The following is a 72089-nucleotide window of genomic DNA, read 5'->3' as shown; positions in this document are numbered from 1 at the left end:
GCTTGGCAGTACATTAACCCAACCTCCCCACTTAGACTGTATCTGTAATTTATGTACATATCTGTAATTCACTTATATTAATGTCAATCTACCTCTCTAGACTGTAAACTCTGTGGGCAGGGAATGTGTCCGTTATATTGTACTCTCCCAAGCATTTAGTACAGTTCTCTGCACACAGTAAGCGCTCAGCTCTGGAATGCTCTATACAGCCGTTAGATTTGGATCAGCTGTCATTAGCTGCTATTTAAGGGAAGTGACACAGAAAGAGGGACACAGATTTACAGCAGGTTTGAAGACTAATCAAAAACATGTGTAAGAAACAGCAAGGCATAGTAGATGGATCATAGGCCTGGGAGTTACAAGGTCATGGGTTCTAATCCCTGCTCTGGCACTTGTCTGCTGTGTGACCTTGGGTAAGTCACTTAACTTCTCTGTGCCTCAGTTACCTCATTTGTAAACTGGGGTTTGAGTCTGCGAGCCCCACGTGGGACAAGGGACTGTTTCTAACCTGATTTGCTTGCATCCACCCCAATGCTTAGTACAGTGCCTGGCACATATTAAGCGCTTAACAAATGCCATTATTATTACATGCGGCAATCAGAAATGAGTTCCCTCTTCCCTCTCAGGAGAGGACTTGGAGAGTTTCCAGTTCTCTTCCAGTCTCGGCTATGGGAGGGAGAGTCAAGTAGAGGCATACCTATTCCATTCCTAGTTTGGGCACTGGCTAGCAAGTGGAAGACAATCTGCTACAAGTCAAAACTCACCTATGCTGGGCAGCAGTGGCACAGGAGAGAGTCAAGGGCAGAGACTCAAGTTTACTGCATGGAAGGAGGCAATGCTAAACCACTTCCTTATTTTTACCAAGAAAGCCCTATGGATACACTACCAGAATGATTTTAGATGGAGAGCTGGGTGTTCTGGAAGATATGTGTCCATGGAGTCACTATGGGCTGGAAATGACTTGACAGCATAATACAAGACAAGGGTACTCTCTCAGACCTTACTGGGGGAACTTCATATCTGGTCATTGCATGACAGAAGAAACTAAATTATAGGTTTAGGACAAATGTCACTTCTGTCAGTGTGTGTTTGCAATATGTGCAAACCAGATCTCCCTCTACAGTGTGAACATGAAAGCCATATTTAGTGTGACAAGAAGTTTTGGAGCAAAGCCAGGATCATCAAATGAACCATCTTGAAGACTTATCCCCGGGGAAAGGAGGTGAAACTGATCAGTCTGTCAGACCAGGTTGCCAGGCAGTGAAAGGTACTGATATTTGACATTTTTTCTTTCCTTAAAGAACACCATAAAATGAGGTGTGCAGAGTTACAGATGCTGTTGTATGAGCCATCTTCTGTCCAGACTGTGAGACTATGTCCAGCCCAATTCGCTGTGTCCACCCCAACACTTACTACAGCATCTGACATAGTAAAAACTTAAATACCACAATAATAATTATTATTCTCTGTGACTCTCCTTGCCCCTTAGACTGTGATCCCCATGTGGGCCAGGGACTTGGTCTGATCTTCTTATAGTGTATTTACCCCAGTCCTTATCACAGTGTTTGACACATTCTAAGAGGCCGTTTTCACAATTATTAATATGAGTGGGGAAGGAAGGAGTTCTTGAATTCTTTCAAATGTTTCTGGTGCCCAAGAAATGAGCTTCTGCAGGTCAGGTGTCCTTCATCAAGACATTTCCTCTTCACAGTAAACTCTGACTCTGCAAGAGACTTGCATGTCAATATCACCCTCCTACATCTCTATGGAGAGCAGCAAGAAAGGTCAGCCGCCTGGCTTAGTAGAGAGAGCACAGGCCTGGGAGTCAGAAGGACCTGGGTTCTAATGAAATCCCTGCCTCCTGTCTGCTGTGTGACCTTGGGCAAGTCACTTCACTTCTCTGTGCCACAGTAACCTCAGCTGGAAAATGGGGATTAAGTGTCTTAGTCCCATATGGGACATGGACTGTCCAACCTGACTTGTATCTACCCAGTGCTTAGTACAGTGCCTGGTACATAGTAAGCCCTAACATACCATTTTTAAAAAAACAAGTGGTGGTGGTGGGGGGGAAATCCCTGCTCACAGAATACCTAACAGCCATGGCCAGTGCTTAAGCAGATTGGATTTTTGATTTTTCTCCTATTGATCTCAATCAGCCAGAGCTGCCCCTATAACAAGCACCTTAAATTATTGTAATAATAATAAGTCTGCTGTGGTAAATAATGCATGAGACATAAGTCCATATTCATGAGGAAGATGGTGCACAATTGCATGGTAATCAGTTAGGCACAAAGATCCTGAATTACAATTATGGGTACCTACTTACTGGCTATTAATCAGGGTTTGCCCTTCTTCAGGCTTGCCAAGCTGAGATGATACACAAACCCAAGATGGACTCCTTTCATGAATTTTGTACAGGTTGTCTAAAAACCAGCCTCCGGGCTACCATAGCGAGAAAACATAATTCATCTCAGAAAGATGTAAATTTATGGACGGCCTACAAACAGCGGAACATGAAAGCATCACAACCGATGTTAAATATATATAAGTAATAGGGAAACAATTTGTTTCCACCTCAGAATGCATTATAGTGAGTTAATGTATTAAAAGTTAGATGCCCTTGCTTTCAAAATGCTAATCAAATAAAATGAAGTTAGTCCAGATTGCAACCTGTCTCCTGCAAAACCAAGAAAATTTAAAGAACCCAGGGCCTTCTTAATGAAATTCTTCCTTAAGGAGTTAATGCACAGAACAGCCATGTGGAAGATGATATGGCCAAGCCTGGTTAAGACTGGCACTTTGCATTGCAACATGGGACTAGTTCATCAACCCTTGGGGTCTGAGGCCAACGTTAAAGGGGTGGCAGGGCAACCCAGAAACTGCCAAATCTGGCTCGTTCTCCTGATACCAACGGACTCCTACAAACACAAAGTTAATTACCCTAGTTAGCAAAGTCTGAATCGTGTTACATTCCTAACAGTTACTCTGAGAAAAATCTCCTTGAGAGAGAATCAAACTTAGGGCTCCACTGAGAGCCCTGCTAGACAAGGAGACAAATGTGACATTGCATACATTCTCACAGACAGGCAGTGTAGTATGATGACATCACACGGGTCATTTTGCAGAAGTGTGCAGTTGCATATGATTTTAGAGCATTTTTCTAGGGGAAACCTCACCAGCCCCCACCTCACCTGATCTAGAAATTTTTTTATTATTATTGTTATAGTATTTGTTAAGCGCTTACGGCTCCCCTCCCCAGTTCTATGTGAATGCTAGTGCTACATCCAAGCTAAGCTGTATCTCCTTCTATAACCCAGCCCGCATACTTTGCTCCTTCGCGCTTTGATCTCACCTCTCTAGCCTCTGATCCCTGGCCCACCTCCTACCTCTGGCCTGGAATCTGCTAGAAAATTACTCTCCCCACCTTCAAAGCCTTACTGAAGGAACATCTTCTCTAAGAGGCCTTCCCAGACTAAACCCCACTTTTCCTCACTCCCTTTGCTCTTCACCTCCTTTCCCAGCCCCACAGCACTTATATCTTTAATTTTATTTAATTGTATTGATTTGTTTATTTGTATTGATGTCTGTCTCTCCCCCTTTAGACTACGATCTCATTGTGGCAGGAATTGTCACTCTTTATTGTATTATACTTTCCCAAGTGCTTAGTACAATGCTGTGAACACAGTAAGTGCTAAGTGCTTAATAAATACGATTGAATGAATGAAGGAAGGAAGGAACTTCGCGACAGAAGCCAAGGTGAAGGGAGGCTCAGCAGTGAACACAAACCCAAAAAAGACATAAAAATTCTAATCATTAATGTTGATTGAGCACTCATTCAATGCTGAGTGATAGGGGATGGGTGAGTTGAAAACCAAACTGCCCACTATAAAACTGGACAGATAGTTCATTCATTCATTCAATAGTATTTATTGAGCACTCACTATGTGCAGAGCACTATACTAAGCGCTTGGAATGTACAATTTGGCAACAGATAGAGACAATCCCTGCCCATTGATGGGTTTACAGTATAATTGGACTGTTGCCCTAGTTGCTGTTCCCCTGAGAAGCAGAGTGATCCAGTGGGAAGAGCACGGGTCTGAGAATTAGGAGACTTGGGTTCTAATTCTGTCTCTACCACCTGCCTGCTGTGTTACCTAAGGCAAGTCACTTTACTTCTTGGTACCTCAGTTTCTTTGTTTGTAAAATGGGGATTCAAGACCTGCCCTTCCCACTACTTAGGTTATGAGTCCCTTGTGGGACAGGGAAAGTGTCCAACCTAATTAACTCATCGAACCCAGAACTTAGAACAATGTATGATGGATAGTAAGCTCTTAATACTATTATTACTATTTTCCTACCAGCCCACCGTGACCATTCCGAAATGACCCAACTCTAATTCCAAAATGGTTTCCCTATTGAATATACCCAAGGGGATTTGCTTCTCCTTGAGAGGATAAACCTATTAAGATGGAGTCCTTCATTCATTGCTTCTTGGCTGCCATGACAGAAATTCACCCACGGATAAAGAGTGGAAGCCTCTGAGGTCCAGACCAGATGCTCTCACCTGACATTTTGATTCCATTTGCCCCCTGGCCCAGTTTCATTCCTCAGTCTCAGGGGAATGTGGTCTATCTCTGCCTTTGGCTCCAATTTCATGAGTAACTGGCCTGAGGGCTTTCAGTCTCATCCAGTGGCTGCTGTGAAGTTTGGACATAGCCGGCATCCCTCAGCTAAGCAGCTTCACCGGACCTGCCCTTCTCCAGCTGTATCCGCTGTGCTTCTTGGGGCTCTGCCAGGCCCACGCCAGAGGATCTGACATGATGGAAAAGGAAATTCTACACATTCCCTACACAGAGCATGTTTGCCAAATGAAATGAGAGGCAGAGTTGAGTTTTCTTAGGTTTCAAAGTAATAATGAAGGTTCAGTTCTGTGCACGTCTCCTCATGCCTCAAAAACCTCACGTGGCTGCCCATCCATCTCCACATCAAGCAGGAACTCCTCACCACCAACTTTAAGGCTGTCAATAGCCTCTCTCCTCCTACCTATCCTCAATACTCTTCCATTACAACCCAGCCAGCACACTTCACTCCTTTTATATAAGCTTACTTGTTCCCTCTTTTTTCTGGAGAGAGAAATCAGAAGATAAGAGAGAAAGAGAAAAGAAAAAGGAGAGCAAGAAAGAGAAAGGAGAGAGTGAGAGAGAAAGAGAAAGGAGAGAGGGAAAGAGAAAGGGGAGAGAGAAAGAGAGAGAGAAAGAGAAAGGAGAGAGAGAAAGAGAAAGGAGAGAAAGAGAAAAGAGAGAGAAAAAGAAAGGAGAGAGAGAAAGAGAAAGGAGAGAAAGAGAAAAGAGAGAGAAAAAGAAAGGAGAGAGAGAAAGAGAAAGGAGAGAAAGAGAAATGACAGAGAAAAAGAAAGGAAAGAGAGAAAGAGAAAGGAGAGAAAGAGAAAGGAGAGAGAGGGAGAGAGAAAGGAGAGAGAGAGAGGAGAAAGGAGAGAGAGAGGAGAAAGGAGAGAGCGAGGAGAGAGAAAGGGGAGAGAGAAAGGAAAGAGGGAGGAATGAAAGAGAAAGAGTGACAGGGAAAAGGAAATAGGAGAAAGGAGAAAGGCTAAAGAGAGAGACAGAGAGAAGAGAGAGAAAGGAGAGAGAGAAAAAGAAGAGAGGAGAGTTTAGTACCTCTGTGATTGGGTCCAACTGAGTTCAGATATTGGCATTCAACAAGCACTAAACAAACATTATTATTGTTGCTGTTAACAAATGCCAATATAAATGCCAATGTAATGCCAATTGGGACAGGACCTGCATTAGGCAGTTCTTGGATTTAGGTCAGTGCACACAGGTCTGAAAATAATGGACTTCTTCCTGCTTGTACATTCTACAATATAGCCCTGACTGGGCAGGGAGACTTTTTTTTAAATGTTGTCAAAGGAATAAACTTGGGATAAACCGAGACTATATAGGACAAGTAGCTGCAGAGTGTACACATTTCAACCTGATACATTTTGCAGTGAACTCTGCAGATATCATCAGAATGACTCCAGCATTCAAATTAAGTTCTGGAAAGACCATTCTGCCCTAATTGGGTCTCTACCATTTTTCATCTTAAGGGGCAATTGTAACTCTTTACCTCAGTGAAGCACTGAACATGAGGAAATGGAAATGACCCAAATGGATGGTCAGTCCCCCGGTGGGAGCTACAGAGTAAAACTTGCACGACTGTTGGGGTGGATCTGATTTCCCTTGTAAGACAGAATGAATGGAGTCTGACTGGGTGGTCTTCGAGCATCAGGGAGATTGGGTTTAGATCTTGTTTTTTGGGCCAAAAATGTCTGGGAAGAGTGTGCAGATAATGCACTTAACCCACTGGAGTCAGGGGAGATTGAGGGGAAAGGTAATTCTCAGAACTAATTCTCAGGATAGAAATGGTGGGAAATGAAAGGCCACTCAGGCGGAACTGCTCCTCCTTCCTATCCCCCCTCCCCTGTCAGAATGGGGAAGTGAAGGTGAGGGTATTCAATACACTGCTAAATCCTATCGGTTCGACATATTCAATGCATCACTAAATCTTGTCGGTTTGATCTTCACAACATTGCTAAAATCCACCCTTTCCTCTTCATTCAAACTGCCACCATGTTATCCTGCCTTGATTACTGTATCAGCCTCCTTGCTGACCTCCCAGCCTCCTGTCTCTCCCCAGTCCAGTCCATATTTCACTTTGCTACCCAGATCACTTTTCTACAAAAATATTCAGGCCCTGTTTCCCCATTCCTCAAGAACTTCCAGTGGTTGCCCATCCACTTCCCCAGCAAACAGATACTCCTCACCACTGACTTTAAAGCACTCACTTTAAAGTACTCACCTTGTCCCCTCCTACCTCATCTCACTACTCTCCTACTACAACCCTGCCCGCATGCTTAGTTCCTCTAATGCCTACCAACTCACTGTATCTCGATCTTATTTATTTTGCTGCCCACCTCTCACCCACACCCTGCCTCTGGCCTGAAACGCCCTCCCTCCTCATAACCTTCAGACAATTACTCTCCCCTCCTTCAAAACCTTATTTAGGGTACATCTCCTCCAAGAAGTCTTCCCTGACTAAGCCCTCTTTTCTACTTCATCTCCCTTCTTCATCGTCCTGACTTGCTCCCTTTATACAACCCCCCTCCCCCCCACAGCACTTATGCACATATCTATAATTTATTGATAATGGTGTCTGTCTCCCCCTCTATAATGTAAGCTCACTATTGGCAGGGAATGTATCTGTTATTTGGTTATATCATACTCTCCCCAGTGCTTAGTACAGTAAGTGTTCAATAAATATGAATGACTGATGGAGGAAAAAGTGAGAAAAAAATCTTCAGAATCACTACTCTCCCACCCCAAGCCTCAACCTCTCTCCTTTCTCTCCAAGAACAACAGGCTTATATACATTCTGCCCTTGGTCAGGTTTCTTAGGCCAAAGGACAGCTCTATTTCTGAGAACATAAAACGTGGTGGAACATAAAGGTGTCCTAGGGAAAGTGATTACTTTAAACTCCATCATAAAGTGAACCAATCCTGGTAACTAGACTTTCAGCCCGTTGTGGAGGGGAATTGTTTCTTTATTGCTGTATTGTAGCTTTCAAGAGCTTAATAGAGTGCTCTACTCACAGTAAGTGCTCAATAAATACGATTGAATGAATGAACAGAATTTACTTAGAGGTGATCATCAAAATCAAATACGATTATACCCCTGCACATTAATATGGTAGGTCAGACTTTGCCCTATGGTGAAACCTAGGTTGGATGGAAAGTTTATTATGAAATGAAATTGTATTAGAAGATAGACTCCTGATACATACTTTTTAGAAATAGTAAAAACAACAATACTAGCAGTAGTAGTACCACTATTACTACTATTAGTAATTATGGCATATGTTACTGTGTGCCGAGCACTATTCTTAATTCTGGGCTAGATAGAAGATAGTCCTATCAGACACAGTCCCTATCACAGTAAAGAAAGGAGGGAGAACAGGTATTTAATCCCCATTTAAATTGATGATGATAATAATAATTATTAAACATTTACTCTTACCAAGTACTGTACTAAGCACTAAGGTAGAGTCAAGATAGGTTGGTTGCAGTCCCTATCCCACATGGGGCTCACAGTTTAAGAACAAAGGAATAGGATTTATTCCCTATTTTACATATGAGGAAATTGAGGCCTTGCTTGCTTGTTTTATGCTATCCAGTCATCTCCGACCCATAGCGATTCCATGGACATATCTCTCCCAGAGCGCCCTACCTCCATCTGCAATCGTTCTGGTAGTGCATCCATAGAGCTCTCTAGGTAAAAATAAGGAAGTGGCTTACCGTTGTCTCCTTCTGTGCAGTCAACTTGAGTCTCCAACCTCGACTTCCTCCCATGCCACTGCTGCCCAGCATAGGTGAGTTTTGACTTGTAGCAGACTGCCTTCCACTCTCTAGCCACTGCTCAAGCTAGGAATGGAATGGACATGCCTCTGCTTGACTTTCCCTCCCTTAGTCTGGTAGTTGAGAGGACTGGAAACTCTCCAGGTGTGACCCTGAGAGGGGAAATTGAGGCCTGGAGCAGTTAAATGACTTGCTCAAGATCACAGAGAGGACAAATAGTCTAGGAATAGAACCCAGATCCTCTGACTCCCAGGCCTGAGTCATACAGCTTCTATACATCACTGTGTAATATATTTATGGATATACATGCCAGTTATTGGATGAATACCCAGTGCTTTAAAGATACATTTCGGTGTAAATGTTTATCAATTATTATCCTAATTCTCTTCATTATTATGGGATTTTGAATTCACTATCAGTTTGAAAGGTATTAGTAAGAGATAAGGTTAGCACCTCATGTTGCTAGACAGACAACCCCTATAGATTTGCAGTAAAGTCCTGGATTTGACCAACGACTTTGGTGTCACAATGGATTGACCTTGCAGTACAAGCAACTAAAAAGACCTTAGCACTTCTGATAGATTTGGCAAAATGCACCAGGATAATCACAGGTATAATTCACACACTGAAGAATCAATTTAAATATCCCAATTGATTATGTCTGGGCTAATATTCTCAGACTAACCATAGCTCATTCTCAAAGTATACTGTGTTTCGTCAGATTCCCGACAGGCACTACATATTGACATGTTCTGTGTGTGCAACACACCTCTTTAATGTCAATATGGAAACCTTACCCCTAACATCTCCGAACATACTACTGCCTTTCATTTATAGGTTTGAGTTTCAAACTTCAGTACATGTACAGGGAGGGGCATGTTGAAAAGGGAGAAAAAAAAATCTCCTAAAAGATTGCATACACAACTGCACAGCTGTGCTGGAAATGCTAGGGAAAGCGGAATCTTCCAGCTTCTCCACAGCTGGGACTATTTAGAAGGGGGAGGGGGTGGTGGGATACAGCAATTAACTCCCTGTGGGGAAGGTGGGGGGCAGTATGTGCAGAGGCACAATGAACAGGGGCCAGAGCCCTTCAGCTCTACTCTGGAGCTGACTGAAATTCTTTTTTGGGGGGCGGGGGAAGGAGAGCACAGAGTTCAAAGGAGTGGTCTCAGCCACCTGTGATTAAGGAGAAATGGGCTGCACAGGCTGGGAGGGGGAAGGGTGGTCTCAGAAAACGGGCAATGAATGGAGCAGAAATGGCCAATTGGAGCCTTTGGGAAGAAATGTTTTGGTGAAAGTTCATTCATTTGTTCATTCCATCATATTTAATGAGCACTTACTATGTGCAGAGCACTGTACTAAGCACTTAGAAAGTACAATTCAGCAATAAAGAGAGACAATCCCTGCCCACTCCAGCCTGAGGTTGTGGGTGCCTAGCACCCAGAAGGATTTCTTATTTGTCTGAATCCCTAACTCTCTAGTAGGCAGATGCCAGATAAATTGCCAGCATTGATAGAGCTCCAACCCATTTGGTTTTACAACTTCTGCATCTGGTTTGGCAGATGAGCATTTATTGTAGCAAGCAGTCCTCTCTTTTAAAACAAGAGGGTATGAGGGCATAATGCAGATTAACTCTTCAATCAGAATCAGGTGTTCATTGTAAAAAGAACTATACTAAGTGCCTGAGATAGTACATCATGACAGAGTTCCCTGCCCACAAAGAGTTTGCAATCTAGAGCGGAGACAGATATTGAAATAAATTATATATACATATGTAAGTGCTGTGGAGTTGAGGGCAGTTGAATATCAAATGCTTAAAGGGTACCCTTCCGAGTGCTCAGGCAGTGCAGAAGGGAGTGGGAGTAGAGTAAAGAGGACTTAGTTGGGCTTACTTAGCTACTCAAGTAAACTCCTCACATATTACATTTCTTTTTCCACCACTGTGGAGGTTCATTTTGGGGAAGAGAACTGACTGAATAATGTTCAACTGACCTGGATGGCCCCATCGTCCCTTACTTAAAAAACTCATTTCTCCAACTGTGTATATCCATCAATCAGTGGTATTTATCAAGTGCTTACTGTGTGCAGAGCAGTGTACTAAGCACTTGGGAGAGTACAGTATAACAGAGTTTCTAGATATGTTCCCTGCCCCCAAGGAGCATACAGTCTGTCTTCCCTTAAAAGGGGAAGCCAATTACTTGTGCAGAAGTCTAGATGGCTCTAAGCATAGGCATTCCAGCTCAAACCCACCCTTTTCCTCCCTCTTTCTGGATATTTCCTCTAGGTAGTAGATTAGGAGGGTCACCCCGCCAGACTGTAAACTCGTTGTGGGAAGGGAATATGTCTATTTATTGTTGTATTCTCCCAAGCTCTTAGTGCACTGCTCTGCACATAGTAAGTGCTCAGTAAATACAACTGAATGAATACCGCTGTAAATCAGAGACAAAGACATGGTTGGAAATTTAAGTTAAATGGGAGTGTAACAGGAAATGCCCAAAGAAACGTTTTTCTTGCTGAAGTTACAGACAGAAGCTTCCTTGGCTTTCACCTTTCCCCACCTAGCTCTGCCCAGCCCCTGTTTGCTCTTCTATGTCACCTTGGTTGGCAACAACAGAGGAACTTCGGCAGGATAATAGCAAGACCGCAGGCTGGATTTCTGTTTTGACATTTCCCCCATCGATAAACATTTGCCCAAACCTTCTCCAAGCCTGAGGATCTCAGACTTGGCTTCCCCCTCATGAAAAACCCAGAAAAACAAGCCTGATCATGATCTCATTTTCACCTCTATGGTGGGTGAGTGTAAAAGGGAGATGGGCTGCCCTGTGCCTGGTAAACAAGGCATGGCCATTCACCCCCCCGGGAAGTTTAAAGGTGAAGAAAGAGAAGAATTCCAAACCCAGCCTGGCTTCGTGCTGGGTTTAGCTATCTGCTGGGGTTCTCCCCAGATCGAAAATTTCCTGCGGGTTTCTCACTTCCCCCTGCTTTAAATGCTGCTCTTTAATCCAGATTGTGGTTAATTGCTCTAAATAATTGATTGGGCTGTTTTGTTGGTGTGCTTTTTTTCCCCTTTTGCTTTTCCAGTTGTTTGATGCCTGCTTTTTTTATCATTTAATGATGGCATTAATAATGAATGTTATTGTACAACCTCCCCTTCTTCTGTTACCAATCAAACCAAAATCAATAGCAGAAAGTACACACCTCCCATATTACACTCTAGCCTCTCCATGAAGCAAATCATGGAGCATCATCAGGAGGCTTTGGAATTTTGCTCTGGGACCAAGCACAAGAGCTTTATTTTGTTTAACATCTTTGATCCAAACTTTATCCAAACAGATTTTCAGCAGTTCAATCATAAATCCTGTGTGTGTGTTGGGGTGGGCGGAGGAGTGAGGGAGAGGAGCTGGAGAAGAGAGTATTTAGGAGAGCTTAGCTCTTCAGAAAACAGTGGAAAGGGAGAGATCATGGCCTGAAATTGACAAAGGAATAGGCGTGATTACGGGGGACAAATCAGAATCTAGGTTGGAGAAAGTTCAACAATAGTTATTCTGGTTCCAATCCATCAGTCAATGGTATTTATTGAACACTTAGGGCTGTACTGTTCCTTTCCAGTATGTCCTACTTTAGCTGGCATTGGATGTGGGAGAGGAAAAAAATATCAGGGTGCGAAGGAGAGTCATTATACTTACTTGGAAATCTCAAAGTCATTCTGGTTCAGCCTTGAGGTAAAGGTCGACGTCTGTGCTTCTTTATCAGAATTGGTTGGGCAGGGCCTGGGCTTATTTTGCACTTTAATAGAATTGCTTGGTGAAGTGCTTTGGAATATACTGTTGAAAGAAAACTGGCTCTATGGGAATATGAGTGGTTTTGCCATAGTAATAATAACAATTATTTTTATTATGATAGGTTTCACTGTTAGTCTTCTGGAGGGGAGTGTTAACAAATTGAACGGATTTTAAAATATTTGGCTGCTTGACTCAATCATTGTTGATTTGCATAATCCCCTTGCATTGACACAGTGAGCTCTTCCCTGATTAATTATTTAGTCCCCATCTGTAGTAAGGTGAAGCGTGAGCCGTATAATGAAATTCCAAGTCCCCTTTCCTGAAGGCCTACAAATTCCATTCCCAGGAGGCTATGGCCTTCTAAGGCCCCAGCTCGGTATTCTGGGTTCATGTTTGGAACGTCTACCTTTCCTCTCTGAGCTCTTTCTCATTTGCTTTCTAAAAATGACTAACCTTAGATCCTAGCTGCTGATTGAAGTGATCCTGACCTTCTCTTAACCCAAAATTCCATTATTCCCCTCACAGCCACCCCCCTTCCCGCCCACAGATCAGTCATAGAGGAATCATTAGCATGTCCTGCTTGGCTTTATAAGGACATCTGCAAGATCCTTTTAGATTTTGGTTCATAGGAATCTCAGAAAGTTGACGACACATTTACTCCTGCCAGTTCATTGTGTTTTTCCATGTGGCACTGATCTATTAGTTTTTTCAACACAATCTATGGGGTTTTTCCTCTTCAGTTTATTTTCAGAATCTCTCCTGACATTGTTTCTGTAGCTCTGAGATTTCTGACTCCAGTGAGGGTTCAGAGTTTAAGTCCTCTTTGAAGGCAATTTATAAAAAATATAGTATTTATTACATGCTTACTATGCACCAGGCACTGTTCTAAGCACTGGAGTAGATACAAGCTAATCAGGTAAGACACAGCCCCTGTTCCACATGGGGCTCACAGTCTTGCTCTCCATTTTAAAAATGGGGAGTCGAGGCACAGGGAAGTTAAGTGATTTGCCCAAGGTAACGGAGCACACCGGTCCTTATGACTCTCAAGCCTGTGCTCCACCTAATTGGTCATGCTGCTTCTCAATTCTTCTCAAGGATGCAGAAATTGACATCCTTAGGTAAAAGGGAAGTACTAAGCCTGATTCTGGGCTCTGAGCTGACAGGGAGAGCCAATAAACCTAGTTTTATTTTGATCTTCAAAGGATGACTGATGAAAAAGAATAAATTGATGAATGAACTCAGCCTGGGATATGTTCTGTTGTGGATTATGGCAAATTTCAGGTTCCAGCTGGAGGGTAGGGTGACTGACATGTAATACATGGGAAGCAGCATGGCCTGGTGGACAGACCACAGGCCTGAGCATCAGAGGACCTGGGTTCTAATCCTGATTAGGCTAATTGCTTGCTGTGTGACCTTGGACAAGTCACTTAACTTTTCTCTGCCTCACTTTCCTCACCTGTATGATGGGGATTAAATTCCTGTTCTCCCTCCTACTTAGTTCCCCTTCCATGTGTGTCTCAATGTCCAGTATCCCAGTGGCTACTCTTCCCACTGGAGCAAGGATACCTAAAACTGGAAAAGGGACAAAGCTCTTCCAACCTTCTGAGAAGCATTGTGGCCTACTGGAAAGACCTGGAGTCAAAGGACCTGGGTTCTAATTCTGGCTCTGCCATTTGTCTGCTTTCTGACCTCAGGCAAGGCACTTAACTTCTCTGGGCCTCAAATTACCTCACCTGTAAAACGGGAAGTAAGACTGTGAACCCTAAGTGGGACAAGGGACTATGTCCAATAATAATAATAATAATAATAATAATAATAATGAGGATGATGACATTTGTTAAGCACTTACGCAAAGCACTGTTCTAAGCACTGGGGAGGATACAAGGTGATGAGGTTGTCCCACGTGGGGCTCACGGGCTTAATCCCCATTTTACAGATGAGGTAACTGAGGCACAGAGAAGTTAAGTGACTTGCCCAAAGGCACCCAGCTGACAAGCGGTGGAGCTGGGATTTGAACCCATGACCTCTGACTCCCCAGCCTGTGCTCTTTCCACTGACCCATGCTCCAATCTGGTTACTTTGTGTCTACCCTGGTGCTTAGTACAGTGCCTGGCACATAGTAAGCATTTAACAAATACCATAAAAATATACCATTAAAAAACCCCAAAAAACCCTTCCTCCAGCACAGTCTAGGGGCCAGACACCTATCCACACAGAGTGCTCCATGTCTCTCCACACAGAGTGCTCCATGTCTCTAGTACCTAAACCTGAGCTCTCTCCATCATTGGATCACATAGCCTCAGTCAGTCAATCAATTGGATTTTTTATGGTACTTGAAAGTGCTTACTATGACCCAAGCACTATACTTAGCCCTGAATGCTTACTATGTGTCACTAAGCCCTGGGGTAGTTAGAAGATGATCAAGTTCAACACATTGGGCAGGGGTTGTTTCTACCAACTTTGTTGTATTACATTCTCTCAAGTGCTTAGTACAGTGACCTGCACACAGCAAGTGCTCAATAATTACCAATGGTTGACTGATTCTCAACACATTTATTGACCACTTACTGCGTGCCGAGCACTGTAGGAAGTATACAGTATAAGAGTTGGTAGACATCCTCCCTGCCCACAAAGATCTTACTAGGTTTCTGGAAAGAGGAAGCTGCAGGAGATAGATCTAAGAGCAAAGTCTGTTACACTGGCTAGGGCTACAATTGCCATTATCTTAGAAGGTGCAAAATTTCTAATTGTCTTAGACTTTTCAATAGAATTTTGAGGTGCAAGAAAGTGTGTCAAGTGATTTACTCTCACTGTTATAACAAATCCTGTCCACTGCTCTGTCAGGAAAACACTGTTATTATCATTACTGTTATTACTGTATTTGTTAAGCAGTTATTATGTGGCAAGGACTGTTCTAAGCCCTGGAGTAGGTGGAAGTTAATCAAGTCAGACACAGTCCCTGTCCTACATGGAGCTCACAGTTGAAGTAGGAAGAATATGTAATGAACAGCTATTTTACAGGTGAGGAAACTGAGGCACAGAGAAGTGAAATGACTTGCCCAAGGTCACACAGCAAGCAACTAGAGGAGTCTGGATTAGAACCCAGGTCCTATGATTACCAGGCCTGTGCTCTTTTCAGTAGTCCATGCTGCTCCTTACTGATGATTTCGTACTTCCCACCTATTCCCTGCATCTAGTAACTCATTCAGATCTGAGAAATCTGTGACTGGGGTGGGATGGGGGAGGCGGGAAGACAGAACCAGCTTTCCATGGAGTTTCTCCACTTGGAAGGATGGAGATTAGCTCTTGTTATGAGCTCAGATATCCACAAGTAGAGTCTACAATTCCTACCCCCCCAGTTGCCCTCCTACTCCTTAAATTCCTGATAAATATCCATCTAAATTGAAGTTAGGTGTGCTCCAAACTGCCCTGAAGAATGGAGAATTTAGCTCATTCAGTCCAATAAAGATGCTTAATGCCAGAGCTCTGTGCAAGGTGATGGGAGGGGAGAGTTCCTTTTGTCATTCAGAAGCAATGTGTAAGAGATTGGGAGCCTTTGAAAGGGGAAATCTGTCCCGAGCTGGGTTTGTATAATTCCCAGGTCCCCTACATCACCCCCACCAGGTCTGGTTGAGTGCAATTCATATTCTAATGGCAAGGAAACCTTAAACTAAAGTAATGGTAGTTGGAGTTGGCAAGTGGGAAACAGGGAGGAGCTGAGTTTGTACTCCAGACTCACCAGTTCTTAGCTTACCCACCAGATCTGCCGCTCGTTCACTGGAAAGCTCACTTCATATCTCTGAGCCTCAGTTTCTTCATCTGGAATACCTGTTCTTCCCAACTTCGGACTGTGAGTCCCATGTGGGACAGACACTGAGACCTACCTGATTATCTCATATCTACCCCAGTACTTGATATAATGTTTGGAACATAAACATTTAGCAAATATTATTAATATTACTATTGTTGTTGTTGTTACTTGACTTCTAGATCTGGTTCTACCAGGACTTCTACCATGCTGAGAAGCAGCATGGCACAGTGGATAGAGCATGGGCCTGGTAGTCAGAAGATCATGGTTTTTAATCCTTCCTCCACCACTTACCTGCTGTGTGACCTTGGGCAAGTCACTTCAATTCTCTGGGCCTCAGTTCCATCATTTGTAAAATGGGGTTTGAGACTGTGAGTCCCACCTGGGAAAGGGACTGTGTCCAACATGATTTGCTTGTATCCACCCCAGTGCTTAGTACAGACACTGTACTGTACTGTACAGTGCCTGACACATAGTAAGTGTTTAACAAATACCATAATTATTATTATTACCTGCAGCTGGCAAATGTGGGTGAAGACTGAACATATAATGCAGTGGGGCTGCACCTCTGCCTGCCATCTTGCTTCTTGTTCTCTGTACCCTGTGATTGATTGATTAACTGATTGATTATGGTATTTGTTAAGCACTAACTTTTTCCAAACACCCTTCTAAGCACTGGTGAAGGTACACGTTAATTAGGTTGGACACAGTCCCTGTCCCACATGGGACTCACAATCTAAGTAAAAGGGAGAACAGATATCCCCATTTTACAGTTGAGGAAACTGAGGCAGAGAGAAGTGAAGTGACTTGCTTGTGGCCACAAAGCAAGCAATTGACCCAGCTGAGATTAGAACCCAGGTCCTTCTGACTCCCAGGCCCGTGCTGTCTCCATGCTGCTTGTGGATGTTACGTTAGACCAGCAGGGGTGAGAGATGGTCAATAGCAGAGCATGAGCCACTGCTGCAAGAATCAATTCTTCTATGCAGTTTCTTGGTCCTGAATGCTCAGGACTGAGACTCATCCTTTGCTCCTCAGAGGCACTCCATCAACCGTTTTCCTGCCCAAATTCCACCCGGGAGGCATTGTGGCCTAATGGAAAGCACAGGAGCGAGAATACCTGGGCTCTGGTGCCAGTTCTGCTGTAGTATACAACCTTGGGCAATTCATTTGACCCCTCTGTGCCTCAATTTCATTATCTGTAAAACCGGGATAGTTAAACCTGCCTCTCCCTACCTCCTAGGAATAGGTAATGTAGAATTGCTTGGGAAAATGTGTTGTACAAGTTCAATTTATCATCATTATTATGAAGTATTAGTATAATACGCTATGGAGGCCCATTGAGCCAATGCTTTCCTTGCTGAGGGGCAAGTGGTTTATAATAGTTTGTGTAGTTTATAATTTATAATATTTTTTGAAAGCTCCATGAACCAATCTTATTGCTCTACAGTGCTGCATGTTGTAGATGGGTCTGATGTCCAGGTATTGTGAAATCTGTTCCAGCTGTCCTTTCTAGTCATTTCACTCTCTGGGCCTCAGTTTCTCTGTCTGTGCAGTGGGATGATATCCCTTAACTTTCTGGGGAGAATGTCAGAGGATCTGTCTAGTTCAATGGCTAGGTAATCTGAAAGCTGTTCCAGCTATCCTTTCTAGTCATTTCACTCTTTGGGCCTCAGTTTCTCTGTCTGTGAAGTGGGATGATATCCCTTAACTCTCTGGGGAGAATGTCAGAGGATCTGTCTATTTAGAGAAAAAGCATGGGATAGTAGATAGAGCAAGGACTTGGGAGTCAGGAGGTCATGGGTTCTAATCCCAGCTATGCCACTTGCCTGCAGGCTCTTGTTATATCCCGGCTAGACTACTGTGTCAGCCTTCTCTCTGATCTCCCTTCCTCCTCTCTCGCCCCGCTCCAGTCTATTCTTCACTCCGCTGCCTGGCTCATCTTCCTGCAGAAACGCTCTGGGCATGTCACTCCCCTTCTTAAACCCCTCCAGTGGTTGCCTATCAACCTCTGCTCCAAACAAAAACTCCTCACTCTAGGCTTCAAGGCTCTACATCACCTTGCCCCTTCCTACCTCTCCTCCCTTCTCTCTTTCTACTGCCCACCCCGCACGCTCCGCTCCTCTGCCGCCCACCTCCTCACCGTCTCTCGGTCTGACCTATCCCGCCGTCGACCCCTGGGCCACGTCCTCCAGCGGTCCTGGAATGCCTTCCCTCCTCACCTCCGCCAAACTAATTCTCTTCCCCTCTTCCAAACCCTACCTAAAACTCACCTCCTCCAAGAGGCCTTCCCAGACTGAGCTCCCCTTCTCCCTCTACTCCCTCTACCACCCCCCTTCACCTCTCCGCAGCTTAACCCTCTTTTCCCCCCATCTCCCTCTGCTCCTCCCCCTCTCCCTTCCCATCCCCTCAGCACTGTACTCGTCTTCTCAACTGTATATATTTCCATTACCCTATTTATTTTGTTAATGAAATGTACATCGCCTTGATTCTATTTAGTTGCCATTGTTTTTACGAGATGTTGTTCCCCTTGACTCTATTTATTGCCATTGTTCTTGTCTGTCCGTCTTTGTTCTTGTCTGTCCGTCTCCCCCGATTAGACTGTAAGCCCGTCAAACGGCAGGGACTGTCTCTATCTGTTGCCGACTTGTTCATTCCAAGTGCTTAGTACAGTGCTCTGCACATAGTAAGCGCTCAATAAATACTAATGAATGAATGAATGAATGAATGAATGAATGCTGTTTGACTTTGAGCAAGTCACTTCACTTCTCTGGGCCTCAGTTCCCTCATCTTTGGAATGGGGTTTGAGACTGTGTGTCCTATGTGGGACAGAGACTGGGTCCAACTTAATCTCCTGATATCTACCCCAGGGCTTTGAACAGTGATTGACACATAGTAAGCACTTAACAAATACCACTATTCAAGGCTTAGAACAGTAGTTGGCACATGTTAAGCACTTATCAAATACCATAATTATTAGTATTATTCACTCTTTCACAGCTCCTCAAGGGGCAGGGCTCTAAACCCCAAGGTATTATCTGAGCTCTTAGAACCAAGGAGCTTGGAACTGGGGATCTGCTGTGTAAAGCTACCTGGAAAAATACTCAGGGGGCACAAAGGTGTCAGCTTCAGGGTGTGGATTCTGGGTCCCTTTCAGTTTCTTTTCCTATCCCTGACTCACGATGCTAGGAGGCCCTTGGAAGCCTCCGTGGGTTCAATGGTATAGTCATTAGAGGGTAGGTCTGGCATCTTTGGCTCAAACTCCAGCTTGTGGACTCTGAGCTGTGTTAGAGGAAAGCCGCTCCTCGTGGTCCAGGCTGCCTTTGGTCACAGCCGGACAGACAGGGAGAACCCAGCAAAGTCCATTTCCTCTCCAACATTACCACTAGACTTGAGCAAGGGCCAGCTACCCCCAGAGAACTCTAAATTGTAGAGGAGAAGGTTTCTGTGGGTGACACTGTGAGGCCTGGTGAACTCCAGATTGACCACATCCCATCTGGTACCCTAGACGTTTGGTTACTCGACTCATGGAAGAATTCTCCATGAAACCCGGCAATAGTAATCACGAGACCTCCACCCTAGAGAAGGCTCATCTCTCACTTTCTCTCCGCAAACCCTGTGGTCTCTAGCATCCCTTCACTAGAGTGCTTGGCTCTGCATCAGGGAGAAACAATGCTGCCCCTTGCCATTTTTTTCCTTGAATCCATCAATCAGCCAGTCATATTTATTGAGCACTTTCTGTGTGCAGAGCACTGTACTAAAAACTTGGGAGAGTATAATGGAAGGAATAGATATGATCCCTGCCCTCAAAGGGTTTACTGTTTAGCCTGGGAGACAAATGCTAAAACAAACTACAGAGGATGTACAAAGACATGTGCATAAATAAAACAAGAAGGTATTGGGAGAGTTAGAACATGCTAATATCCACCACTTGTCTGCTGTGTGATCTTAGGGAAGTCACTTAACTTCTCTGCGCCTCAGTTACCTGACCACATTGTGCTTTCTGAAGGGTGAAGCAGCATGGCTTGGTGGCAAGAGCCCGGACTTGGGAGTCAGAGGTCGTGGGTTCTAATCCTGACTCCACCACTTGTCTGCTGTGTGACCTTGGGCAAGTCAGTTAACTTCTCTGGGCCTTAGTTACCTCGTGTAAAAATGGGGATGAAGACTGTGAGCTCCACGTGGGACAATCTGATTACCCTGTATCTACACCAGCACTTAGAACAGTGCTCTGCACATAGTAAGTGCTTAACAGATACCATAATTATTGTTATTATTCTACACACAGAGCATATGATGGATTGATAAATATTGCTAAATAAATAATGATGGATTGATTAATTGGAGGAGTGGCAAGTGACAGCAACATTTCCTTCTTAAGCTGCATGGCCTAGTGGAGCTGTGTGACCTTGGGCAAGCCATTTCACTTCTCTTTGCCTCAGTTACCTCATCTGTAAAATGGGGATTAAAAGTGTGAGCCCCACATGGGACAACATGATTACCCTGTATTTACCCCAGCACTTAGAACAGCGCTTAGCACATAGTAAGCACTTACAAACACCACAATTATTATTATAGAGCACAGGCCTGGGAGTCAGAAGGACTTGGGTTCTAATCCTAGCTCTGCTGCTTATCTGCTGTGTGACCCTGGGCAAGTCACTTAACTTCTCTGTGCTTGTTACCTCATCTGTAAAATGGGGATTAGACTGTGAGCCCCATGTGGGTCTCTGTCTAACCCAATTTGTTTGTATAATAATTATAATGGTATTTGTTAAGAGCTTACTATGTGCCAAGCACTGTTCTAAGCAATGGGGTATATAAAGCTAACCAGGGTGTCTCACGTGGGGCTCACAGTCTTCATCCCCATTTTACAAATGAGGTAACTGCGGCATAGAGAAGTTAAGTAACTTGCCCAGGGTCACACATCAGACAAGTAGTGGAGTCGGGATTGGAACCCACATCCTCTGACTCCCCAGCCCATGCTCTTGCCACTAAGCCACTCTGCTTCTCTGTGCTACCCTAGCACTTAGTATAGTGCCTGGCACATGGTAAGCACTTAATAAATACTACAATTATTCTTATTACCTCATCTGTAAAATGAGGATGGGGACTGTGAGCTTGTATCTACACCAACTCTTAGTATAGTGCCTGGCACACAGTAAGCACTTAAATACCATAAAAAAGTGTTTAAGTGGTGTGGAAGTGCCAAGGGGCCTGGGGGTGAGGGGTGTTCATGTAAATAGGGATTAGTCAGTGATGGCCTCCTGGAGGAGATGCAGTTTCAAGAGGGCTTTGAAGATTGGGAGAGCAATAATCTGCAGGATATGGATGGGGAAGGAGTTCCAGACAGATGGAAAGAGGGGTATGAGTAAGAGAAGGGACAAGAATGAGCACATTGAGAAGGCTGACGAGTAGAACGCAATGGGTGATGCCTAGTGGATAGAGCACAGACCTGGGAGTCAGAAGAAACTGGGTTCTAACCCGGGCTCTGCCACTTGTCTGTTGTGTTTCTTGAGGCAAGTCACTTCACTTCTCTGTGCCTCAGGTCCCTCATCTGTAAAATGAGGTTTAAGATGGTGAGCCTCATGTGGGACAGGGACTGTCTCCAGTCTGATTAGCTTGTATCCACTCCAGTGCTTAGTACAGTGCTTAGCACAAATGTTTTTTAAGAAAGAGTTGGGGCATAGTGGGAGTGAAGATGTCAGGGGCAAGAGTTAAGTGCCTTAAAGCCAGTGGTCAGGAGTTTCTAATTTATTGAAGCCATTTAATATAGCTAAATAAATAGAGCTTTTGGTGTAGTACACTCATTCATTCATTCAATCATATTTATTAAGCGATTACTGTGGGTAGAGCACTGTACTAAGCGCTTGGGAAAGTACAAGAGGTTGGGTAGAGATCAATAAATAAGTGTGCCCCAGTGGTCGTGCTCAGTATCACGGCCTGAAAAGTATACACTTTGATGTTCCCTGAGCCAGAGAACAATTCACAACTCCACACTGGTCTAGGCAGAATTTCCCATGAAAAAGATAGAATGCAGCAGGTAATCAGTCAGTCCAGCCAGTGGCATTTCAACCTGTTTCCTCTCTCCCAGGAATGCTGGGCACTTTGCTGGCATTCGTTGGTTTGTGATTTCCCATAGACTGGGACATAAGAGGCAGGAAAACTTTGGCGTGAAAAATGAGAGGGCAAACAAAACTAAAGTCAGATACCAAAAATGGCCCCTGTCGGGGGTAGGGAGAAGTGAACAGTGGATCCACTTCATTTTCACAGGCAAATTCTCTGATTCCACTGAATTCACTTTGGCCTCAAATATCCAGATATTTTTAAAATGTTAGGACAGGAAGAAGGCAAAGTTGGCCTAAAATACCTGAGACCTGAAATATTCACATCATTTGCTAATGCCGACAATCAGACAGGATGTCTTCCACAGCCTTAAAAGTTGGATAGGGCTACCTGTCTCAGTCGTAATTTACTGTAGGAATAGTACATTCTGGTCATATTCTGCTTCGCATTCCAACCCATGCCTTCTCCACAACTGAAGATATGGCATCAATCTCCCTTAGTAATATTTTGCACATCAGATTTAAAAAGGAGCAAATGTGCCTTTTTTTTTGTCTTTTCAACTGTCTGCCCTTTAACACTTGAGCCAAGGTTAGGCTTCCGGTTCGGATTCTTGGGGAATTTATGCCTCTGGGGCAAACAGACATTCATTCACTGGTGCTTGCAAGAGATGGTTCTATCTGCTGTTTGCAAAAGCACATCAATTTTCTAATTTGCACTTAAAACACACTCCTTTATATCAGTAATCTCTAGCAATACAAGAAGTGTGTGCATATAATAATACATATAACTATATAGTGTAAATGTAATCAAGCAGTTGATGGGTGGCATAAGTATTTGTTGTCTCCTGCACTAAAAAGCACTTTAAAAAGATTACACACAAACACTTGTCATGGTAAATGCCTGCTGAGTGCTTTCACAGCACAGTGATTGTGTTAATTATTGTCTTTCCGCCTCTTAGGATCAGTACTCTTCGCACCATCACCTTGAAAAATAAAACAATGTGAGGAAAAGACCTGCAGCGATGGAGAGTCGGATTGGCAGGCGCGCGCGAGGGGGAGGGGTGTGTGTGTATGTGTATGTACACAAAGGGGGTGTCAGAAATTTTGTTTTAAGTTTCTATGTACATATCCTTTGCTAACACTGAACGGTTTAACTACATTTTTTTAAAGGTCACGTTTTCTGCAGCCACTATATTTCACCTGGAACCAGTTTATTTCCGAGGAAAGCTCCAGAGGCTATCCTAAACGGATCCGTCTGAGTCTGTGTGGTGGCTCACCAATGCTAATGCTAATTGTGGAATTTGTTAAGCGCTTACTATAAGCCAAACACCGTACTGGCCGCTGAAATGAATCCGTCGATTATTTATTTATTGTAATGTCTGTCTCCCCTCTAGACTGTAAACTCTTCGTGGGCAGGGAAAATGTTTACCGACTCTGTTGTACTGTATTCTCCCAAGTGCTTAGCACAGTGCTCTGCACACAAAGGGCTTATTCATTCAATAGTATTTATTGAGCGCTTACTATGTGCAGAGCACTGTACTCAATATTCATTCAATCGAATTTATTTAGCGCTTACTGTGTGCAGAGCACTGTACTAAGCATTGAAAGTACATCATTGCAATAGAGACAATCCCTGCCCACAATGAATACCTTTGATTTATTTGAGTAGTTACTAGATAAATCAGGTCGGACACAATCTCCTTCCCACATGAGGGTCACGACCCTCAGTGGAATAGGGGTAGGGTCCCGATTTGGGAATTTGCCTTTTTAAATCATCAAAAGCAGGTTAGATGCTTCTTATTAGTTCCCCATTTCAATAAATACATTTTTAAAAAACTGCGAAATGAAACAAGCAATGCCCTAAACCACAAGCACAGGTCTTCCCAAGGTCCTTCATTTGTAGGTTTAGAATATTTGCTCATTGGAGTCATGGTACTCTTTTGTCTCCTGCCACTGATGGGTATAGTGTTCTCTATCCCCTCCATACTTAAAAAAAAAAATGAAAATGACATGGACCTTCTCTCCTCAGGTTAGAGAATTAATACTAAAATCTCTTCTGTTTTGCATTCGCGACTTTCCCCTGGCTATGGCAATGCGATAACAATGCTTGAACCTCTGATTAAAATAAAAAATGGGGTGTGCTTATTATACCGTCTTCACGGTCTGCCCGGGAACCAGCCACCAGCTTGGAAACATGTGGTCTCAATATGCATAAGCAATTATAACTGATAAAAAAATTGCGCGTCCTGCTATTAAACTAGCGGCGATCCCCGAAGCCCTCACTATCGGAGGAGGGTCGGTTTGTGGATTCCCTTTTCCTCCTTCCCTCTGCTCTGCCCCCACTCCCCGTCCCACAGCACTTGCGTATATATGTACATATTTATACCAAGAATTCTATTTATTTTTATTAATGATGTGTATATATCTAAAATTCTATTTATAATGATGGCACTGATGCCCTTTTTCTTGTTGTTATGCCTGCCTCCCCCCTTCCGGACGGGGAGCCCGTTGTGGGAAGGGATTGTCCCTCTTCGTTGCTGGATTGCGCTTTCCAAGCGCTTAGCGCAGTGCTCTGCGGACGGTAAGCGCTCCATAAATACGACTGAATGAATGAGTGCATGGATCGAGGCGTCTTAAACCTCGTCCCCTTCGGCGAACGGTCCGAAGGATGGTAAGGCTGGCCAATCCAGCGCTTAGAACAGCGCTCAGCACATAGTAAGGGCTTAAGAAATACCATAATTATTGTTAAATCCTCAGGGGAGATGCGAAGGATGGTAAGGCTGGCCAATCCAGCGCTTAGAACAGTGCTCAGCACATAGTAAGCGCTTAAGAAATACCATAATGAATATTAAATCCTCAGGGGCAGATTCGAAGGATGAAAAGGCTGGCAAATCCTCAGGGGAGATGCGAAGGGTGGTAAGGCTGGCCAATCCAGCGCTTAGAACAGTGCTCAGCACATAGTAAGCGCTTAAGAAATACCATAATTACTATTAAATCCTTAGAGGAGATTCGAAGGATGGTAAGGCTGGCAAATCCTCAGGGGAGATGCGAAGGATGGTAAGGCCAGCGCTTAGAACAGTGCTCAGCACATAGTAAGCGCTTAAGAAATACCATAGTGAATATTAAATCCTCAGGGGTTGATTCGAAGGATGGTAAGGCTGGCAAATCCTCAGGAGAGATGCGAAGGATGGTAAGGCTGGCCAATCCAGCGCTTAGAACAGTGCTCAGCACATAGTAAGGGCTTAAGAAATACCATAATTAATATTAAATCCTCAGAGGAGATTCGAAGGATGGTAAGGCTGGCAAATCCTCAGGGGAGATTCCGTGGGAAACTGGGGGAAGGGAACATTTTTTTAAAAAAAGTGTCTCCGCTCACCCCGTTATCCCTCTTTCCAAACTTTTTCCCTGCGAGGTCAGCTGGGCCGGAGCCGTTTGCGCCCCCTTCCCGGGCTCCGGGGGTGGGGGTCGTGGCGGGGGGGGGGGTTGAGAGGAGGGGAAAGGGAGGGCTCCTTGGGGTAACACCCCCACCCCCACCTCCCTCCCCCTCCCCGCAGCTGAGCCGGCCCAGCCCAGACCCCGGTGCGCTGGCAGATGTGCGCAGCGCTCCGCCGGAGCCGGTCCTGCCCGCCGGCTCCCGCAGCCTTGCAGATAGGGGCTCGCCCGCCCGGGGAGGAAGGGGAAGGAGGGTGGGGGGGGGGGTCTCTCCTGGACGCCCGGACCCACCCAGCCTTCGGCCCGGGCAGCTATGCACCCGGACAGGGGGGCTTCTCGCTGTCCGCACCTCGCCCTGCGCTGAGCCCGGCCGGCTCCCAACCGAGCCGGTCCTTGGACCCGCATCTCCTTCGCCCCCCACCCCTCGCCCCTTTCCGCGGGCTGCGGGGGGGGGGCTGATGCAGCCGCCAAGGTAAGCCCCAGAGACCCCCCCTCCCTGCCCCCCCCGGATGGAGGGAAGGATGGATGGACGGGGAGGGGAAAAGGTGGGAAAAGGGGGAGCAGAGGTCGCCCCCAAGCCCGGGCTGCACATCCAACCCCTGCGAGCCGGACTTTCCCTGGGTCGCCTTGATGATGGGATTATTAATGATCATATTATTTACTCATTCATTTTATCCCTCTTTTTGTTATTTATGGGCGGCGTGCAAGGCACCGCAGTAAACCCTCGGGAGCATCCGGCAGAACCCGTCCCCTGCCCGCAACGAGCTCTCAGCCTCCTGATTTGGGGCTTGATGGTTTCTAGGTTCCTTCGCCTCTTGGACACTGTACGGTTTAATAATCATTATGATATTTATTAAGCGCCAACTCTGCGCTGAGCTCTGTGCTGAGCGCTGGGTTTGTTGGCTTAATGCCTCCCCGCCTTTACCGAGCTGTCGGGGGCTGGTCTCCCACTTTTTGATTTTGTTGGGGCTTTCCTCGCCTCCCCCCCTCTTCTTTGCCGGGTTGGGGGTGTCTCTGCAGCTCCCGGTTTGCTTCGGGGCGGTCCTTTATTTATTGTCATTCATTCATTCAATCGTACGGCGTGGCTTTAGTGGAAAGAGCCCGGGCTTGGGAGTCACAGATCGTGAGTTCTAATCCTCCACTTAGCTGTGTGACTTTGGGCGAGTCACTTCACTTCTCTGTGCCTCACTTACCTCATCTGTAAAGTGGGGATTATGACTGTGAGCCCCACGTGGGACACCCTGATGACCTTGTATCTAACTCAGCGCTTGGCACATATAGTAGGCGCTTAACAAATACCACCATTATTATTATTGAGCGCTTACTGGATGCACAGCACCGTACTAAGCGCTTGGAAGGTACAGTTCGGCAACAGATAGAGACAAACCCTATCCAACAACTAGAAAATTTCACCCACCTACTTCCCTGCGGGGAGCCACGGGCCGGTGCAGTTTGGTGGCGGGAGAGAGGGCCTGTCCGTGGGAGTGGACAGGTGTATTTCGGATAAGGCACCAAAGCTTGGTACAGGCTTTGATGCCATCCTTCACTGCTGCCTGTCGGGATAATTGCATTGCCTTGCTTCTGCTCGGAGTTCGAATCAATTTTCCCAGATTGAGATTTTTAAAGGTCGCCTGGAAGGTCTGTTGTCATGGCTTAAGGAGACATTGGATTGCATTTATTTTATAAATCGAATTTTACCCAAAGGATCAGGGAAAATAGCTCCATCTAGCGGAAAGAGTGAACCCCGAACTCTGCTTGACGCTACGGTAACAACCGCTTCGCCGGGATGGTCTCGATCCCTTCTCGAAATAAAAAAAGATAATAAAAGCCAAACCCTCTCTTATGTGCAGGCGGTTAATAACTTCCCAGGCGGTCCTCACGCCGTGCTGATCAATTTTGACCATTTCCTCTTAAATAATGATCAGCTGTTGCAAGTACTTGACACTTTGCCACTGTTATTTATCTCCTGGTTGAGATACCTTGGAATTCAGTTTATGGAATTGGAGAGGGCAATGGAAAACTAAGTCTGCCTTCCATTTAATTATTCCGCAGCGAATCAGAATGTCACAGGATGACACTTCATGCTATCGAGGCTTACCTTTTACGGCTGGCATCAGCAGTTTCAAGAAAATGGGATTTGTCCATCTTTTAAAGATCCTCTTTAATTAATGCACTTCTTCCCTGGGGCTTTTTGTTACCCCACCGCACGCTTATGTGTCCACAGAATAGTAGAGATGTGATTTTTCAGAATGAAATGGGGCAAATTTGAATTTCCATCTACCTGGTGGACACCCCAGTTTCTACAGGGATAGGAGATGAGGAAATGGAAACAGTAGTACCATTATGTGCAAAACTAGGATGGAGGAGACAAAGACCTCATTTACATAGCCAATAATTGGGATTGACCTCCCACAAGAGGAAGTTGGGCTAAACTGAAAGGACAATCTACCAGTTTTTGGTGGGTTGGTTTATACGTTATGTTTTTTAAGTATAGTTAATATGATCAAATTCAACCGCCCCACAGGTCCATTCGTGAGTGTATTTGGAGTATGTGAAAAGGTGAATTAAGATATCTTCTGGGTTCTGTTGCCAACAAGACAAGCAAAGTCCCAGACTCCTAGGGAGAAAAACTCACGTGCCTGCTTTGGGCAAGGAAAGAGTGGGCTGCAGTGGATGTAACATTCCACTTTTTAACAAGATGACATGACCCAATAATTTAGTCTAGGCCCATCTGTTTCCTTCGGTTGTGGGGGATTATGGGGAATTTTTTACTCCCTCTCCTTTCCTGGCCGTTTTTCCATTAGGAGACATACAGGTGCTTACATTAAGAGGAATACATGCGAGGGTTGAATTTTTCATGTTGATTCCAAAACCATTTGTCCATTTGCAGTTATTTATTAAATACCCAGACATTTGACTGCACGGTCCATCTCCGTAAGTCTGGCTCTGTGTATTTGGATAGCACAGCCTACCTCAGTCTGGGTAAATGCATGCTTCTCCGCTTTCGGCCAAAGAGTATTTTGCTGGCACCCTTTACTTCAAAGTTCCTCCCAGCATACCACCTTGTCTGTCCTACTGACTCCATAACTCTTGGAATTGTGGGTTCAGCCAGGAGGAGCAGCGTGGCTTAGAGGATTGCACACGGGTCTAGGAGTCAGAAGGACCTGGGTCCTAGTCCCGGTTCTGCCACTTGTCTGGTCTGTGACCTTGGGCAAATTACTTAATTTCTCTGAGCCTCAGTTTGTCTGTAAAATGGGGGTTATTACGACTGAGCCCCATGTGGGGCATGGACTGTGTCCAACCTGATTAGCTTGTAATAATAACGGTATGTGTTAAGCGCTTACTATGTGCCAAGCACTGTTTTCAGCACTGGAATAATAATTATGGCATTTGTTAAGTGCTTACTCTGTGCCAGGCACTATACTGGGTTGGATACAAGAAAATCAGGTTGGACACAGTCCATGTCCCCACATGGGGCTCACGTCTCAATCCCTATTTTACAGATGAGGTGACTGAAGCACAGAGAAATGAAGTGACTTGCCCAGGGTCACACAGCAGACAAGTATTGGAGCCGGAAATAGAACCCATGACCATCTGACTCTTAGGCCCATACTCTATTTGTTATGCCATGCTACACCATACCCCAGCACTTAGGAGAATGCCTGGGTCATAGTAAGCACGTAACAAATACCATTTAAAAAAAGTTCTAGAACTTGGAGAAACTTTAGAGGTGATTTAGCAAGCTGTCCATGGGTACCAATGCTAAGAGGCTTCCAGGGTCAGTACGTAAAGTAAGTGACACGATGCTATGGTTATGTCCGAGGGCCTAACGAGTGCTTTTATACCATGCATCTGAATTTCCTGGTGAATTTTTAACAGCATATTTATTACCTGCAGGGTCAGGTCCCTTTAAAGTCATTCCTCAGGTCCCTTGTGAGATTGAGGACTCTGGACTGCCTCCTGAAAAATGGATCATTTGTGAGAAAAGAAACACCCGATGAGTGAAATTTTCAGGTCTGTCATGACTGTGTGAAAGCTAATATTTTAAGTCTGAGAACATCCTTTCTTCCAGGGAACTCAAAACAGTTTGCAGGCACGATCTCATTCCTCCCCACAACATCCCTGTAGGGGAGATGAATGTCAAGTTATTAACCTCGTTTTGCATGTGGGGAAGCTGAGGCTTAGAGAAGTTAAATAACTTGACCAAGGTCACCAAGGCATTCTGCAATGTCTTTCCAGACGTTACATTTATTCACTACGAGGCAATCCGCACACAGAGACAGGGCGTAGCGTCGGAAATGCTATCAGATATAGGTGAAGCAAGGTGCATGAAGATGGAAATGTCACTTTTAACAGAGCAGCTTTGAGCTCAGACTAGATTCGGCCTGCACAGAGCTGTGGATGGCTTTCAGTGCATCAGACAGAAGTCCAGGTTTATGAACTGAACAGGTTACGTCCTCGCATTCCCCAGGGATCCCCCACCTGAATTCCCCACCTGAGCAGCAGTCACATCTTGGAGGCCTGTTGCACCTGGTTGCTTTTGAAAACTTGGAGTGAGCCTGCTATTTTCCCAGTTCCTCTCACTTCAAGATAGATTCCCATGTCCATTCTTTTTTTTTTCCTTTTTTGGAAGATGAGCTGTATCCGGGTCCAAGCTTTCAAACCTGTTATAAATCCACTGTTGTTCAGACCAGACCCATCTTTCTCCTATTTCTTTTGGCACGTTGACACTGACGATTTCCGTTCTCCCACCCTTGTGGGGAGAGGAGTGGAGTTAGCTGTCTTCATCAGGTGGAGACTGGAATTAAGTCCTGCACCATCAGAGCCTAGCTGTGATCTGGAGGAATTCTTCCTATGGTGTAACATGATTAAAATTCTCCAAAATAAATTCTAGGAAGAGTAACCCTTTTCTTAAAGAGAGACATTTACATCCCTTTTAGTTTGGCATTATTTTTGTTGTTGTTTAAAGCCAGGAATCTGCTGGATTTTAGCAGTTTTAAACAACTCTGAATTCAGTGAATAACTTGGTTTTCTGTTCCTAGTGCTTGAATGTCTGTGGTGTTTGAACTTGACAACAAAATTGGCCCCAAATCCAGAAACTCCAGCCCTCTGCTTTTGAAGGGAGATAAATTCCCTTGCTGTTGTTTATGGCAGTTCCCCTGGTTGGATCAACGGTTTTAGACTGGTTACGCTCACAGGGAAGAAGTGGAATGATGACAGATAATAATGGACCCATGTCATTAATAGTGGTATAGATTAATGAACACCTGTGGGTAGACAGTATATGAGTATGTTATCCAATAGTTTGAATTCCAGAACAGTGCTATTTAGTTTTGATGCATGATTTCACAAACTCTCTTTTCTTGAGTAGAGTCACAAAGCACTGTAGTTTTTGTAGTTACATGGTGCCCCCTTTTTAAGGGGGAGATCTAGAAACCATACCCAAACCCATTAATGAATCCATATAAAGACCAGCCCGTGCTGTTTGAGTTTTGTAAATGGGACCCTGAAGCTGAGGGAGAGTTGAAACCTTCAGTACAATTTCTCAATCAGGATGGTTATCTTAAATCTTAGCTCTGGAGTCTCTGCCTTAATCTCTAGATAATAATAATTGTGGTATTTGGAAAGCACTCACTACATGCCAAGCCCTGTACTAAGCACTGAGGTGGATACAAGATAATCATATCAGACTCAGCCCCTGTCTCATCTTGACCTCACAGTAAGAGCAACAACAGATATTTAATCCCTGTTCTACAGATAGGTGGTGAAACTGAGGCACAGAGAAGTTAAGTTTTATTTGCCGATGGTCTCACAGCAGGCAAGTAGCGGAGCCATGATTAGATTCCGGGTAGACAGCAGACACTTTTGGTATATCTACGGGTTTACTTTCATTCATTCATTCACTAGTATTTATTGAGCGGTTACTTTGTGCAGAGCACTGTACTAAACGCTTGGAATGTACAATTCGGCAACAGAATTTTTAACAGGAGATCCTATACTGTAGCTAACATACTCTGAGAACTGAGGACAGCTGTCTTACTGAATATATTGGGAAACCCAGCTGTTGAAATGGTTACTACTTTCTGATTTTCATCATGGGGGCCAGTAGCAGTCTGAGAGCCTGGGAAAGACACTATTATTTCCTCCTGATCCCTTGCTTAAGGGAGGAGGGGGAGACTACCACTTATCCCATCATCATATCTCTTCCCACCACCAGGACTCATGCATCTGCCTCATGTTTCTCTCTCTGTGCATCCTCCCCTTCCCACAAGGCTATACTTTTTTGTGGTACCCAAGTCACGTGTCATCGGTTAATGCTAAGTGAGCCTTTGCTGGGTGCCTGGGGTTCTGTAGTATTATAGAGTTCACAGATACTGTGCCCCATGACTCCAGCAAACTTGGTGTGGGGCTGAAATGGATACCGTAGTTGGAATGACTAGCCAGGGCTGTTCCAAAGTATTCCTAAAGTCATTTCTATTGGCAGAGAGCGTGGAGAAGAGATTGTCCTTGCCCCGTCCAGGATTATGATCTAGTGGGCAATATAATGGGAGGGCGAAGGACAGGGTCATGGGATCTTGTGCTCTGTTATGGTTGATTAGTGTTTTCTCATATATACAAAACTTTTAACAGCATGTGCTGCATCCAATGAACCATTAGATTACAGAAAATTTCCTAGAATTAGACAAAATAATTGTAGAGTGACTTGTGCCAGATTTTGCCATTGAAATTTCCACGAGGGAAGCATCGTGGCGTAGTGGAAAAAGCACCAGCCTGGAAGTCAGGATACCTGAGTTCTCATCCTGGCTTCTCCACTTGCCTGTGTGTGACCTTGATCAAGTCATTTAACTTCTCTGTGCCTTGGTTTCCTCATCTGTATGATGGAAATTCTTACCTTTCTCTCTCCCACTTAGGCTGCAAGCCAGTGTGGGAGATTGTGTCCAGTCTCATTATCTTTTTTTAAAATTATATTTGTTAAGTGCTTACTATGTGGCAGGCACTGTACTAAGTGCTGAGGTACATAAAAGATCAACAGGATGGGCAGAGTCCCTGTCCCACATTGAGCTCCTGGTCTTAATCCTTGTTTTACAGATGAGGTAACTGAGGCACAGAGAAATTAAGTGACTTGTCCAAAGTCACACAGCAGACAAGTGGCCGAACCATAAGTAGAACCCAGGTCCTATGACCTCCAGGCCTGTACTGTTTCCACTAGGCCACACCGCTTTTCTTCTAATGATTATGTTATATCTACCCCAATACTTAGCACAATGCTTGGCACATAGTAAGTGATGAACAAATACCACAGTTATTACCATTAGCCCTTTAGGTATTGATAACACACTCAACATCTTCTGGGTAGGACACTCGTAGCGAGTGGCAATTCCTCACTTCCTTGGCTGTGCAGCTTGGTCAGGTGGCATTCCAGCTGTTAAAGAACTGCCTCCACAGCCTTCCAGTTCAGACTGAATTAACATCCCCTCTCTGACCCCTCCCCCTGAACCGGGTTTCCCAAGGCTCTGTGACAAATCATCTCGGTGAGGTTGACTCCAGCTCAGGCACCACCGAGGAGTGAGGGTAGCCCTCTGGGCCCTCTGTCTTCCTGGGATTATTATGGGTCAGGAAATGATCAGGAGCAGGAGGTGGTGGTCCATAGGGAAGATGAGGAGGGGGCCTGACAACAGAAAAAACTGCCATTTGCCACCCAGACAGGGTACAACAACAGGATGCTGGAGACTACAACCAGCTCGGAGCAGCGTGGCTCAGTGGAAAGAGCCCGGGCTTTGGAGTCAGAGGTCATGAGTTAGAATCCCAGCTCTGCCACTTGTCAGCTGTGTGACTGTGGGCAAGTCACTTCACTTCTCTGTGCCTCGGTTACCTCATCTGTAAAATGGGGATTAAGAGTGTGAGCCCCACGTGGGACATCCTGATTCCCGTGTCTACCCCAGCGCTTAGAACAGTGCTCGGCACATAGTAAGCGCTTAACAAATACCAACATTATTATTATTATTGGTTGAGCTTTTGAGCAGCTTACCAAGCCCCTAGCCATTCCTTGTTGACAGAGCTTTCTACAAACACCAATGGAATATATCAGAAAGAAACAGACCATTTTCCTTGGATCAGTTAAGATCTTTTTCCTTTCCACATCTAAGGCAACTTTAAATCAAATCTATCAAACGTTATAATTTATTGAGTGCCTATTGTGTGCAGAGCACTGTGCTTTAGAGAGTGCAGTTGAGTGAAAAGATATGATTCCTGCCGTCAAGGAGCTTACAATCTAGCAGAAGACACAGGCACTAAAATAAATTACAGGTAGGAGGAGGTAATAGGGCATACAAGACATAGATGTGTGTTTCGGGGAATTCTGAGTACCTGAGCACATGTTTAGGTGGCACAAAAGTGCTGAACTAGCAGTTGAGGAATCACTGAAGTTCCTTAAACCCAACACTCTGTTGAAATGACTAAGTAGAAGTGTAAGATTTTAAGACTGCAAGAACTGAATTGTAAACTCCATGGAGGCAGGGATCATGTCTTCGAACCCTAATGTATTGTCCCAAGCACTGAGTTCAGTGCTGTGCACAGAGTAAGCACTCAAGGAATTTGATTACTTCCATGAATAATACTGACCCTTTCATTGTTCTGTAGCATGAAATGCATCACTATGAAATCTGTGGATTAAAAAATACCATCCCCTAGACAAGGTGAGCATTTTAGCTTCTACGTAAGTTAAATTCTTGAACAGAGCAGTCATTAAGACAGTTGTGGAGCCTGCCCCAGGCCCTTTAGTTATTTGGGGCAGAATTCATTCATTCATCAGCTCATTCATTCATTCACTCACTCATTCATTTATCCATTTATTCAGTAGTATTATTGAGAATCCTAGGCACTTGGGAGCATGCAATGAAAATATGATCCTGCCCTTCAGGGGTGTACAGTCTAAAAGACCTATCTCTTCTCCCAAGGACCACTGCTTGAATTACAGTGCCCACATCCCCCCCACTGTTACACCTCTCCCCCGTAGGATCAGAAGGCAGGTGAAGCAGGACCTTTAGAAAATGTAAAACTGGAAAATTGCTCTCTTGACTGGAATGGGATTTAAGGAGGGAGATGGGAGAGGAGCATTAAGATGCTAGCAGACCTTGCCACAGGTGCTCAAATATTGGATGTTATCGTTGAAGCTTAATGGTTGGTTATTGCTGGGTTGGTCTTCCCACCTAGATTGTGCATGCCCTGGATTGGGAACTGTCTTCAATTTTTATCTCCTTTGTAATATCCTTATACACCTAGCACATTAGGTGCTAGATCAGTTTTAGTAATGAAAGATGCATGGATGAACCTCAACAAATATGCATGGGCTACCTCCCATGAAGAATCTATCAGGGCAACTCCAAAAGCTGTCAGGCTTCTGGATTTGGGCCTTGGAGCACATGTGTATATTATTATCTCAGCTTGTCTTTAAAATAGCCTCAGGAGGTAGTCAGCCCTCATTATCCCCATTTTGCAGATGGAAAACTGAGGTATACTGATTAGAATTCATGACTGGAACAACGATCTTGGTTGCAGTTCATTCAGTTGTATTTATTGAGTGTTTACTGTGTATAGAACACTGTACTAAGCGCTTATCAATTCTGACTAAATTGTCAGGAGCAGCCCCATAGTTTCAGAGAAGGCAGACTTACGTTTTAAAAAGTACTAGATTCCAGTGCTTTTAAACAGTTGTCTGTGTCTCAGAGTTGTGGGGTGGGTGAGCTAGAGGGTGGGAAGAGCAATTTACCAATTGATACCAGCCATTAATAGTAATGTATCAATTCCCTGCAAATCTCATTAACACAATGATTAGAACTGGAGCGTTAAAAGGATATCACACAAAGCAAATGGCTGGTGGGAGTATTTCCCTTTTAGCTTGGTGTTTTGGCCTGGGACCTGGGGGAGACCATTTATGCCTTTTGGCAAGCAGGTGCTATGCTTGCTTAATAAGATCACAACTTTCATCACAGTTGGTGAACTGCCTCTCCAATTTTGCAAAACTAATTATGCAAAGTGCTATTCAGTGGTTATAAAAGTGAAACTGGTCTCCCAAATCTGGCCGTAGGTAAGATTTACTCCCCAAATCTCTCATGCTTGCGGTTAAAATACCTTATTTGTTCAGCAGCCCTTTCCAGCTTGGGGGCTGTCATCAGAGAGGGTCGATCTGTGTCTTAAAAGGATTCATGGCCGTACACCTGGAACCACACTCATCCTGGTCTCAAAGTGAATAATTTGGCCAGTGCTATTCCGAAAGAGTCAAAACTTAACTCCAAAATTCCCAGATGTGCAACTCTGATGTTAGTCTCATTCACCTGTCTTCAAAGATACCTGCTCAAAAATCTGAGTCAAACCAGCTGGGTTGGGGGGACCAGCTTTGTAAACAGAAACTGCTTGCCTTCGGTTTCAGACTTCCCCTTTTTTCCCCTTCCATCGTGTACATTTTCGAGCAGCAGCCAAAAATGAAAATCCAGCATTACAGTCTGTGTGGCCTTCATCAGATAAGGCTGCTGGCTTTTGGTGGGAGCACAAGAGACACAAACATCTAAAACTGGGGCAAAATCGAGATCGCTTTTAGAAGAGCCAAATGAAGAACTTGGGCTTGGGGCGAGGGAGAGTCAGTTTCTCTGAAACATTTGCTCTCACCTTCTACCTCAAGCTGAACCCAAGAGAGCCCTTTTTACCACAGACTTACAGAGCACAAGAGACACAAACATCTAACACCGGGGCAAAATTGAGATAGCTTTTAGAAGAACCAAAGGAAGAACTTGGGCTTTGGGGGATGGAGAATCAGTTTCTCTGAAAACATTTGCTCTCACCTCAAGCTGAACCTAAGAGAGCGCTTTTCACCACAGAGTTATACATCCCCAAACAGCAGAATGTGATCCAAGAAACGTCTGAGATTCCCATTGATCCACTGTTGTAAATCTTTGGAAATCATCCTAAAATGATCCAAGGTTTCTGAGAAAACTAAAACTAGTTATAGATGGGTATGCAAATTATCTAGTTTTCAAGCCTCCCAAATAAACTTTGGACTTAGCGGCCCTGGGTATTTAATGTGAGTGGGTGAATCTCCCCCCCCCCCCCCAACATTCCTGGATGCTGCAGATTCAAGCACAATATCTGTATAATTTGTATGCAGAGGTGAAGGAAAGATGGACTTTCCACTATCTCCTTTCCATTTTGAAAGCTTAGTTTGGGCAGATCAGATTTTGGCTGTTCAGAGTGCAGTATCAGTCAGACTCGGTTGCTATATTATCAGCATTTAAGTTCCTGTTGTGATTTTTGGGGTGAGATGGGGAGGGTGCCATACCTAGACACCTATATTACTGACTCATAACATCCGACAATTGTGGGCAGCCAGAGGTATTGAGCCAGAATTTCTGAGTTGGATTCTTCAGGCAATGAGTGAACGTCAAAGAGGAACCGAGATTCCTGGCAACGGTCTAAGAAGCCGCCAGAGTTTGAGTTGCTTGGAAGGGTTGGCAGAAAAAAAAAACCCAAAACACAAAAAACACCCAGCTTTGAGCTTGGTATTGAGTGCATCTGATCTGGAAATCACAAGAGGTATTCCAGAGACCAGTCTGAAGTGTCATTGCTCTGGGTCAGAACCCCTCCTGTTGAACAAGGGGGTCTTGAATAACCCCTTGCTCTTGCACATTTTGTTGCAGGAAATGAGAAGGGATCTTGGCGATGGGGATGGGTGTTTCCTGGGAGAAGGGGTGGGTCAGAGGGGTGTTCTAATAACGGGAGGACCTTCTCTTTGTAAGGAGGGGTGCTGTCCACTCCTCGCCCCCCCCACCATTTCCCATTTGTATGCATTCCTTCTTTCCTCTCTCCTCCCTCTCCAGGCCCACAGCCTTCCCCACTCTTGGCTGTAATACGCTGCTCGCTGGGCTGTAAGAGGAGTGCGGCGGGGCGGAGCAGTGACTCCTGAGTGGTGGAGTCTCCGTGTACACATTGGAAGGGAGCGAGAATGATTGATGGTGGTTGGGCTGTTTTGTAAGGGGAGCAGGGACCGGGCGAAGGAGGAGGAGGGAGGAAAGAAAAAAAAATAAATCTCAAATCTTTCAGTACTGAGTTGGACTAGAGCGTCCACAGCTTGCTGCTCCGATCTTGTGGGGCAAATTTCAATCTTCTTCTCTTCAGAGTGATTTATACATATATATTTTTTCCTTTCTTTTTTGTTTTAAACTCTTCTTCCAGAGAGAGGATAGTGGTAAAAGCCCGAGCTGGATGGATGGGTATGGGGAGAGGGGCAGAATCGACAGCCCTGGGATTCTTCCAAATCCTCCGTGTCTTTCTCTGCATCTTTCCCACAGGTAAGGAACATCCCTTTGGGGTTTGGTGACTTTTAACTCCCACATTCCTGATGGCGGTGACCACCCTTTTCTCCCCGGGCCTCTCTGCAGCAGTGAAGCCACATGTTTTTAAAGCTCGCTTTTTCCACTTAGGCTTTTGTTTCTCGGTTCCCTCGACCAGCCTCCCCGGCCCCGCATTACGCACCCCGCTTGCTCATCCAGAGAGGAAATGGGTGGGAAGCCCCATTGGGGGAGGGATGGAGGGAGATGGGGCTTAAACCCTTTTTTTAAAAAATGGGGCAGGAATGGACCGTTTCCTCATTTACTCCTGGTCTGGTGAAGTGGGCTTCCGATGAGATGGGCTAAGTAACCGGGATGGGGGTGGCAGAGGTTGGACTGAGTGAGGCAGTCCAGGGTAACTCCTGTTATCTGATTGTTGAAAGGGAGATTGTGGTTTGTAAACTCATACTCGTTTGGAGGGGTGGGGGCAATGCCGGCTCAAGAGCCCCAGAAAATTAATGCTCTAAAATAGATCACTGCAGGGGTTAGACTTTCAGAGGGAACTGTAGAAGGGGTTTCGGCTGGATGCCTCTTTAGCGGGCACCCCCTGCTCCCACATTTTACTAGAAAACCCTACAGTTGTTCTGGACTTTAAGTAGCTCTTGCCATTGAATTAGCCGAGTCCCAGCGGACCTTACAAAAAGATATTTCCCATTTCCCAAATTCTGAGTCCTTCCTATCCCAACCTCCACCAGACCCAATACACCCCAGTGCCGTTCTACTTACACACACACACACACACACACACACACACAAAACCATTCCCAACCCACATGTTGGGCATGGGGTGGGGGACGGGGGTTTACAGACGCTGCTAAAACCCGGCTGATCTTTATGTTTGATAACATTTTGAGTTGCACCCTGTTTGTTTTTATTGTGTCAGAAAGAGAGAGAATTTCAGAATTAAAGCTGAAAAAGCCCATCTGTTTCCAATGAATCCCCCATAGTTTTTCACAATGTTTTTGGCAGATCGCTGCCTTCAAATTCCTTCGAGCCCTGAGCTCTTGTTTTTGTTGGGGGATGGGAGACCAACTCCACAGAGGGAGATTTGTTCTTTCCAAAACTCTCCAGTTTCTTTACCTCTCTCCCATTTTTTTTTTTTGTTCAGGGTGGGTAGGAGGAGGTGAAAGTATGAAACATAAGTCTCCCAAATCAGTTTCCTTTTTAATGTTCCATAAAACTTTATCTCCTTTTTCCCCCGCACTTATTCACTACCCGAACACGCGACTGAACACTTTATTCCTGCCTCTTCCCTTGATAGCAAGATGCCAAAATACATTATGTAGCCATAGAACACAAACCCGGTAGTTTGGGGGTGCAGAGTGAGGCCAGTCAGAGTGATTGGGGGGCCAGGAGCTGGGGACTTGGGGATGCACTTTGTTACAGAGCTTTTAAGGTCGGATATATTTGCACGCTGCCTAAGTGCTTTCCTCCGCCTTTCTCTCCCAAGACCTGGGACGAGGACTGTGCAAGAAAGAACTTGATATTAGATTCGTATGTGTGTTTTTGTTTTGCTTTTACCCTCATCTGCCAAATATGTTTCAAGGGAACTGGCAAAACTGGGTAATCAAGACTCAGTGTGGTAGTTTATATATGCTGGAGCTGGGTCACAGTGTGGCTCTCAGAACTTCATGCAAAAATGGGGGTAAGATGGGCTTCCCCCCCATTCCCCCTTCATCCCCACAAACCTCATCTTTCCCTTTTCCCCCTTCACGATGCCTCTCATTTCACCAAGCAGCCCCCCCCCCTCCCCCAGCCCCGGGACATAGCATCGAGAATAAGGATGAGATGTCTTTGGCTAGTTCAGGATCATTCTAGGGGGGCTCTGCCCTGATGCTAAACTCTTCTCTTCAAGCCTAAAATCAGTGCACCCCAAGGCCCAGCCGTAACTGTTACCTCCATCCCATTTTTGGTCTCCGCTCCCTCACCTCTTAAGTTCACCAGGAATCTGAGAAAGAGGCCCCTATTTTTCCCAGGGCTTCTGTCAGAGAACACTCCTCCTTCCCCCAACTTCATATACTGCTCCCATACTTCCAGGCAGTGTGGTTTATTCTAGATAAGAATCCAGTGTATTGGAAGTTTATCAGATAGGTTGATAAATGGCTTTTGTTTCTTGGGCTGCAGTGGGGGATGTGATCTCAGCACTAAACTGAAATTGAGAAGGGGGCTTAGAGGCTGTTAAAACAACACCTCCCAAACTCTTAAAGTGACAGCACTTGTTACGTGCTTGGTTTGCCGAGATAGACGAAGGTGGCAGCATGTGTGTGGTGTTGAGGGGGAAGGGAGTAAGCTCAGCCGTTTCTGTTTGTGGACGTATATGAATGGAGAAACTTTGATTTTTCAAACAAACTTAGACTGTGAGTCTCAGGAGGGACAGGGACTGTATCCAACCCAATTCATTTGTATCTACACAGCACTTAGAACAGTGTTTCACACATAGTAAGCACCTAACAAATACCATAAAAAATCCCTCAGCAGAGACTAATGAAGTTACTTTGGTTGTGTCATACACACGTTCCAATTTTATTAATTTATTTTTACCAAGAAACCAAGACTGGAGAATAAAACCTGGCAAATATTGCAGACGGCTCTTGTTGCCCTACCAGCTATCTCATGTTTCTTCTTATTTTTGGCCCCAACAGCTGCACAAAGTCAAAATTGCCCATATAACTAATCATAGAGCTGAGCGACTATAAAAACTTCATAACCCTTGGGGTTCAGGGAGTCGGTCTGCTTACTGATGTGTCATATTGAGAGGCTTAAGTCAAAAGTCTGGTTTTATTGTAAGGGATGAGCCAAGTGGGTATCTTCCATCCCCAGTGGTCAACCCATCATAATCTGTGGCATTATCCAAGTGACAATCTATTTGGAGAGGAATTTGAAAAAGAAGATCAGCAGACAGGAGTTTGAGGGGGCTTTTTGGTGGGGATAGCACACTTGCCTGGAGGCTTTTAAGTGGGGAACACTGGCACAACCTCTGTTGAGACCATGGACAGTTGTACCTGTAGACATACCCAGGCCCAGAGGCCTCTACTGCTAATAGCGGTTATTTGAGGGTTTACTTGGTGCCAGGCACATAGCAATCAAGCTCCTTGTGGGTGGGGAACTTGTCTACTAACTCTCCCAAGCTCTTGGTACAGTGTTCTTCACCCAGTAAGTGCTCAGTAAATAGGGTGGATCGATTAATCAGGTCAAATACATCCTTGTCCCACATGAGGCTGGACTTTAAGGGGGAGGGAGAAAAAGTATTTAATCCACATTTTACACCTGAGGAAGCCGATGCACAGAAAAGGTAAGTGACTTGCCCAAAGTCACAGAGCCAGAAAGTTGCAGAGCTGGGATTAAAGCCTAGGTTCCTTGACTCCCAGGCCCATGATCTTATCATTAGGCCATGCTCCTTCTGTTATAATGAGGACTAACTGTACTTGTAGACATTTTAAAAAAATAAAAATTCTGACCTTTGCCTCATTTAAGGGGGCAGCAGAAAACCTCCAATTCTCTATTTCCTTGAGAATTTAACTACAGCTCCATGGGTCAATAATAGTGGAAATACCAATGGTGTATGTGGCTTTAATTATAATAGATCTTTTGGTTGGCCTCTGCTCTTTAAGCACTACAGTGCTTTAAAGATGAGCAGCCTGGTGAAGTGGATGGGGTGGGAGACTGAAACTCAGAGGTGCACTGGGTCTCCTACAGTCTCCACAGGACACAGTGTTAGAACAAGTTAAGAGTGGCATAGTCTTTGCTACTTCAAGAATTCTGTTCACTCAAGTAATCTTGCTTATCCGACCATTGCTGCTCTACACCAGAAGGGGAGAATCGAATTATGTTCATTGCAAAACCAGATGCTGCCCCCCTCAATGAAGTCAAAGAATCAGCAGAGCCAAAGAACAGGCTCCTTCCCTATGTATAACCCATGTCTGAGCACATCCACAGTATCTGAAGTGGTTGCTCTGAAGTCATCAGTGGAATTTTTTGAACACCTACTCTGTCAGTCATATTTATTGGGCACTTACCGTGTGCAGAGCACTGTACTAAGCACTTGGGAGAGTACAGTATAACAGACACATTCCCCACCCACAGTGAACTTATAGTCTAGAGGGGGTGACAGACATCAAGATAAATAAATGCATTACAGATATGTACATAAGTCCTGTGGGGTTTGAAGGGGGGAAGAATATAGGTAGCAAGTCAGTGTGATACAGAAAGGAGTTGAAGGAAAGGAAAAGAGGGCTTAGGGAAGTGTGCCTTCAATAAGGCTTCGAAGGGTAGGGAGACTAATTGTCTACTGCATGCAGAGCACTGTACTAAGTGCTTGGGAGAGTATGTACAATGCAATATAATTGGTAGACATGAATCCTACCCACAAAGAATTTACAGTCTAGTGCCCCGAACACAGGGACAGAGTGGCCCTCGGGAGAGGGACAGGGATGAATCTTTACAGATCACTTTGGTACCCCCCCTCCAATCCTGATGGAAAATTGGAGAATAATGAGGTTGAGGGGGGAGGAGAAAGAGGGTGTGGCTTTCTAGGTGTCCTACTGCCAGAGACCGAGCATTGATTCAGTATGTGTGGATGGTTAAAAGGGCTTTGTGTCACTCGTCACCCTCTCAATCTCCATCATGGTGATTCAGCTTAATAGTATCTGGTGTTGACTGTGGGCAGGAGGGTGGAGGGAGAGAGCCGTGACTGAGAGTAGAGGTGTACAGTCTGTGGTCAAGCCAGGAAATCCAGGGAATGAATGGTATATATGGATGTGCAGAGTGGTAGGCAGGATTGGGTTCAGAGGTATGGTTGCCAAGGCAAAGAGAATGCTTATTGTCATCCAACTGAATTAACATTATTCAATGACCAGGATGGACAATCAAGCAAATAGAAGCCCCGGCTCTTGCCCTCTAAGAAATGACATTGTAAAACGAACAGAGGGCCAGAAAGCATTAAGCTTGTTCTAAAGCACTGGAAGGCATTAAAAAGTCCTACTCGTAGATCCAAGAAGTGTGGGAGGAGCGGAGTATGTAAGTTGAAGGAGGGAGTGGGTTTCAGTAAAATGTTTGGGATCCAGCCTGTCCTGATGAGTATGCCTAATTGTAGCCAATGCTTGGCATGCCGCTCCAAGAAGGAGAGAACCCACTGGCAAGCTTCAAGTCAGCAATTGGGTGGAATGCCATTGTGCAAATTTGACTCCAAATGGATTTATGTTCTTTGGGTTTTGCTTGTTTATTCATTTTGTGCATCATTTAGCTTAGCATTAAAATGTCTGAGATGCTTAATAAGAAAAAAGGCTGCACGCTAGCTGTTCCTCGAGAGAGAGAGTAGATGGTTTTTTTGCATGGGCAGAGGAGACTCAGGGAGTCTTGCCTTTCGTGAGGAGAAAGTGTACCAAGCTGGAGAGCCAAAGATTTCTTGTAGAAGTCACAACAGAGCAAGGCTCGGCCTTGTCCCGTTAATCTGTGTGAGAGTGAAAGGAAGCCCGCACATGTCAGGAGAGACTCGGCCACGATTTGAGGAGTTGACTTCACAAGCTTGTGACCTGATAGAGTTTCACTTCTGTATCAAGCAACAGATCCCGTCCCCGCCTCCTCTCCCAGACTGTAAACCCGTTGTGGGCAGGGATTGTCTCTATTGCTGCATTGTACTTTCCAAGCGCTTAGTACAATCCTGCACACAGTAAGCACTCAATAAATATGATCAAGTGAATGAATGAAATCCCTTCATCCTAGTTGTCTGCTGAGTCTGGGATGTCATCTCAGTCACTGCACTAGACCTGGCAGAAAGCTCTTGGAAAAGAATGGCTTGAATCAATTCTCTTTCTTCAGTTCCAAGAGCCAGTTTTTCCCTTAACCCACCCAGGTGCAGAAAGCTGTCCTGGCCAAAATTTAATGCTGGGGGAAGGGCAGCATTTTATTTGCTGAAGCAGAAAGCAGCAAGATGGCCAAGGACCCAGGCTTTGAGCTTGTTGCCGCCGCCCAGGTCTGGCCTAGAATCTGAGTGTTTCTATGAAGGGCTTAGAATTTTTTATTTAAGCCTGCACAACTGCATGCTATTGAGTGGTGCCATCTGCACCCCTTGTGGTGCTTTAGGAAAAGAAGGGAAGTGTTTTTGTTTGTTGATTTCCAAATAGGATTTCTTGGAATAACATGTATAGCTTGCATCTACTCAAGCATTTAGTACAGTGCCTGGTTCATAGTAAGCACTTAACAAATACCATTAAAAAAAAAATTGGTGGGGCCAGCAGAAGACGGTATCTGGTACTTTGGGTAGCTGTTTTTCAGAGGGCCTGTTGGCTGTGATGGATGGGACCTGTTTGGTTGGCCCATGTCATGTTAAATGGCACTCAGGCTGTTCTGCATGCACTTAGTAGTAGGCTACACCTCAGCAATTTAACTCTTCTCTACCCTGGGAGTTTTGGGTGGCCTTTCCCCCCACTGCTAGATCTTGTACCAGAAGGAATCAGGAAACTGCCTCATTTTAAAAATGGTATTTTTTAAGTGCTTAGTATGTCCCAGGCACTGGGGTAGATCCAAGCTAATCAGGTTGGACACAGTCCATGACCCACATGGGGCTTATATTCTTAATCCCCATTTTACAAATGAGGTGACTGTGGCACAGAGACATTAAGTGACTTGCCCAAGGTCACACAGCAGACAGATGGCAGAGTCAGGATTAGAACCCAGGACCATCTGACTCCCAGGCCTGGTGCTTTATCCACTAGACCACTTTGCTTCTTCTTCTTGCTTTGGCCAGGATAGAGCAACTTTCAGGATGCTGCCTTTAAAAAATCCATCCCTGAATCCCCAGAATAGTATAGAAATGATTAGCAGAGATCTGGCTCAAGGGGGAAGTATGAGACAGGGCTTCAGGGGGGTGGCTGTGGGCATTGTGATTAAGGTTGGGTATGGAATGCATTGACCAAATGTCAAGAACAGTCTAAGGCTGATGTTCCTTATCAGCTTTCCTAAGAGGAAGGAGTTTCAGAAAACCCACCTGGTCATAGTTTCCCTTGCCCACGTGCATAGCAGGGATTTCCATCCACTTGGCTTCATACAGGGCTGTTGTTCTCCAAGGCATGAGGTCAGGCAATGTGACAGGAGGGAGAGGAGTTGAAGTGAAACTGTCATTGTCCCGGTTGGGTACTCAGTGGTTCATCCAATCACCAACAGAACGAGGGCAGCAATTTAGTCCTTTCCCCCATCTCTCTCCATTCCTTTTCTCCCACTCATGCAAACCCTCCTCCCCTTCCCCGCCCCCCACAAAAAACCCCAAAAAAACCACACACACCTGTGCAGTTTGGGGCCTTTGACTCTTGCAGAAGGCCTGTTCCTAATCTCCCTGCAATCTACCCCTGACCCTTGCAAGGGGCGTGGGGGGAGGGATGGGGGTTAAATACGGCACTTGTCAGGAAGAGGAAATTAAAAGAGCCAAAACATGTATGGTCTTTCCGACCTTGACAGAATGAATTGTCCAGATCTGTACAGCTGAGGCTTGTTCTGAAAATGAACCATGTCTCTTTAAGAAAGGCAGGGTTTGTTTTTTCTTTTCCCCTCGTCCCCTCCCCCGCCCTCTAGTGCATCTGAAACCTGATCTAATCCCTTTGCACATGGGTAATTTATTGGTCTATTGGGCTTTTCTTGATGGCAAATTGCATTGTCTTTATTCCTGGGTTCAGACTCTGGAGTTGTCTGCCGCATTCCTAAAGCTCCTTTCTCTGGACTGATCTTTCACACCCCCTCCCGTGGACAACCTAAATAAGTTTTATTGGGCTTCTTTGTTATGCAAACAAGGAAATAATAATCGGTCTATTATGCGGCAAAGTTGTGCTTGATTAACAGTTCAAAGGAGGTCGCTGAAAGCAACTAATGTTGCGTTCATGCACAAATATTTTCACCCTGACTGGGTTAGTATGGCCAGCCTGTAACTCTCCCCTGGTCTTCTTCCCTGTTAATGAAAGTCATTTGGTTGCTATTTAAAGTAAAGAATCAATCAATCGAGCTGTATTGTTGTTATTTCCATTACTGTGATCCTGCAGACCACAAAAAAAAAGCAGTTTCGGTCTTATTTCTATCTAAAGAGGAAACTCTTTACACTCACACATACACTCTCACACATACGCACACACACACTCTCACCCACATGATCATTGCCTGTTCAGCTTCATGGTCCAGTATTTTGCATATCGTATGTACATGGACTCAGCTCTTCCATCTCCCAGAATATATGTCTCACCAATAAGAAGCCGATTAGATTGTGTTAAAAAGTGCTAGATTTCCTGTCTCCTTATTACCTTCCCCTCCTTACATATTGGCACAGACATTTCCATTCCTCCAGGAGAAGGCGGAAGTTCCATTTTCTTGAATGTCATCCAAGACGGATCACCACTCCTCTAGTTCTGGCCCATCGAATAGAAAGTAGCCAGGTGTGAGTGTGTGTGGAGCAGACAAGCATGACTGGAGTCCAGTAAGAAGCAGAAGGAGGCTGAAGGGGGAGTTGGGGGTGGTGGGAGGGTATCAGCTGGAGAAGTAAATGGCTCATTCATTCATATAATCATATTTATTGAGCACTTACTGTGTGCAGAGCACTGTACTAAGTGCTTGGGAGAGTATGCTATAACAATAAACAGACACAAACCGTGCCCACAATGAGCTTCACTGCCATCCATAGCAGCAGTAGGAGTCCTGGACTGAAATGAACTCCCTCACCCCCATTTTGACCCCTTGAGGGACCCCAGAAGAAGGCAGTCTCTCAGCAGTTCCCCAGTCCTGACCTCTTTGTGGCTACTTGTGGGGAGGGATCGTATCTACCAACTCTGTGATACTCTCAGTCCATGTTTCCACACTCCTCAAGAACCTCCCTTCTACCCATCCACCTCCATATCAAACAGAAACTCCTTACCATCTGCTTTAAGCACTTAAGCACCTTGACTCCTAGTACCTTACCTCCCTGATTTCCTACTATGACCAGCCCACACACTTCGCTCCTCTAATGCCAGCCACTGTACCTCGATCTGGTCTATCTCGCCGCTGATCCCTTGCCCACGGCCTGACTCTGGCCTGGAATGCCCTCTCTCTTCATATATGACAGGATCACTCTCCCCACCTTCAAAGCCTTATTAAAAGCACATCTCCTCCAAGAGGTCTTCACTGACTAAGCCCTCATTTGCTCTTCTCCCAATTGGTGGTATTTTTTGAGCACTTAGTATGTGCAGAGCACTGTATTAAATGCCTGGAAGAGTACAGTACAACAGAATTAGTAGACACATTCCCTACACATAACAAGATTACCATCCTGCGTAGCCCTTGGACTAGAATTTGTACCCATTACTCACCACTCGCTCAGCCCCATACTGCTTATGTACATATCCATAATTTAATGTCTGTCTCACCCTCTCTGCTCATGGACAGGGATCAAGTCTGTCAACTATGTTATATTGTACTCTCCCAAGCACTTAGTAGAGTGCTCTGCGCACAGTAAGTGCTCAGTAAATACCATTGATTGGTTTATTGATTTTCTAAATAGTACATTGCTCTATACATACTAAGCTCTCAGTAAATACCACCGATTAAGATAGACATTTACTACCCAGGCATCACTGCAAATCTCTTCCCCTCCACCCCTGGTCAGAGTTGCTTGTGCTTTTATGGAGTGGATTGTTTTCCTCTGCCTGCAATACCTTAGCGAAGTAAATCCGATCCCGCAGGTCAGTTTTCATCCCCGCCCCTAGAAAGAATCCAGCTGTCAGAACAGTGAGACACCAACCTCCCCACTCCCTGTCCCCCCTCTCTCCCCAACACTAGATTAGCAACTCTCTTCCAAGGAAGTCATTGTATTTGAAATTTTTTTGTCCTCAAAACACCCCCAAGGGGAGACAGGTAATATGGGAAGCAGCGTGGCTCAGTGGAAAAAGCAGAGGTTTGGGAGTCGGAGTTCATGGGTTCTAATCCTGGCTCCGCCGCTTGTCAGCTGTGTGACTTTGGACAAGTCACTCAACTTCTCTGTGCCTCAGTTACCTCATCTGTAAAATGGGGATTAAGACTGAGCCCCACGTGGGACAACCTGATTACCTTGTATTCCCCCCAGTGCTTAAAACAGTGCTTTGCACATAGTAAAGGCTCAACAAATGCCATCATCATTGTTATTATTATATCCATATTTAGTTTTGGGGGGCAGGGGGGGATCAGTGCTACCTTTTGATTGATCCAAAGGGGGTGGCATGTAGGGGCTTCTTAATAGACCCCTCGCTCGACCAGAAATCTATACCCAGTCTCCCCAACCACCTGCCCTTCCCTGACCACAGCAGTGCTAAACAAGGATCTGAATCAAACCAGATGTTGATCCAAAGCTGATTTTCAGGGCTGCAAAAGAGTGGTGTCTCTGCAGCTGCTAAGCTCTTAGTATAGTGCTCTGCATGTAATAAACACAGTAAGTACCATTGATTGATTGATTGGGACTTACAGCCCTGGAGACAGTCACTCAAGGGTAGAACTAAGGAACTCCCTGGCTACCATGTCCGATCTCCGGGTTAGGCTTGGGGACCTGACCTATCCCTGCTTTTACTCTTAAGGACCAGCCAAGTTCCCCATCCAATGAGCCACACTGTCTATTTGCTCCAAGGAATGGCTGAGAGGAGTCAGTGGTAGTATTTCAAATCTGTAGGTATCTGTCAGGGCAGAGTGAACTCCCATTGTGTGGCCAAGAGAGCCACATTCCATCAGATTCAAAAGCACTTGTTGGAATTCTGAAAAGCTGATTTCATTTTCCTTCCTGTAAAAGTGCAACGGCAAAATAATCTGTTTCCCCTCAGCTTTTCCTCTTTCCCCGTGTTGGGGCCCTGCTTCTTATTGGAGTCCGAAACTAGGCCTATGGTATTGAAGATTATTATTTTAAAGCAATATGTGAATTTCCAGGCCGCCAAAGTTCCTGTGGATTCTTTGTGCTGTGACCCTATGTCAGAATTAGGGGGCTGCTGTCTCTTTGATGATGGTCAGGTTACTTAAGGGCCCTCCTCTCTGCCTGAAGTTGAGGATTTAGAGGGCTAAAGGTAGAAAGAGAGGGAAGGAGCTGAAGAGATTCGTAGAATCAGTTTCTCTGATGTCCGTGGTGAACTGTATCATGGGAATGAACATAGGCAGCTCAGGGCCAGGTTAAGATGCTTTTGCAGCTGGATCTCTCTCTCTCTCTCTCTCTGTTTCGTCCTCTCACACACACACACACACTTTTTTTTTTGTTTAATTGTATTTGTCAGGCGCTTACTATGTGCCAGGCACTGTACTAAGCCCTGGGGTAGATACAAGCTAATCAGGTTGGACACAGTTCCGTCCCGCATGGGGCTCATAGTCTTTCCCATTTTGCAGATGAAGTAATTGAGGCACGGAGAAGTGAAGTGATATGCCCAAGGTAGCACAGCAGACAAATGGTGGAAAACAATTAGAACCCAGGTCCTTTTGACTCCCAGGCCTGAGCTCTAACACTAGCTTATGCTGCTTCAATGTTCTTTCCTCCTTGCACCCTGCTGCTTCTCCAGACACAGGCAATGAAAAATGGCTGAAGAGGGATGAGACAACAGGAGAGGAGGTACCTGATGGTAGTGACAATCTACAGCCCACCCACACTGCTTCCTAATAATAATAATCATCACTGTATTTGTAAAGGGTTTACTGTGCATCAAACATTGTACTAAGCCCTGGGATAGATAAAGTGTAATCAGGTAAGACATGGTCCCAGTCTTGTCCAAGGGAGAGAGGGAGAACAGCTATTTAATCCCCATTTTACAAATAAGGAAACTGGGGCCCAGAGAAGTGACTTGGCCAAGGTCATGTATCGGATGAGTAGTGGAGTCAGGATTAGAACCCAGGCCTCTTGACTTCCAGGCCTGTATTTTTTCCACTAGACTATGTTCCTTCACCCCATTCCCTCTAGACTATAAGCTCATTATGGGCAAGGAACATGTCTGCTAACTCTGATGTACTGTGTATTCTCCTAAACACTTAGTACAGTGCTCCACACATAGTAAGTAAGCACTCAGTAAATACCATTGATTGATCGATTGATCACTTCCCTTATACCCTTACCGGTACCACATTCATTCATTCAGTTGTATTTATGTGGTACCACACCTGTTACTAAATTGTCAGCATGCCTCAGGAGGAAATTTTCTGGCCCCATTATGCAGACTTGTGCTCAGATCCCTGAAGAAATATCAGCCTTGTGAGCTTGTAACAATTATATAGAAACAGTTTGGATTCCCCCATCCAGGAAGAGGGACAACAACAAGATCTAGCATATAGAGGACTAGATGGGAGATTCCCAGACCTGTCGCTAATTTATTCCATAACCTTGGGTGATCCCCATCACTTTTCTGGCTTCCGGTTTCCCCATCTGTCCAATGGGTTCCGTCCCTCACACCTACCTCCTCTGTGCAGGGTTTGGAGAAGAGTGCTTGCAAGAGCTACTGACAGATAGAAGGTGCCCTGGGGCATTTGGGTAGAGAGCATAGCATGTGAAACCCAGACTGAGCAGAGCAACAGCAGTGGAGTAGGCAGTTAATCTGTCTGTCAATCACTGGTATGTATTGAGTGCTTGCTGCATGCAGTGCACTGTACTAAGCAATTGGGAGAGCATAATACAACAAAATTGGTAGACACATTCCCTGCCCACTAGGAGCTTGCAGTCTAGAAGGGGAGGCAGACATTAAAATAAACTACAGATATGTACATAAATGGGGCTGAAGATGGGGTCAGTCAGTCAAACATATTTGAGTGCCCCTGAGTGCAGAACACTTCACTAAGCACTCGGGAGAGTACAATATAACAATAATCAGACATATTCCCTTCCCTCAACAAGCTTTCAGACTTGAGGGGGAAACTTACAGTCTAGAGGGGGAGGGCTACAGTCTAGAGAGGGTGATTATCGAAAGCATAAAGGGTACAGATCCAAATGCATAGTGCAGGCAGGAGAGCTGAGGGAGACAAGAGTGGTTGGGTAGTTCTGTGTGGTGAGGTGAAAGATCTTAGAGGAGAGGGCAAGATGCTCAGTGAGACCCTGGCATAAGTTCTTTCCTCCTGCCTAAGAGCAGCCAAGGGAATTGCCTCCGGGTTAGGTGGTCTGTGGTTCCAAGCAAATCCGTTGTGAGGAGTTGGAAAATGGATGGAAATTGGATGAGCCTGATCTCTTGGTCTTTGCCCAGCTGTGTTTTCACGGTTCTGTTGCAAGCTGCTGCTGAGAGAGGGGGCAGGGGAGGTGCCCCAGATGTCATCGAGGGTGTGGAGGCTGGCATGGCCGTTCCCTGTATGATGAAAGTCTAGTTGTGAGGTGAAGGGTGCCAGCGGCCTGCTGGGGTGAGTCACACCCAGGTGCTCATGGGAGCAGCAGGTCCTAAACAATCGCTGTATTGAACTGAATGGAGAGGTTTTGTCAGAAGACTTAAGAGTCGGGTAAGAAGAAGGAGAAGAAAACAAAGTGTGAGCCAGTTCCTTTTCAGTTACCTGGGCGATGAGGTGGGTCCATCTGACAGTTGGATTGAGCCCTGTCATCCTCTAGAATGTAAACTCTTTGTGGGCAGGGAATGTGTCTACCAACCCTTATTGTACTGTACTCTCCCAAGTGCTAAGTACAGTGCTCTGCATTCAGTAAGTGCTCAGTAAATACCATTGATTGATTGACTGATCCCTGGACCCCTTGGAGATGCTGGGCCGCTGCTATTCGAATGTGGATCGACAGTTTGTCTCCACCATCAGCCAGTTCCATAATGAGTTATTTGAGAAAAATGTCCGCCCACAGGTCAAGGAATTTGGGGGTAGAGGTGGGAGGAGTGGAGAAGGGAAGGTGTTATCGGAGGCTGCTTTCTGCCCACTTCCGTTGACCCATGAGAAGAATTGACACATAAGGTCAAGTGCCCAGGGAGAGCTTAGCCTGCTATCAAAAGTCGGTCTGTCCTGAGGTGGGACAGACCCTCACACATCCCCCCATCTCCGGAATCAAGGTGACATCCCTGATCCTTTGCCTGCATCCCTCCAGTTTACCCTGCCTTCTGTTAGCCTCCCCTCCCCACACACACACACACACACACACACGAACTTTCCCCTGGATTAGCCTCCTCCCCAGTGGCAGTGTTTCCCCAGTGACACTCTGGTTTCCTGCCAGCTCAAATCTGAGGGCCTCATGCCCCAGCCACCTTGCCATAGGCTGGCAAATGCATTTGTTCACCAGACCCTTGCCCTGCCTGGCCAGGGCTCGGTCGGTCCCATTTCTGGCAGTCGTATATGACGTCTAAATCGTCGGGGCTCCAGAGGTGCCTGAAGGGCATGGGGGTAAACAGTGTAGATGACATGTAGTGAATTGTCCCATGTACCGAACTGTCCAGAGAGGGCTATCGGCCCAGCTCCGCTCTCAAGCTCCCAGAGTTCATGGGGGTGGATTTGCAGCCAGACGTTCTGCGAGCACTTGGTGACAGACACCATTTCCCACCTAGAGGGCTGGGTCTGGGGCCGTCATGGGGAGCCAGTATCCCTGACCCAGGCCAGACTACGGCAGCAGTGGAGGAACATCTCTGGAATCATCTGCCCCTTCCTCTCTCAGCTGCCTCACCTGAAAGGAGAGGGAGGTAGTGGTGCTGCTTCTGCGATCCCAAGCCTTCCCAAGCCTCTGGTTGGGGCTAAGGTGCCTGTGGGTGCTTAAGGTGGTTACACGGGAGCCATTTGCCCTCTAGCCCCCACTATGGGGGCTGGAGACCATTGCAAGCTTGTCATGGGCAAGTAATATATCTGTTTATTGTTGTATTGTACTCTCCCAAGTGCTTAGTATAGTGCTTTGCACACAGCAAGTGGTCAGTAAATACTATTGAATGAATGAATGAATTGCAGCCCGGGCCAATTAGGGAGTGGGTGAACTCAGACTCCACTGCCATTTCCAGGAGGGAGACTGGCTGGGCATCAATCAATCAGTCGTAATTATTAAGCACTCACTCTAATAATAATAATAATAATAATAATAATGGTATTTGTTAAGCGCTTACTAGGTGCCAGGCACTTTATTAAGTGCTGGGATGAATACAAGCAAATCGGGTTAGACACAGTCCCTGTCCCACGTAGGGCTCACAATCTCAGTCCCCATTTTACAGATGAGGGAATTGAGACTCAGAGAAGTGAACTGACGTGCCCAAGGTCACCCAGCAGACAAGTGGCAGAGCTGGAATTAGAACCCATGACCTTCTGACTCCCAGGCCCGTGCTCTAGTCACTATGCCATATGTACTAATTGTGTGGGAGAATACAATATTACAGATTTAGTAGATATGGTACCTGCCCACAAGTTTCTTCCATTCAGACACCTGCAACCTCCAAGTCTTCATCCTCTCCTTAGCCTTTCCTGTGGCCCAACCTCTTTGGAAGCTTGGTTCCCCTGGGGTAGTTGTTCTGCTGGTCCCTCCCCTTACCCTCCTCCCCACACGAGCACAGACTCAGCATTGTGTAGTGGATAGAGCCCGGGGCCTGAGAGTCAGAAGGCTATGGGTTCTAATCCATACTCCACCATTGTCTCCTATGTGACCTTGGGCAAATCTCTTCACTTCTCTGTGCCCCAGTTACCTCATCTGTAAAATGGGGATTGAGACTATGAGTCCCATGTGGGACTGGGAATGTGTTCAACCCGATTTGCTTGTATACATCCCAGCCCTTAGTACAGTGCCTGGCACACTGTAAGCACTTGAAAAATGCCACAATTATTTTTATTAGGCTCAGCATCGAATCCTTTCCAATTCATTGGATCCAGGAGAGGTTCCCTGTGGTCATTTGCAGCGGGGCTGAGGCCCCAACTGAATGCCACCTGCTGACGGTATTTTACCCCCGCCCAAGGCAGCATTCAGCCAGGGCCTGCTCAGAGCTGCCCTGTCCATCCTTCAGCAGCAGGAGTGTCCAGGCTGTGGCTTTCATTGAGGCCCAGGACATCTAAACATCTCTAGAGAGACCCCATCTGCAGGGAGAATTCACACAGTGGAGGCAAGGACCCAAGAGTGATGACGTGAGTCAGGAAGAGAATAACAGTGTCCAGGTTGGACCAGCTGGGGATGGCTGTTAGAGTGGAGAATGTCCTTTTTTCAGCTGGACTAATTTTATATCCATAAAAAGGCATAGAGAAGGCCAGGTCCTAGACAAGAAAAGGGACAGTTTTAGGGGGACACAGTCTGTATGACTTGAAAAGCACCTTTTTTTCCCAATTCACTGAGCAGAGTGTATGAGGCTACTCCCCTCAGAGAAAGGCTACCCAAGCTACTTGACCACCTACATACTGGAGAGGGCTGGGGGCCGTGTCCCTTTCAACCGACATTCTCTCATCTCCATATTGCATCCTAACTTGGGAGAAAGCCTGATTGAGGTGAGGTAAGGAGCACAGTGCTCCCAGAACTGAGGAAGCTGCCGGAATAATAATGCCAGAGTAATAATAATAATTGAAGTATTTGTTAAGCACGTATATGGGTCAAGCACTGTCCTTACCACTGGGATGGATACAATATATGCCCACTAGGCCCAGTCCCTGTCCCTAATCGGGCTCCTCCTAGCAAGAAGGAGAGCAGGTAGAAGGACCCAAGCTGTATTCCTGGCTCCACCACTTATCTGCTGTGTGACCTGGGACAAGTCACTTCCCTTCTCTGGGCCTCAGTTACCTCATCTTGTAAAATTGGGATTGAGACTGTGAGCCTTATGTGGGACAGGGACTGCGTCCAACCCGATTAGCTTGTATCAACCCCAGTGCTTAGTACAGTGTCTGGCACATAGTAAGCTCTTAATAAATACCATAATTATCATTATTTAATCACCATTTTAAGGTTGGGGAAACCAAAGTACAGAGATGTTAAGTAACTTGGCTAAGGTCGTACAGCAGGAAAGTGGCAGAGCCAGGATTAGAACCCAGTTCTCCTGTCAGTTCACAGTTGTGGTGGTGGCCAGTACAGGAGGGCAGGGCTAATACCTGTCTGAGTACACTTCTTTGTGCGTTTTCCCTGTGACTCTCTGTATTTCAGCAGTTTTGGAACCTCTAACACCCTGGGTCATCTACCATATTCAGTCAGTCATCCATCAGTGGAGTTAGAGGACTTGGGTTCTAATCCTGGCTCCATCTCGTGCTTGCTGGGTGAACTTGGGCAAGTCAGTTAGCTTCTCTGTGTCTCATTTACCTCATCTCAAATTGAGGATTTAATACCAGTTTTCCCTCCTGCTTAGATTGTGAAGCCCTGCGAGAGACAGGGACTGTGCCTGACCTGATTATTTTGTACCTTCCCCAGTGCTATTATTATTATAAGATAATAATAATAATAATGGAATTTGTTAAGTGCTTACTATGTGCTGAGCATTGTTCTAAGCATTGGGGTAGATATAAGGTAATCAGGTTGGCCCACCTGGGGCTCACACTTTTAATCCCCATTTTACAGATGAGGTAACTGAAGCTCAGAGAAGTTAAATGACTTACTTGGCCAAAGTCCCACAGCTGATAAATGGCAGAGCCGGGACTAGAACCCACGACCTCTGACTCCCAAGCCCAGGATCCTTCCACTAGGCCATGGGAGACACATTCCCTCTACCCAAAGATCTTACGGTCTAGAAACAGTGAAAACGTCGTCCCAAGCTGCTGCCAACCTGTGCCTGGAAGGATCCACCTCCTCACCCCCCTCCCACCCCCACACCACACAAACACCTGGGCTGTGGACTTGTCGGGGATGTCCGGCATGGTGGATGGGGATACGAGCACCAGATCCCTGTTCCCACAGTGACAACTCTCTGTCGCTCGTTTGTTTTCTCTGCAGCCACCTCCCAGTGCAAGATCCTGAAGTGCAACTCTGAGTTCTGGACGGCCACCTCTGGGGCTCACTACCTGGGCGGCGAGGACACCCCGGAGTTCTGCACGGCCCTGCGGGCCTATGCCCACTGCACCCGGCGCACGGCCCGCACCTGCCGGGGGGACCTGGCCTACCACTCGGCCGTCCACGGCATAGAGGACCTCATGAGCCAGCACAACTGTTCCAAGGATGGCCCCACCACCCAGCCCCGCCTCCGCACTCTGCCCCCGGTGGACCCCCAGGAGCGCTCGGACAGTCCCGAGATCTGCCACTACGAGAAGAGCTTCCACAAGCACTCCGCGCCCCCCAACTACACCCACTGCGGCCTGTTCGGGGACCCCCACCTCAGGACTTTCACGGACCGCTTTCAGACCTGCAAGGTGCAGGGGGCCTGGCCGCTCATAGACAATAACTACCTGAACGTTCAGGTCACCAACACCCCAGTGCTGCCGGGATCTGCTGCCACCGCTACCAGCAAGGTAAGGAGCGTTAACTTGTGAGGGACAAATGGGCTGCGTCCCTTCCTGCCGTATTTCTGTGGCTTCCAGCCTCCCCTGGAAGCCCTCACCTCTGTTGCTCCCATTAACAAACACACACACACACACACACAGCGCCACCACCAAAGTGATGGGAGTGATGGCGGGGAGGGTAGGAAGGGGACCCTTCTGAGGAGGATGGGGTCTTTAGGTCTCTCAGGAGTCTGTCACCCTAGGCACCCTGTGGCTGAGATCGTGCTGGTGCCTGGCTTTCCATTCTAGAGCAGAGCTCCTTGACCTCTGACTGAGAAGTACCCCTCCCCAGAGATTCACTACCTTTGCCCCCTGACCTCCTGCCCCTCAGTCCCCCATCAATCATAAATATAGCCCACATCCAGCTGCTGCCACCACGTAATGCCGCTTTGCTGCTCCGAAACCCAAAGCGTCTCCGTCTTCTCCATCTCCCCCTTGTCCCCACTCGCCCCTGCCGCCTTCAGAAAGAGAGACTGTGCTAGACTCATCATTCCAGAAAGAATAGCTGCTGCTGGGGGAAATGTGCCCAGTGGTTCAGGTTCGGGAAAGGCAGCGGTTATGGTTGGGTCTCTTGACCGTCTGCATTTTCCCTCAGGAGGGCGGGAGGTAGGGAAGCAGTAGGCGAATGATGCCACCGAAGGGGCAGCCTTCAAGAGATGGGTGAGGGGAGGGCAGTAGGAGGAGAAAGGTCGACTTAGACCTTCTTTTTTTTAACCAAGGGTCACCGTTGCCGAACAGTTTTCTCTCAAACTCCAAGCGGAACGGTGGGTGTCCTTAGCCACGGTTACAGTCGGAGAAACGGACAGTGGGACAGAGGAAGGACCTTTGCCTGCTGTCCATGCTGGGGTGGGACAAAACTGAGGCTAGAACCCAGGTACCCCGGCTCCAGGCCCAGAGCTGCCATCCCAACTTGCCCTGTCGGCTTAAGATTCCCAGCTGGTGGGTGGAGGAGAAGACCTAGCTGGTTGGTTCTTCCAAAACCCAAAATGGCTGAGGAGGAGTTGGTGTTTCTGTGCAGAAACATTGGAAGGCACAGCAGCAAGGAGAGCCAGGACACACACAAGGAAGCTTCTGTTTGCTTTTTTTTTTCCCCTCAGTAAATTAAAATTTGTAAGTGACTTAGGGGCTGGCGGAGAGGGCCTGAGTCCTCTGCTGGACTGGCAGGAAGGGGAGGGACAGTGGTCCTGGTCAGCTCTACCACAGTGAGGCCACACCCTTGGTATACTCCGCCAATCACCGTTCTCAACGGATGATGGCTCCCTCATCATCTTCCCTCTGAGCTGAGGACTCTGTTCTCACTTCCCCCCTCCAGAGCTGAGCTTGGTTTTTCCCTGACCCCTCCCTGCAACCAAGCAGGGACCCAAACCCTCAACTGGTAAAGGCAGCGGTGGCCACCCCAGGCAGGCATTAGAGTGGCCCGTCCGGGAAGTCTGGCTCCTTAGCCACAGGCCCAGGTAAGTGGAACCAGAAAGTAGCTAGAATTTGGGTCCGAACAGTTCCGGAGAACACAGTTCTGGGCTGGCCTTCCTCAACTCCTCCAGTGATTCCTTCTAGTCCTTTGCAAGTGCGTTTTTATGCTAGGCCCCTTCACCTACCAAGTAGGGAAGTTCTGATCTCTCCAACTTGTCTGTGATAACCACGGTTAACCCCTCAGCACCCAGTGCCAAGTGTAATAGTCTGCTTCCCTCCCCCAGTTTCTCTCTCAGGACAAGTCCTGCCCTTTGGGTTCGAAGACAGATAAAAGGCAGTGGTGTTCCTTCCCGCTACCTCACCGTGACTTGTGCATGGCCTAGTGGAAACAACATGGGTCCAAGAGTCAGGAGACCCAGAATCTAATCCCGGTACCCCCCTTTTCCGCTGTGTGAATTTAGGCAAGTCCCTTCACTTCTATGGGTCTCCATTTCCTCCTCCGTATATGAAGAAGAAAATGCCTATTCTCCCTTCCCTTAGCCTGTGGGCCCCATGTGGGGCAGGGACTGAGTCAGATCTGGTGGTATTGTATCTACCTCAGTGCTTACCACATAAGAATTTAACACATATCATTATTACTGTTATTATGGTGGGACTCAGCATAAATACATTCATCTGTAAAATGGGGATTAAAACTGAGCCCTACGTGGGACAATTTGATTACCCTGTATCTACCCCAGCGCTTAGAACAGTGCGTGGCACCTAGAAAGCGCTTAACAAATGCCATCATCATTCACTCAATTTGCCTGTTAGATGCCCCCACTCTCAAGCCCTCCTCTAATTCCCTTTAATAATGTTGGTGTTTGTTAAGCGCTTACTATGTGCCGAGCACTGTTCTAAGCACTGGGGTAGACATAGGGGAATCAGGTTGTCCCACGTGGGGCTCACAGTCTTAATCCCCATTTTACAGATGAGGGAACTGAGGCACAGAGAAATTAAGTGACTTGCCCACAGTCACACAGCCGACAAGTGGCAGAGCTGGGATTCGAACTCATGAGCCCTGACTCCAAAGCCCATGCTCTTTCCACTGAGCCACGCTGCTTCCCTTTGTGGATGACTTTGTTAATAATAATAATGTTGGTATTTATTAAGCACTTACTATGTGCAGACCACTGTTCTAAGCACTGGGGGAGATACAGGGTAATCAGGTTGTCCCACGTGAGGCTCACAGTTAATCCCCATTTTACAGATGAGGGAACAGAGGCACAGAGAAGTTAAGTGACTTGCCCACAGTCACACAGCTGACAAGTGGCAGAGCGGGATTCGAACCCATGACCTCTGGCTCCCAAGCCCAGGCTCTTTCCACTGAGCCACGCTGCTTCTCTTGTTACTAAAGGGAATGAGTCAGTGTTGTCTTCTACTCCCCATATTCACCCAGTGAAGGGTGAAAAAGTGAGACGTAGTGGAAATGGCATAGGCCTGGAAGTCAGAGGACCCGGGTTCTAATACTTCTAATACCGATTCCCACCTTGCCTGCTATGTGATCTTGGGCAATTCACTTAACTTCTCTATGCCTCTACATTCTCAGCTCATTGTGAGCAGGGAACTTTCCCAAGTGCTTAGTGCAGTGCTCTGCCCATAGTAACAGCTTAATAAAAGCCATTGACTCAGACGGTGTGTGGAACAGGGATTCTGTCCAACCCGATTATGCTATCTCTATCCCAGTGCTTAGTACAGTGCTTGGCACATAGTAAGCCCTTAACAAGTAAAATTAAAGGAAAAGGAAAAAGAAAGCCACACCAGAATCTTAGAACCAGAGCAAAGAGCTTTGCTGGCAGGAGATACAGTTCCTTGATGAACTTCCTTCATGCTGTTACTTGTGTCGGTTTTGCTGGCGCTGGGACTAACAGCAGCACACAGGGAGTTTGTCAGCCTTCCAGGGGACTGTCTCCAGGAGAGATGGTGGTTAGGCCCGGAACCAGCTTTTCCTGTTTCTGCCATGGGCTCCGGTGGTGCCTCGAGAGTGGGACCAGAAGCTACATGAGGGTGGGCCAGGCCGGTGGGGACGAGGGCGGAGGGGTCCTTAGTTGGGATTTTTGAATGCTCCAACTCTTCAAGTCTCCAAAAACGTACCAGGCATCTCATCGCATGCCAGGACTCCCCCTCCCAGGACTCCTGGGGCATCTTCTGGTCTGGCCCCACCCTTCGCTGGGCTGGACCACAACACAAAGCTGGGGCTCTTCCTGGGTCCTACAGGGTGAGTGGCGGGCAGCTGCCATAGAGCCCTGCAGGGCAAGAGACTAGACGGGTCCCCACCCTCTTTCTCCCCCTCCCTCCCCAAATCAGCGGGACCAAGCCTGGTTCGGGCAGGCAGGAGGCCGTCCTGGGACAACTCTCACCCTCACTCTGTTGTTCTGGGCCTTTAGGGCACTGTGCCGCCTACCCCCAAGTTGCACCATAAGAGATTGGGCTGTGGGCATATTCCTCTGCCCCCCAGCATAGACCCTGGACCTCTCTGCCACAGAATGGAGATGCAGGATGGAGAGCAGGGCAGTGTTTTGTTTCCTCAGAATGCTACGGAGACCCGACCCCATCCCATCACCCGGAAAATGGGGGGAAGGCTTGCCCATGCCAGTTCTGGGAAGTCCATCTGTGTGAGCATGGGTGCTCAGCTTCCTGGGTACCCTCCCAGACTGGCCCTCACCCATTAACCAGCACCCCCAGGGGCTTGGTCGTTGCTGGGAATCCTGGTGAAGGGGTGGGTTGGGGACTCCTCAGCTCCTTATTCTTTTATTTTTTTTTAAATGGTATCTTTTAAGTGACTGATATGTGCCAAGCACTGTTCCAAGCACTGGGGTAGAAGCAAGATAATCAAGTCGGTGACTGTCCCTGTCCCACATAGGGATCACGGTCCAAGTAAGGAGGGCGATTACGTATTTAATCCCCATTTTAGAGATGAGGAAAGAGAGGCACAGAGAAGTTAGGTGACTTGCCCAAGGTCACACAGCAGGCAAGTGGCAGAGCTGGGATTAGAACCCAAGTGCTCTGGCTCCCAGCCCTTTGCTTTATCCACTAGACCATGCTGCTTTGCCACAGGCCACGCCACTTCCTTATGTCTAACCCAAATCCATTCTGCTACAGCATAAATCCCTGTGGTCCCAGTTATTGGGGAGATGAGTTATCTGGTCCCCATCCTCTTTATAACAGCCATTTGTTTCCAGGGGGAGGCTATTAAATTAGGCCTCAGCATTCTCTTCCCCAGGATAAATAATTAACTTTTGTAATGTGGTTTTTTTTAATGGTATTCATCAAGTGCTTACTATTTGTCTGACACTGTACTAAGCACTGGGGTTAAATGCTTACAATGAGTTCTAAGTGCTGGGGTAAGTACAAGTTAATTAGGCCTGAAACAGTCCCTGTCCCGCATGGGACTCACAGTCTAAGTAGGAGGGAGAACAGGTATTTCACCCCCATTTTACAGTTAAGGAAACTGAAGCACAGAAAAGTTAAGTGATTTGCCCAAGATCACACAGCAAGCGATTGGCAGAGCTGAGATTAGAAACCAGGTCCTCTTGACTCCCAGGCCATTGCTCTTTCCACTAGGCCATGCTGCTTCATTCAGCAGTATTTATTAAGAACCTCTGTTCAGTGTGCTGTACTAGGCACTTGGAGCCATTTAGTAAAATGAAAAGACTTGGTTCCTGTCTGGACAGATTTTATCATCTATTTGGTGGAATCATCTGTGCATGAGTAAGAGCAGGATGAGAAGAAGAATCAAGTAAAGTACAGAAAAAAAGTAAGCAAATACCTGGATGACTAAGTAAATGGTTGAAGAAAGTTGATGGGTATTTACAAGGAGGAGGTATTGACTACAACCAGGAGGTGTAATTGATTGGGAAATGGCTCATTTATCAGTCAATCAGTGGTATTTATTGAGTGCTTACCATTTATAAAGCTTGGTACTAAGTGCCATCCATCAGAATTAGCTCATGAAGTAAATGGGTATTTAGGAAGACTTTGGGGTTCGGGACATTTGAGGAGTGAGAGCACCAGATTGGGAAAGGGATCGGGACAGTGGGCCTGAGACTGGAGAACCGACAATGAGGCACAGTAAGAAGGTTAGTTGGATGGGAGCAGAGAGTCCGGGCTGAATCGTAGTGGTTGAAAGGGCTTTGCTGGGCATGTAAGAAGGAGGGAATGGGAGGAGAGGTGAATAGTCAGAACGTCTGTTGGACATGGGGAAGAGGCCGGGGAGGCTCTAGGGTATGTTTTAGGAGGTCTGAGTAGCCCTCACAGCCCCATGCTCAAAGAGGGTCCTTTTTAAGGAAGAGTTGGTAGAGCTCATCCCAGCTCCAAGCAGAAGCGGAGGAGACCAGTCAGTCCTTCCTCCCCCCTAACATCTCTCCTGCTCTGTCTCTGGCAGCTCACCATCATCTTCAAGAGCTTCCAGGAGTGCGTGGAGCAGAAGGTGTACCAAGCGGAGATGGACGAGCTCCCGGCTGCCTTTGCTGACGGCTCCAAGAACGGCGGTGACAAGCATGGGGCTAACAGCCTGAAGATCACAGAGAAGGTGTCGGGCCAGCATGTGGAGATCCAAGCCAAGTACATCGGCACCACCATTGTGGTCAGGCAGGTCGGCCGCTACCTGACCTTCGCTGTGCGCATGCCCGAGGAGGTGGTCAATGCCGTGGAGGACCGGGACGGTCAGGGCCTCTACCTTTGCCTCCGGGGCTGCCCCCTGAGCCAGCAGATTGACTTCCGGGCCTTCCATGCTGCCGAGAGCCGGGGGCCGCGCCGCCCGGGGTCCGGTCTCCCTGCTTCGGCCCCGCCCGCGGCCTTCACCTATGAGACGGCCACCGCCAAGTGCAGGGAGAAGCTGCCCGTGGAGGACCTCTACTTCCAGTCCTGCGTGTTTGATCTCCTGACCACAGGGGATGTGAACTTCACCCTGGCTGCGTACTACGCATTCGAGGACGTCAAGTCGCTGCACTCCAACAAAGACCGGCTGCACCTATATGAGAGGACTCGGGACCTGGCGGGAGGAGCCACATGCTTGGACCTGTCTTGGGCCCTGCTCCTGACCTTCGGAGCCCTGGCAGGGACATGGGCATCTGTGGGCCTCTAGGTGTTGGCCACTGTAGGCCTGAAGGTGTCCAGCTTGAGGTCGAGCGAGCAAAGCAGGAGGGAGGAGGGGGAGGGGATGGTGGCTGCCCTTTCTGAGAACTCTGGCCCTCTTGGGTCTGGTCTGAGGTTTCAGGGGAAGGGGAGGCTTGCACGATCAGCTGGGAGCCCTCTCCCTCCAGAGCTACTTTCTCCACAATCCCCTAGCTTGACACCTCCAAGGGAAAATGATGTGAGACCCTGGAGAAGTGGGCCGGTCTTCTCCAGCATCAAGGGGACTCTTACCTCACACCGACTTTCCTCTGCCCTCCTGCTTCCCTTTCCTCCTCTCCCTCAAAATGCGTAAGCCTGGGCAGGTGAGGACAGGTTGAGCTCCCTCTGACACCCCCCTACCCCTGCCTCGATGTCCCTCGGTGCTTTGTCAAGGCACTCTCTGGTCTGTGGTGACTGGGACACTGCGTGTGTGATAGTAAGCTTCATGTTTGGGGATGAGAGTCTGCTATTTGGCCCTCGCAGTGAAAGGGGTGTCAAATGTTCTTCTTTCCCACCCCCCCCCCCTTACGCCCCCTGCCCACCGGCCCACTGGATGAATGTGCAAACCAAATGATGTTCTCTGCTGAAAGTCCTGGGAGGACAGACCACCATCTCCCAAACCTTCCACCCTATTGAGAGATTTCCCCTGTGCTCATAAGCGCACACATTCAAACACACACACATACACAAACATATACACACACAGCTTGACAGCCAAGTGTGCACTGAAACACGCACCCTTGACATGGCATGCACTGAAGTGGATTCACACACTGGACGTATGTCCAGGTCCAGCCGCCCTCATCCCTAGATTCCTAGGTTGACTAACCAGGCCCAAGTGGCCATCCAAATGCCCACCCACACTGAACCCCGGCCTGGGCACACAGCCAGGGATGGTCAGAACACTCCAAACGCTGCCCTCCCTCCGCCCGAAGCAGTGCGATGATCCTGGGATCAGTGGCAGCCGAGCTGTGTGAATCCCAGGTGGGAAGAAGCTTGGAGGGGAAGTGCAAGATTCCTCAGAGCCCAGCAGTCATAGGTAGCTCTCATGGCCCTACATGGGTGCCATCCAAATAGACGTCCCTGGATCTTCCAAATGGCATTGTCTTTGGCCTTCCAGGTGCCTCTCTTTGAAGGGTGACCCAAGAGCCAGGAGCAAGGGTCCTAGAGAGTTTGTGGGGGGGCAGGGAGGGGTTCCAGGCCCAGCCAGCCTCCAAGATGCTGAGGCTTGCAGCGTCCATCCATCACATCCTACCAGATAAACGCCATTTGTAAAGCAGCAGGGAAATGCAACTTGTGTCTTGGTTGTAATTTATATTGTCTCTTTAATATATAGAACCCTTCACATTGATCCTATGTGACTGTACATATGAAGAGATGTAATTGGTTTTCAATGTTTAAGCAGAGAAAAGATGTGTTTACTACTTCTGTTCCTTCCTCGTGTGGTGGTGGCAACTGTTTCTTGATAGGGAGATGTAGAGTAGGGGTATAGTAGCGGAGCCAGCCCAGAGATTTCCCCAGGCAATGGGGCCAGCTGGCCTGCCCTGTTCACCTTCATTTTTTCAGTCTCCTGGCCTCAGAGGATTTGCTGGCCTCCCAGGAATGGCAACCATGGGACAAGCCTCAGAGGGGAGATGATTCAGGATGTCCCATTCATTCTTTCAACCCACCACTCAGAATTCTGGGACATGAGGAGAGAAGGTGGGTCAGGCACTCGGGTCCTCCTAGTCGCTCTACCCCAGGCTTTGGAGGGGGCACTCCGGCTCCTGACGGGGTGGATAGCAGGGAACCTGCCTCAGTTTTCAGTCTTGTACATCCCCAGTCCTGTAAGGGAGGAAATTGTTCCTTGGCCCTCTCTCCTCTGGCTTTCTCCTCTCGGGTTCTTTTGTCTTCTGCAGGCCAGATAACCAGTCATCCTAGCTCCCTTTCCATGGTGAAACAGCTGGGTTTTCCTTAGAATTTGGGAACCAGCTTGCATTTGCGGGGGGGAGGGGCAGCCCCAATGCCCACAATCCCAGCCTCCAGTAGCCGCAGCGGCTCTGGACTTAGGCTTTCCAGTGACGCCTCCTCCTCCCCAAAACCAGAAGGGGGTGTTCTGCTTCTTTGGTCAGTGCAGGTTGTCTTGAAGAAGGATCCTTGCCTTGCGGGGCCTGCTCCCTGGTGCATGGCCCTTCTTCAGGACCCTCTCCGTGCACCGACTCAGTGCTACTCGCTGTTGCTCCTGATATTGATTCAGAGGGGAGTTGAGGCCCGTACCCCACACAGTAAGAGCTCACTGGGTTCTGAGCAGTTTAGTTCTCTCTGCCAAAGCCACGCAGCCCAGGAGGATGGAGAATGCCTGCCTGCTGGTTGGTGGAATTGCCCTTTGTTAGAAGTTAAACAAGTGAAGCACTTTATTTTGGTTGTGTTTGACCGCGTTCTGGTTACAGGTGAAGACACCTCACCACACCCATGTGTGTAAGACCTATGTGGAGTGTCACCACGTGTACATACTGTAAATTATTTATTGATCAACAAAATGCAAGTAAAGTTTGGGGGTTTTTTTGACGTTTGAGAAAAACATCTCCTCTTTCTTGGGGGTCGCCTCGGAGATTAGAACGTTTATTAGGGGATGCTTGACTCAAAATATGTAGATGAGTGCTGGTGATTGAGTGTGTATCTGTGTGTGTGTGTGTGTGTGTGTGTGTGAGAGTGTCTTTAGGGGTTTGGGCGGTTACTTGCCATTGTCAGTAAGACTGCAGCAGCAGAAAACTTTCAACTCTGACCCCTAAAACCTCCAACCCCTTCACCCCCCGTTTTAACCACCAGATCCAACCCCTTTTCCATCTCTGCCTATTGTGACTCTGGCTGGTTTAGAGGAACTATCAAAAAGTCGTGTCTTGGTGGGATTTAGAGAGAGATTTGGACTCCTCCAAAGTGAAAGCAGGAAGAGGCAGCAAGGACATGTCTTGCTTTTTTTTATGGTATTTGTTAAGCACTTACTACATGCCAGGCACTGGACTAAGCACTGGTATAGATGCAAGTTAATAGCTTGGACTCAGTCCATGTCCCACATGGAGCTCCCTATCTTAATCCCTGTTTTACAGATAAGGTAACAAGCACAGAAAAGTAAAGTGACTTGCCTAGGATCACACAGCCAACAAGTGGCAGAGCCAGAATTAGAATCCAGGTCCTTCTGACTTCCAGGTCTGTGCTGTACATGCTGCTGCTTTGAAAACCTGATGGAAAAATTCTCCATTTGGTCTGTCCTGCTTCCAACCAGCCCACTGGACCACTTGGGACCAGGGTGGGGGTGGAATGTGTGTGTATGAAAAAGAGGGAGTGTATATGTGTGTGTGTCTCTCAGCATTACCTGGGGGGAGGGAGCTGCGGTGAACCTGCTCAGAAGCTCCTTCAGCCCCACATTCCCGGGATGAACACCATAGTTGTCCCACCTCTAGCCTAAGGACTCCGTGTGCGGGCCCCTCCTCCCTCGGGCTCAGGCCTGCAAAGTAGAACCATAGACCCAGCACCACAGATCCGGCCAGGAGAGAAGGGAAGGAGGAGGAAGGTAAATACCATTGATTGATAGGTGGATCCCAACTGTGATGAGTGTAGAGCCAAGTCAGCATAGCCATGGAAAATTTTGGTGGCCCTCTCTGGGGAACAAGGAGGAACTGGGTCCACCAAGACAGCCTGGGCAATGGAAAAACATACTTATATTTCATTTTTTTTTTTAGTTTAAATTTAAATCCAGTGCAGTATAAAGCCAGGAAAATCCCCAGACTGATTACAGGGCCTGATGGGATAAAACTTTGAAAGCATCTTCTCTTTTGTCAATCAATGTCTTTTTTGAGCACTTATTGTGTGCAGAACACATGCTAGGAACACTACTTAATTCTTAGGGGAGTACAGAATAATAGAGTAGGGAGACACAATCCCTGCCCTCAAGCATCTTATGACCTAGCGAGGATCTCACAATCTTCTCTTTTTCCCAAGAATTTCAAAAAGGAGAAAGGACGGGCTATAGGGGAAAAACCGTGTTTGAGGACTGAAGGGGGCCAAGCTAAGTAGGAAAATATGAGCATTACTAAACACACCAGCAAGCATGAGGCCTAAAATGGATCACTCAGATAATGAAGGCAGCAGTGCCCAGGATAACATATCTATTAACAGTTGTTGGCTCAACCGAGAAGAGCCAAGGACAAGCTAAGGGCATGAACATGTCTATCATTCCAATCAAATGAAAATGCTCTGGACTCTAGCCCCGAAATACTCATGGATTGAACATGCTTTCCAGTGCGATGTTTTTATAAGAACCAAGCTTCTTATGGGTAGGGGACGTGCAACCAATTCTATTAAATTGTACTCTCCCAAGCACTTAGTACAGTGTTCTGATTGATTGACATTGAGTAACTGATTGATTAATCGAGTGAAGGTTTTGCCCTGGAATTTCAATAACAATCATTGTGGTTTAAGCATTTGCCTTATGCCCAACCCTGTACAAAGCACTAGGGAAGATAGAAGATAATCTGATTGTACACAGTCCCTGCCCCACAAGGGGCTCACTGTGTTAAGTGGAGAGAGAAAACAAATATTGAATCCCCCTTTTACAGATGAGGAAACAGGCCCAGAGAAGACAATTTTTTTGCCCAAGGTTCATCATATGGCAGGTTTTCATTTGTTCATTCAATCATATTGATTGAATGCAAAGCATGGTACTAAGTGCTTGGGAGAACAATATAACAATCAGATAGACGGCAGAACTGGAATTAGAACCCAGGTCTGACTCCCAGGCCCGGACACTTGCCGCTAGCTCGTGCTGTGCATTTCCTTTTCACTTCACACATGACAGACTGGAGGCACATTGACATATAGAGGAACTTCAATAACTTCCTTTCCCAATGAATTAGGCAACTCATAAGGAAAAATCTCAGGGGTGAGATCACTAACTTCCTGTTTCACAATGAGGACAGAACAAGCCAAAAGAGGGAAAATGTTTTTGTATTTTTGACTGCCTTGTGATATAGGCTGTCCTGTATGTGAGGCACATTGACTCTAGAATAGCCAGAGCGAAATAAAGAAGTGGTCAGAAGCCATAATGCTATTTTGGAAGTTCATGCCTAAGCATAAGTGTAACAGGATAGTACCTGTTTTCTTTCACCCTGTGTGTGCATCACTGGACTTTAAGTGCACTGGCTTTAGGAGTAGCAGAATTTAGTGGCAGCTTTTAGTTTCGTGTTGTTGATGAAAATTCTTGGCTTTGGCTAGGGCTTCTTGAGAGTGGCTTTAAGCACTTAGTGCAGTACTAACTCTCCCAAGTGCTTAGTACAGTTCTTTGCACACAGTAGGTGCTCAATAAATACAATTGAATGAATGAATGGAAATGCTTAGTACAGTGCTCTTCACACAGTATTGATTGATTAATGCATAATTTCCATTTCCTTTGGGCGAATAGGGTTGGGGTGAAGCAGCAAGGAAATTCATAAATTTTTGTGTGTCTTTTTGTATGGCTGCATCTAGAACACAGTCGCCTACATAAAGCTGCTTCGAAGCACAAACGCAGCCACTGCTGAAGATGCACAGAGTCTGACAAGTGTGTAGTGTGATTAGGTTAGTTTGGAAGGAATGAAGAGAGCAAGTTGGAGATATTTAGTCTAGTGCTCTGCACCCTGGAAGTACTTAATAAGTGTCACTGATTGATTTATATGAAGGGTGGGGTGAGTTGGGGAAAAATGTAGTTCTAGTTTTTAGTTTTTATGGTATTAAGTGCTTATTATGTGTCAGGCGCTGTACTAAGCACTGGGGTGGGAACAAGCCCATCATGTTGGACATGTTGGGCTAACAGTCTTAATCCCATTTTACAGATGAGGGAACTGAGGCCCAGAGAAGTGAAGTGACTTGCCTCAGGTCACACAGAAGACAAGTGGTTGAGCTGTTTGAAGTGAGAGAGACTGATAGCAGGGGGTTCAGAGAGGAGGCTGAAACAATAGTCTGGCTGTGATACAATCAGAGCTGGTGCCAGAGGAGCAGCTGTTTCGGGGAGCGGAGGGGGCAGCCTGGGAGTCCTTGTGTACGACTGAACTGATCACACAACCTCATTTCACTCCAAGGGTGATGGAGGTGTCAGACGTGGCCCCTTCAACTCTAACTCTCCCAACCATTTCTTTACACAATAGCATGAAGATTTTGGTGGTTCCTGAAGACAGTAAGCTCCTTGTGGGCAGGGTTCGTCTACCCACTCTGTTGTACTGTATTTTCCCAAGTCCTTATTAGAGTGCTCTGCACACAGTAAGTGCTCAATAAATAATAATAATAATAATGTTGGTATTTGTTAAGCGCTTACTATGTGCCGAGCACTGTTCTAAGTGCTGGGGTAGATACAGGGTAATCAGGTTGTCCCACGTGAGGCTCACAGTTAATCCCCATTTTGCAGATGAGGTAACAGGCACAGAGAAGTTAAGTGACTTGCCCACAGTCACACAGCTGACAAGTGGCAGAGCCAGAATTCGAACTCATGACCTCTGACTCCCAAGCCCGTGCTCTTTCCACTGAGCCATGCTGCTTCTTTAATGTTGTTGATCGAATGATCTCTCCAGCCAAATTTACTTCTTAATTGACAAAGACTTTGCCTGTTGATGGTCTCCAATCAATCATGTGGTACATTTATTCAGCACTCACATATTCAATCTGTCACTCACGTATTCAATCTATCACTCATGTATTCAATCTCTCACTAAATTTTGTCAGTTCAACTTTCACAACTTTGCTAAAATCCTCCCTTTCCTCCCCAATCCAAAATGCAACCACATCAATCCAAAATGCTATCACGTCAATCCAATCACTTATCCCATCCCGCCTTAATTACTGCATCAGCCTCCTTACTGATCTCCCTGCTTCATGTCTCTCTCCACTTGGTCCATACTTCAGTTTGCTGCCCAGATTATTTTTCTACAAAAGCATTCAGTCCATGTTTCCCCACTCATCAAGAACCTCCCAGTGGTTGCCCATCCACCTCTTCATCAAACAGCAATTCCTCATTATTGTTGTCTTATGCTGTGAGATGTGTCTGACTTATAGCGATGCCATGGACACATCTCTTCCAGAATCCCCATCTCCATCTGCCGTTGTTCAGGTAGTGTATCCTTAGAGTTTTCTTGGTAAAAATATGGGAGCGGTTTACCATTGCCTCCTTCTGCTCAGTAAACCTTCCTGAGTCTCTGCCCTTGACTCTCTCCCATGCCACTGCTGCCCAGCACAGGTGAGTTTTGATTTGTAGCAGATTGCCTTCCACTCGCTAGCCACTGACCAAGCTAGGAATGGAATGGGTAGGCCTATGCTTGACTCTCTCTCCCATAGTCGAGACTGGTAGAGTACTGGAAACTCTCCAGGTGCGACCCTGGGAGGTGAACAATTCCTTACCATTGGCTTTAAAGCTCTCGTTCACTTTGCCCTTTCCTTCCTTACCCCGCTGCTCTCCTACCACAACCCAACTGGCATACTCAGCTCCAGTAATGCCAACCTACTCACTGTACCTCAATCCCATTTATCTTGCTCCCGACTTCCTGCCCATGTCCTGCTTCTGGCCTGGAACACCCTTCCTCTTCATATCTGACAGAAGATTACCCTCCCCACCCTCAAAGCCTTATTGAGAGATATCTCCTCCTAGAAGTCTTCCCTGATTAGGCCCTCATTTTCTCTTCCCCCACTCCCTTCTACATCACCCTTGAACTAGGATTGGCACCCTTTATTCACCCCCTCTCTCAGCCCCATGGCACTTATGTACATAGCTATAAATTATTTATATTAATGTCTGTTTCCCCCTCTGGAGTGTAAGCTTATTGTTGGCAAGGAACCTGTCTACCACCTCTGCTACGTTGTACTCTCCCAAGTACTTAGTACAGTGTTCTGCATACAGTAGTGTTCAATAAATATGATTGATTGATTAATTGATTGCAGAGTACCACAATGGGTGCTTGGGAGAGTACAATACACAGGATTGGTAGCCATGATCCCTGCCTACAAGAATGCTTGGTAAGGTCAGTGAATACAGACATCTTGGCATTACCCTCTGCATTTTTCCTGTATCTGTCACACTCCAAAGAGCACATCTGTTATGCTCTGCTTGGACCTGAAACCACTTTAAGAGTCAGTCAGTGCCCAGCTATGTCCTGCTCAGAAAGATTCTGTTTAGAATCTTGCCTGAAATGCAAATCAGTGAAATGTCTCTAAAGTAGCCTAACACCATACTAAATTGAAAGATCTTACTGTCAAGTAGTATTACCTTCAAAAACGAAGATTTTTTATGGGATTTTATAAGTGCTTACTATAATTCAAGCATTCTTCTAAAAACTGGGGTAGATACAAGTTAATCTGGTTGGACACAGTCCCTATCCCACATGCGGCTCACAGTCCAAGAAGGAGGGAGAACAGGTATCAATACCTATTTTACAGATGAGGAAACAGAGGCACAGAGAAGTTAAGCAACTTGCCCAAGGTCACAAAGCAGACAGGTGGTGGAATGGGTGGGTGTGAGGGGGGGACTAGAACCCAGGTTCTTCTGACTCCCATGCCTGTGCTCTATCCACTAGACTTTATCTAGTTAATAGTTAAAGTGGGCCAAAGAGAAAGGGAGAAGGTGAGAAAATTGCCCTCCCACACGCCAATTCCCTCTGTCCCTTCCCCTGTTTCCAGCTGGAAATCCCATGTGGTTGGTCCCTGCAGAGAAAGTGAGAATCATGTTCTATGGGCTGGGGTAGATACAAGGCAATCACATCAGACACTGATCCTGTCACATACGGGGCTCAAACTCTAAAGGGGTGGGGGGAGAACAGGAATTTAACCCTCAATTTACAGGTGAGGAAGCAGAGGCAGAGAATGTGAGTGACTTACCCAAGATCTCACAGCCAGGATGTAGTGGAGCTGCATTTAGTACCCGTCTGGGAGTCAGAAGGTCAGGGGTTCTAGTCCTAACTCACTTGTAAATGGAGGATTAAATACCTATTTCTCCTTCCTCCTTAGACTGTGAACCCTACGCGGGGCAGGAACTTTATCCGATTTGATGGTCTTGTACCTACCCCAGCACTTAGTGCAGTGCTTGGCATAGAGTAAGGGCTTAACATATATCACAATTATTATTATTATTATTATTGGGACTGTGTCTGTTATTTTGTTATAATGTATTCTCCCAAGTCCTTAGTACATCGCTCTGCACACAGTAAGTGCTCAATAAATATAATTGACTGATTGATTATTCTGATGTGTCTGCACTCTGTCTAGTTTTATGCTTCTTTTCCCTTCTGCTTTGACTATTCACAAAATATTTTTTTGCCATTCTTCCCCAT

The 72089-nt window shown here is 46.4% G+C and overlaps 1 protein-coding gene and 1 non-coding gene across 2 annotated transcripts; one reads left to right on the top strand and one right to left on the bottom strand.

The window, feature by feature from the left end:
- Positions 1-25656: 25656 nt before the first annotated feature.
- Positions 25657-65313, top strand: RGMA (repulsive guidance molecule BMP co-receptor a). The gene is made up of 4 exons (XM_007670473.2): positions 25657-25961; positions 37715-37830; positions 55661-56172; positions 62036-65313. The coding sequence occupies exons 1-4, from the start codon at positions 25948-25950 to the stop codon at positions 62735-62737; spliced, it is 1344 nt and encodes a 447-aa protein (XP_007668663.1). The 5' UTR covers positions 25657-25947; the 3' UTR covers positions 62738-65313.
- A 4703-nt stretch (positions 65314-70016) lies between these two features.
- LOC114812758 lies at positions 70017-70154 on the bottom strand. Its single transcript, XR_003760406.1, has one exon. It is a non-coding gene; the product is annotated as a small nucleolar RNA SNORA7 (small nucleolar RNA).
- Positions 70155-72089: the final 1935 nt, after the last annotated feature.

The sequence above is a fragment of the Ornithorhynchus anatinus genome, chromosome 5 (assembly GCF_004115215.2).
Source record: "Ornithorhynchus anatinus isolate Pmale09 chromosome 5, mOrnAna1.pri.v4, whole genome shotgun sequence".
NCBI lineage: Eukaryota > Metazoa > Chordata > Mammalia > Monotremata > Ornithorhynchidae > Ornithorhynchus > Ornithorhynchus anatinus.
Note: the sequence above shows the minus strand (reverse complement) of the source record. Positions and strands in the feature narration are given on the sequence as shown.

What these genes read in the sequence shown, in the direction of transcription:
- RGMA (XM_007670473.2), top strand. An exon ending in TCTCTGCATCTTTCCCACAG is followed by an intron (nt 37,831 to 55,660) that starts GTAAGGAACATC and finishes TTTTCTCTGCAG; the next exon opens with CCACCTCCCAGTGCAAGATC. An exon ending in CTGCCACCGCTACCAGCAAG is followed by an intron (nt 56,173 to 62,035) that starts GTAAGGAGCGTT and finishes TGTCTCTGGCAG; the next exon opens with CTCACCATCATCTTCAAGAG.